Here is a 72,089-nt window from a genome sequence, read left to right as displayed (position 1 = left end):
CCCTCACACCTTCAGTCACTGGTCTAACTTATCTCACCCCTCACACCTTCAGTCACTGGTCTAACTTATCTCACTCCCTCACACCTTCAGTCACTGGTCTAACTTATCTCACCCCCTCACACCTTCAGTCACTGGTCTAACTTATCTCACCCCCTCACACCTTCAGTCACTGGTCTAACTTATCTCACCCCCTCACACCTTCAGTCACTGACCTAACTTATCTCACCCCCTCACACCTTCAGTCACTGGTCTAACTTATCTCACTCCCTCACACCTTCAGTCACTGGACCTAACTTATCTCACCCCCTCACACCTTCAGTCACTGACCTAACTTATCTCACCCCCTCACACCTTCAGTCACTGACCTAACTTATCTCACCCCCTCACACCTTCAGTCACTGGTCTAACTTATCTCACCCCCTCACACCTTCAGTCACTGACCTAACTTATCTCACCCCCTCACACCTTCAGTCACTGACCTAACTTATCTCACCCCCTCACACCTTCAGTCACTGACCTAACTTATCTCACCCCCTCACACCTTCAGTCACTGGTCTAACTTATCTCACCCCCTCACACCTTCAGTCACTGGTCTAACTTATCTCACCCCCTCACACCTTCAGTCACTGGTCTAACTTATCTCACCCCCTCACACCTTCAGTCACTGGTCTAACTTATCTCACCCCTCACACCTTCAGTCACTGGTCTAACTTATCTCACCCCCTCACACCTTCAGTCACTGGTCTAACTTATCTCACCCCCTCACACCTTCAGTCACTGGTCTAACTTATCTCACCCCCTCACACCTTCAGTCACTGGTCTAACTTATCTCACCCGCTCACACCTTCAGTCACTGGTCTAACTTATCTCACCCCCTCACACCTTCAGTCACTGGTCTAACTTATCTCACTCCCTCACACCTTCAGTCACTGGTCTAACTTATCTCACCCCCTCACACCTTCAGTCACTGGTCTAACTTATCTCACCCCCTCACACCTTCAGTCACTGGTCTAACTTATCTCACCCCCTCACACCTTCAGTCACTGGTCTAACTTATCTCACCCCCTCACACCTTCAGTCACTGACCTAACTTATCTCACCCCCTCACACCTTCAGTCACTGGTCTAACTTATCTCACCCCCTCACACCTTCAGTCACTGACCTAACTTATCTCACCCCCTCACACCTTCAGTCACTGACCTAACTTATCTCACCCCCTCACACCTTCAGTCACTGACCTAACTTATCTCACCCCCTCACACCTTCAGTCACTGGACCTAACTTATCTCACCCCCTCACACCTTCAGTCACTGGTCTAACTTATCTCACCCCCTCACACCTTCAGTCACTGACCTAACTTATCTCACCCCTCACACCTTCAGTCACTGGTCTAACTTATCTCACCCCCTCACACCTTCAGTCACTGGTCTAACTTATCTCACCCCCTCACACCTTCAGTCACTGGTCTAACTTATCTCACCCCCTCACACCTTCAGTCACTGGTCTAACTTATCTCACCCCCTCACACCTTCAGTCACTGGTCTAACTTATCTCACCCCCTCACACCTTCAGTCACTGGTCTAACTTATCTCACCCCCTCACACCTTCAGTCACTGGTCTAACTTATCTCACTCCCTCACACCTTCAGTCACTGGTCTAACTTATCTCACCCCCTCACACCTTCAGTCACTGGTCTAACTTATCTCACCCCTCACACCTTCAGTCACTGACCTAACTTATCTCACTCCCTCACACCCTTCAGTCACTGGTCTAACTTATCTCACCCCCTCACACCTTCAGTCACTGGTCTAACTTATCTCACCCCCTCACACCTTCAGTCACTGGTCTAACTTATATCACCCCCTCACACCTTCAGTCACTGACCTAACTTATCTCACCCCCTCACACCTTCAGTCACTGACCTAACTTATCTCACTCCCTCACACCTTCAGTCACTGACCTAACTTATCTCACCCCCTCACACCTTCAGTCACTGGTCTAACTTATCTCACCCCCTCACACCTTCAGTCACTGGTCTAACTTATCTCACCCCCTCACACCTTCAGTCACTGACCTAACTTATCTCACCCCCTCACACCTTCAGTCACTGGTCTAACTTATCTCACCCCCTCACACCTTCAGTCACTGGTCTAACTTATCTCACTCCCTCACACCTTCAGTCACTGGTCTAACTTATCTCACCCCCTCACACCTTCAGTCACTGGTCTAACTTATCTCACTCCCTCACACCTTCAGTCACTGACCTAACTTATCTCACCCCCTCACACCTTCAGTCACTGGTCTAACTTATCTCACCCCCTCACACCTTCAGTCACTGGTCTAACTTATCTCACCCCCTCACACCTTCAGTCACTGGTCTAACTTATCTCACCCCCTCACACCTTCAGTCACTGGTCTAACTTATCTCACCCCCTCACACCTTCAGTCACTGGTCTAACTTATCTCACTCCCTCACACCTTCAGTCACTGGTCTAACTTATCTCACCCCCTCACACCTTCAGTCACTGGTCTAACTTATCTCACTCCCTCACACCTTCAGTCACTGGTCTAACTTATCTCACTTCCCTCACACCTTCAGTCACTGGTCTAACTTATCTCACCCCCTCACACCTTCAGTCACTGACCTAACTTATCTCACCCCCTCACACCTTCAGTCACTGGTCTAACTTATCTCACTCCCTCACACCTTCAGTCACTGGTCTAACTTATCTCACCCCCTCACACCTTCAGTCACTGACCTAACTTATCTCACCCCCTCACACCTTCAGTCACTGGTCTAACTTATCTCACCCCCTCACACCTTCAGTCACTGGTCTAACTTATCTCACCCCCTCACACCTTCAGTCACTGGTCTAACTTATCTCACTCCCTCACACCTTCAGTCACTGGTCTAACTTATCTCACCCCCTCACACCTTCAGTCACTGGTCTAACTTATCTCACCCCCTCACACCTTCAGTCACTGGTCTAACTTATCTCACCCCCTCACACCTTCAGTCACTGGTCTAACTTATCTCACTCCCTCACACCTTCAGTCACTGACCTAACTTATCTCACCCCCTCACACCTTCAGTCACTGACCTAACTTATCTCACCCCCTCACACCTTCAGTCACTGACCTAACTTATCTCACCCCCTCACACCTTCAGTCACTGGTCTAACTTATCTCACCCCCTCACACCTTCAGTCACTGACCTAACTTATCTCACCCCCTCACACCTTCAGTCACTGACCTAACTTATCTCACCCCCTCACACCTTCAGTCACTGACCTAACTTATCTCACCCCCTCACACCTTCAGTCACTGGTCTAACTTATCTCACCCCCTCACACCTTCAGTCACTGGTCTAACTTATCTCACCCCCTCACACCTTCAGTCACTGGTCTAACTTATCTCACCCCCTCACACCTTCAGTCACTGGTCTAACTTATCTCACCCCTCACACCTTCAGTCACTGGTCTAACTTATCTCACCCCCTCACACCTTCAGTCACTGGTCTAACTTATCTCACCCCCCTCACACCTTCAGTCACTGGTCTAACTTATCTCACCCCCTCACACCTTCAGTCACTGGTCTAACTTATCTCACCCCCTCACACCTTCAGTCACTGGTCTAACTTATCTCACCCCTCACACCTTCAGTCACTGGTCTAACTTATCTCACTCCCTCACACCTTCAGTCACTGGTCTAACTTATCTCACCCCCTCACACCTTCAGTCACTGGTCTAACTTATCTCACCCCCTCACACCTTCAGTCACTGGTCTAACTTATCTCACCCCCTCACACCTTCAGTCACTGACCTAACTTATCTCACCCCCTCACACCTTCAGTCACTGGTCTAACTTATCTCACCCCCTCACACCTTCAGTCACTGACCTAACTTATCTCACCCCCTCACACCTTCAGTCACTGACCTAACTTATCTCACCCCCTCACACCTTCAGTCACTGACCTAACTTATCTCACCCCCTCACACCTTCAGTCACTGACCTAACTTATCTCACCCCCTCACACCTTCAGTCACTGGTCTAACTTATATCACCCCTCAAACCTTCAGTCACTGACCTAACTTATCTCACCCCCTCACACCTTCAGTCACTGACCTAACTTATCTCACCCCCTCACACCTTCAGTCACTGGTCTAACTTATCTCACCCCCTCACACCTTCAGTCACTGGTCTAACTTATCTCACCCCCTCACACCTTCAGTCACTGACCTAACTTATCTCACCCCCTCACACCTTCAGTCACTGACCTAACTTATCTCACCCCCTCACACCTTCAGTCACTGGTCTAACTTATCTCACCCCCTCACACCTTCAGTCACTGACCTAACTTATCTCACCCCCTCACACCTTCAGTCACTGGTCTAACTTATCTCACCCCCTCACACCTTCAGTCACTGGTCTAACTTATCTCACCCCCTCACACCTTCAGTCACTGACCTAACTTATCTCACCCCCTCACACCTTCAGTCACTGACCTAACTTATCTCACCCCCTCACACCTTCAGTCACTGGTCTAACTTATCTCACCCCCTCACACCTTCAGTCACTGACCTAACTTATCTCACCCCCTCACACCTTCAGTCACTGGTCTAACTTATCTCACCCCCTCACACCTTCAGTCACTGGTCTAACTTATCTCACCCCCTCACACCTTCAGTCACTGGTCTAACTTATCTCACCCCCTCACACCTTCAGTCACTGACCTAACTTATCTCACCCCCTCACATCTTCAGTCACTGACCTAACTTATCTCACCCCCTCACTCCTTCAGTCACTGGTCTAACTTATATCACCCCTCACACCTTCAGTCACTGACCTAACTTATCTCACCCCCTCACACCTTCAGTCACTGACCTAACTTATCTCACCCCTCACACCTTCAGTCACTGACCTAACTTATCTCACCCCTCACACCTTCAGTCACTGGTCTAACTTATCTCACCCCCTCACACCTTCAGTCACTGACCTAACTTATCTCACCCCCTCACACCTTCAGTCACTGGTCTAACTTATCTCACCCCCTCACACCTTCAGTCACTGACCTAACTTATCTCACCCCTCACACCTTCAGTCACTGGTCTAACTTATCTCACCCCCTCACACCTTCAGTCACTGACCTAACTTATCTCACCCCCTCACACCTTCAGTCACTGACCTAACTTATCTCACCCCCTCACACCTTCAGTCACTGACCTAACTTATCTCACCCCCTCACACCTTCAGTCACTGGTCTAACTTATCTCACCCCCTCACACCTTCAGTCACTGGTCTAACTTATCTCACCCCCTCACACCTTCAGTCACTGGTCTAACTTATCTCACCCCCTCACACCTTCAGTCACTGACCTAACTTATCTCACCCCCTCACACCTTCAGTCACTGACCTAACTTATCTCACCCCCTCACACCTTCAGTCACTGGTCTAACTTATCTCACCCCCTCACACCTTCAGTCACTGGTCTAACTTATCTCACCCCCTCACACCTTCAGTCACTGACCTAACTTATCTCACCCCCTCACACCTTCAGTCACTGGTCTAACTTATCTCACCCCCTCACACCTTCAGTCACTGACCTAACTTATCTCACCCCCTCACACCTTCAGTCACTGGTCTAACTTATCTCACCCCCTCACACCTTCAGTCACTGGTCTAACTTATCTCACCCCCTCACACCTTCAGTCACTGACCTAACTTATCTCACCCCCTCACACCTTCAGTCACTGGTCTAACTTATATCTCACCCCCTCACACCTTCAGTCACTGGTCTAACTTATCTCACCCCCTCACACCTTCAGTCACTGGTCTAACTTATCTCACCCCCTCACACCTTCAGTCACTGACCTAACTTATCTCACCCCCTCACACCTTCAGTCACTGACCTAACTTATCTCACCCCCTCACACCTTCAGTCACTGACCTAACTTATCTCACCCCCTCACACCTTCAGTCACTGGTCTAACTTATCTCACCCCCTCACACCTTCAGTCACTGGTCTAACTTATCTCACCCCCTCACACCTTCAGTCACTGACCTAACTTATCTCACCCCCTCACACCTTCAGTCACTGGTCTAACTTATATCACCCCTCACACCTTCAGTCACTGACCTAACTTATCTCACCCCCTCACACCTTCAGTCACTGACCTAACTTATCTCACCCCCTCACACCTTCAGTCACTGGTCTAACTTATCTCACCCCCTCACACCTTCAGTCACTGACCTAACTTATCTCACTCCCTCACACCTTCAGTCACTGACCTAACTTATCTCACCCCCTCACACCTTCAGTCACTGGTCTAACTTATCTCACCCCCTCACACCTTCAGTCACTGGTCTAACTTATCTCACCCCCTCACACCTTCAGTCACTGGTCTAACTTATCTCACCCCCTCACACCTTCAGTCACTGGTCTAACTTATCTCACCCCCTCACACCTTCAGTCACTGGTCTAACTTATCTCACCCCCTCACACCTTCAGTCACTGGTCTAACTTATCTCACCCCCTTACACCTTCAGTCACTGGTCTAACTTATCTCACCCCCTCACACCTTCAGTCACTGACCTAACTTATCTCACCCCCTCACACCTTCAGTCACTGGCCTTACTTATAGCTCATCCTCTCACACCTTCAGTCATTGGCCTTACTAATATCTCACCCCCTCACACCTTCAGTCACTGACCTAACTTATCTCACCCCCTCACACCTTCAGTCACTGGTCTAACTTATCTCACCCCCTCACACCTTCAGTCACTGGTCTAACTTATCTCACCCCCTCACACCTTCAGTCACTGGTCTAACTTATCTCACCCCCTCACACCTTCAGTCACTGGTCTAACTTATCTCACCCCCTCACACCTTCAGTCACTGACCTAACTTATCTCACCCCTCACACCTTCAGTCACTGGTCTAACTTATCTCACCCCCTCACACCTTCAGTCACTGACCTAACTTATCTCACCCCCTCACACCTTCAGTCACTGACCTAACTTATCTCACCCCCTCACACCTTCAGTCACTGACCTAACTTATCTCACCCCCTCACACCTTCAGTCACTGGTCTAACTTATCTCACCCCCTCACACCTTCAGTCACTGGTCTAACTTATCTCACCCCTCACACCTTCAGTCACTGGTCTAACTTATCTCACCCCCTCACACCTTCAGTCACTGGTCTAACTTATCTCACCCCCTCACACCTTCAGTCACTGACCTAACTTATCTCACCCCCTCACACCTTCAGTCACTGACCTAACTTATCTCACCCCCTCACACCTTCAGTCACTGGTCTAACTTATCTCACCCCCTCACACCTTCAGTCACTGGTCTAACTTATCTCACCCCCTCACACCTTCAGTCACTGACCTAACTTATCTCACCCCCTCACACCTTCAGTCACTGGTCTAACTTATCTCACCCCCTCACACCTTCAGTCACTGACCTAACTTATCTCACCCCCTCACACCTTCAGTCACTGGTCTAACTTATCTCACCCCCTCACACCTTCAGTCACTGGTCTAACTTATCTCACCCCCTCACACCTTCAGTCACTGGTCTAACTTATCTCACCCCCTCACACCTTCAGTCACTGGTCTAACTTATCTCACCCCCTCACACCTTCAGTCACTGACCTAACTTATCTCACCCCCTCACACCTTCAGTCACTGACCTAACTTATCTCACCCCCTCACACCTTCAGTCACTGACCTAACTTATCTCACCCCCTCACACCTTCAGTCACTGGTCTAACTTATATCTCACCCCCTCACACCTTCAGTCACTGACCTAACTTATCTCACCCCCTCACACCTTCAGTCACTGACCTAACTTATATCACCCCCTCACACCTTCAGTCACTGGTCTAACTTATCTCACCCCCTCACACCTTCAGTCACTGGTCTAACTTATCTCACCCCCTCACACCTTCAGTCACTGGTCTAACTTATCTCACCCCCTCACACCTTCAGTCACTGACCTAACTTATCTCACCCCCTCACACCTTCAGTCACTGACCTAACTTATATCACCCCCTCACACCTTCAGTCACTGGTCTAACTTATCTCACCCCCTCACACCTTCAGTCACTGGTCTAACTTATCTCACCCCCTCACACCTTCAGTCACTGGTCTAACTTATCTCACCCCCTCACACCTTCAGTCACTGACCTAACTTATCTCACCCCCTCACACCTTCAGTCACTGGTCTAACTTATATCACCCCTCACACCTTCAGTCACTGACCTAACTTATCTCACTCCCTCACACCTTCAGTCACTGGTCTAACTTATCTCACCCCCTCACACCTTCAGTCACTGGTCTAACTTATCTCACCCCCTCACACCTTCAGTCACTGACCTAACTTATCTCACCCCCTCACACCTTCAGTCACTGGTCTAACTTATCTCACCCCCTCACACCTTCAGTCACTGGTCTAACTTATCTCACCCCCTCACACCTTCAGTCACTGGTCTAACTTATCTCACCCCCTCACACCTTCAGTCACTGACCTAACTTATCTCACCCCCTCACACCTTCAGTCACTGGTCTAACTTATCTCACCCCCTCACACCTTCAGTCACTGGTCTAACTTATCTCACCCCCTCACACCTTCAGTCACTGGTCTAACTTATCTCACCCCCTCACACCTTCAGTCACTGGTCTAACTTATCTCACCCCCTCACACCTTCAGTCACTGACCTAACTTATCTCACCCCCTCACACCTTCAGTCACTGGTCTAACTTATCTCACCCCTCACACCTTCAGTCACTGGTCTAACTTATCTCACCCCCTCACACCTTCAGTCACTGGTCTAACTTATCTCACCCCCTCACACCTTCAGTCACTGGTCTAACTTATATCACCCCTCACACCTTCAGTCACTGGTCTAACTTATCTCACCCCCTCACACCTTCAGTCACTGGTCTAACTTATCTCACCCCTCACACCTTCAGTCACTGACCTAACTTATCTCACCCCTCACACCTTCAGTCACTGACCTAACTTATCTCACCCCCTCACACCTTCAGTCACTGGTCTAACTTATCTCACCCCCTCACACCTTCAGTCACTGACCTAACTTATATCACCCCCTCACACCTTCAGTGATTGGCCTAACTTATATCTCACCCCCTCACACCTTCAGTCACTGACCTAACTTATATCTCACCATCTTACGCGTTCAGTCACTGGCCTTACTAATATCTCACCCTCTTATACCTTCAGTCACTGGCCTTATTTATATCTCCGCGTATTACACCTTCAGTCACTGGCTTTATTTATATCTCACCCTCTTATACCTTCAGTCACTGGCCTTACTTATAGCTCATCCTCTCACACCTTCAGTCATTGGCCTTACTAATATCTCACCCCCTCACACCTTCAGTCACTGGTCTAACTTATATCTCACCCCCTCACACCTTCAGTCACTGGTCTAACTTATATCTCACCCCCTCACACCTTCAGTCACTGGTCTAACTTATATCTCACCCCCTCACACCTTCAGTCATTGGCCTTACTAATATCTCACCCCCTTACACCTTCAGTCACTGGTCTAACTTATATCTCACCCCCTCACACCTTCAGTCACTGGTCTAACTTATATCTCACCCCCTTACACCCCGTCGTCATTATTGTTTTGACTTGTGTTGTCAGAAATATTAGCGGCAGCTTGAGAATGCTCGTTCCTTCTATCTTTGAATAACTTGAGTTTTTTTTAACTAATTCAGGGTTTCTTGCCCTTCCAGGTCAACCTGACTTTTAAGTTTAAGTAATTCAGTAAACACAGCTCAGAATCATTTGGACACGTAGGTGAGACTGGGCAGGAAATTTATTTTAAGACAAATTCCCTCCCTGACAGAGTAATAGGAAGAAACATCCATTATTCCATGTCTCCTGGGCAGTGTTGAGTATTCCTGTCTTAATAGAATAATAATCCCCAAGTAACTGAATCCTGTCAGACACATCTGATGGTGAACACATCTAATATCCCTGGGCGTGTACTGCGATGGCTTCTGTTTGTATGTAGTTTATTTTATTCCCCAACAACAATTCAGATCTTTTGCTGCAGTTGATCACTTTCAAGACAGGGTTGTTGGCAGCCAAAGTATAGAGAATAACATCGTGTAGATATGTTTAATTTTGTATACAGCACGCACCACAGTGATCTCATGGTCCTATAACAAAGACAAGGAGGGAGAATGGTTACTTCTGCTAGCCATCCCCAATGAGGCTGAAGGTTGAAGAATTTACACCGTTTTAGTTACTTTAGTCAAGTAGACGACGGTGATCCATTTGATGAACCCTTCCTCAAAACCCATTCCTCAAGTAATCCCAATTCTACTCAATCGAATGCTTTTTCTGCCTCTAGAGATAGCGCAAAGGCCAATCCGTGAAGCAAGTAAGTCTGGTCCAGGAGTTGAGGTGACATCAACATTGTGGACCTAGAGCTAATCAAAATTAAAAATGGCATCAGTCAGCTGTGTCTCTGAGATGTATGTGAGAGACTTTTTCTGTGATAAATGTAATCTGTAGATGGCCTGTATAAAGTGATATAGCAGAGTGTTATTTTTTTCATTTTCTGAGATGATAGGAGAACATGGTGGGCAACGCATGTACACTCCAGTAAGTGATTAACTGCAGTTAATTGTTAAGATCTGGGCTACACTAATAACTGCATGGCAAAGAACAGAAATGCAGCTTTTGGTTTATAAGAGGTTTGGCCACCTCATGGAAACTGTAGTCTAGCTGTGGATACAGGGTGATAGAGGGTAGGTGTTAGAAAATATCCTGAACTGTATCCTATACTTTAATATGTATGGGACTGTTGCAAGAATGAAGTGCAGGAAATGATAGAGTCAGCGAGAACTCATCTTTTAGAAAGCTCTCTGAGTGTCTCGTGAGACACTTTGTCAAAAAGAACTTGTCCTAAAACAGATTACGAAGATGAATTCCCACGAAGACTACTTAAGGGGCTCCAGTGAGTAATCGTCTTCCTGGGGAAGGAGTGATGTGATGTACATAGAAATTTCAGTTGTTATTTTGTGTGGTTTTGAAATAACTTGATTCAAAATTGAGGGTGCTCTCTCTTCGCTAAGGTTCCAAATAGAGAACAGGAAATGTTAGTCTTCTAGTAATGGGGAGTGCACTGAGTTCAGAAATCATTTCAAATGAAGTTGCTTTGATGGATGATGCAACTTGCTTGAAATATTAATGTATGCAGAATGACAGAGGAAGTCGTAAGCCTAGAAATGACTGTCGATGATATCAGCAGACAAATGCTTAACTCACTTACATAAAATTTGTCAGTTCACTATTTTTGCTCATTTAAAATAAACAGGCGAACACCAGTATTTAAATAGCAGATGGAGGAATGTAATAAGAATGTGCTAATCTGCTATTGTCAATGCTAATCTCTAGGCTGTAATTTCTTGTGATCAGGTAAGTCCAGTGCTAGGAAAATATATGAAAGAAGTCATCAATTTCAAACCATAACTTTCTTGTTTACCAAGATTTAAAATCTGTTAATGTTTTGAATGCTTGATTATTATGAAGAAATTGGTCTTCAAAGGAAAAGACCCTCACAGTCTTTAGTCTTCTATGTGTCTAACCTCTTTGTGTAAGGAGGAAGAAGAACTCTGAGAAACCATTCTACATAATGTACCATGTTTCTCTGAAGATGTTGAGAGGAATTAAGGACGTTCGTGGGGGTGATTTTAACCCTACCCACCTGGCAGAAAGTGGGTGGACGGGCAATTGAAATCGCCTAGGTAACACACCCGCCCTTGAGGCGTCCATCCAGAAGTCTGCATAAAAATCGTGGGATCCGATACTTTAGGAATGGATTTTGAGGAAGGGTTAGTCAAATGAATCACCTTCATCTACTTGAGATCTACACCCACAGTAACTAAAAACAGTGTAACCTCTTTAACCTTCAGCCTCATTGGGGATGGCTAGCAGAAGTAACCATTCTCCCTCCTTGTCTTTGTTACAGAACCACTCATGAGACACCAATCCAAATATCTTGAGATCACTGTGGTGCGTGCTGTATACAAAATTTAACATATCTACATGATGTTGTCCTCTATACTTTGGCTGCCAACAACTCAGTCCTGAAAGTGACCAACTGCATCGAAAGATATAAATTGTTGTTGGGATATAAAATAAACTACATACAAACAGAAGCCATCGCAGTACACGTCCAGGGATATTAGATGCGTTCACCTTCAGATGTGTCTGACAGGATTCAGTAACTTGGGGATTATTATTCTATTAAGATAGGAATACTCAACACTGCCCAGGAGGACATGGAATAATGGACGTTTCTTCCTATTACTCTGTCAGGGAGAGAAAGTGTCTTCAAAATAAATTTCCTGCCCAGTCTCACCTACCTGTCCAAATGATTCTGAGCTGTGTTTACTGAATTACTTAAACTTAAAAGCCAGTTAGATCTGGAAGGGCAAGAAATCCTGAATTCATTTTAAAAAGTTAAGTTACTCAAAGATAGAGGGAATGAGCACTCTCAAGCTGCCACTAGTATTACTGACAACACAAGTCAAAACAATAATGGCAAGGGGGAGTATGAACTATTAGTAAGGCCAGTGACCTATGGTGTAAGGGTGTGAACTATTAGTAAAGCCAGTGACCTATGGTGTAAGGATGTGAGCTATTAGTAAGGCCAGTGACTGACAGTGTAAGGGTGTGAGCTATTACTAAGGCCAGTGACCTACGGTGTAAGGGTGTGAGCTATTAGTAAAGCCAGTGACCTACGGTGTAAGGGTGTGAGCTATTAGTAAGGCCAGTGACTGACGGTGTAAGGGTGTGAGCTATTAGTAAGGCCAGTGACTGACGGTGTAAGGGTGTGAGCTATTAGTAAGGCCAGTGACTGACGGTGTAAGGGTGTGAGCTATTAGTAAGGCCAGTGACTGACGGTGTAAGGGTGTGAGCTATTAGTAAGGCCAGTGACTGACGGTGTAAGGGTGTGAGCTATTAGTAAGGCCAGTGACTGATGGTGTAAGGGCGTGAGCTATTAGTAAGGCCAGTGACCTATGGTGTAAGGGTGTGAGCTATTAGTAAGGCCAGTGACCTACGGTGTAAGGGTGTGAGCTATTAGTAAGGCCAGTGACTGACGGTGTAAGGGTGTGAGCTATTAGTAAGGCCAGTGACTGACGGTGTAAGGGTGTGAGCTATTAGTAAGGCCAGTGACTGACGGTGTAAGGGTGTGAGCTATTAGTAAGGCCAGTGACTGACGGTGTAAGGGCGTGAGCTATTAGTAAGGCCAGTGACCTATGGTGTAAGGGTGTGAGCTATTAGTTAGGCCAGTGACCTATGGTGTAAGGGTGTGAGCTATTAGTAAGGCCAGTGACTGACGGTGTAAGGGTGTGAGCTATTAGTAAGGCCAGTGACTGACGGTGTAAGGGTGTGAGCTATTAGTAAGGCCAGTGACTGACGGTGTAAGGGTGTGAGCTATTAGTAAGGCCAGTGACTGGAAGAGGTAAATTTTAACTGAGACCCCGAAAGGGAGCAGGGGTGAAGATTACGGAGTGCGAAACCCGGAAGGTAAGTGGGCGGCGCGACCTTAATGAGGCCAATCCATGGCACTTCCAGGTTTCGTGCCCAGCAGCCAGCCTGATTAACTTTTTATTTGTTCGGGTTTCCCATCGCTTCCCATTCTCGTCAGGTAAAAGCAGGTGGGAAGGGCTGGATCCATGAGGTGAGTGCCTTTATTGCACTGCTTGTGGGCCCGGAGGAGCAGAAGTGCTTCATCCAGGCCCAACAAGATCACCTGGCCGACAGGACCCCCACGATCGGCCAAACCCCTACCCTCCAATGGCGGACCCCCCCCCCCCATCCACCCCCGATGGTCGGTCAGGAAGGCCTGCTGCAGCAGGCCACAGCCAGGGATCAGAGCGAGGGAGGGAGGGATCATGGGTTGGGGAGGAGATCGGGGGGCCAGAGGTGGGGGAGGGGGCAGCAAGACATCGGGGGGGGGGACAGCAAGAGATTGGGGGGCCAGCAGGAAGATCGGTGGGCCAGCAAGAAGATTGGGGGGCCAGCAATAGATTGGAGGGAGCCAGCAAGAAGATCAGTAGGGCAGCAAGAGATCAGGGGGCCAGCAAGAAGATCAGTGGGGCCAGCAAGAAGATCAGGTGGCCAACAAGAAGATCGGGGGCCAGCAAGAGATCAGGGGGCCAGCAAGAAGATTGGGGGTCGCTGGAGGTTCGGTGCAGAGTTGGAGGTAGGTGGGAGTCCACCATCGGGGGTGGAGGGGGGGTCCGCCATCGGAGGGTAGGGGTTTGGCCGATCGCAGGGGTCCTGTCGGCCAGGTGATCTTGTTGGGCCTGGTGAAGCACTTCTGCTCCTCTGGGCCCACAAGCAGTGCAATAAAGGCCCTCACCTCATGGATCCAGCCCTTCCCACCTGCTTTTACCTGACGAGAATGGGAAGCGATGGGAAGCCCAAACAAATACAAAGTTAAATTTGTTTTAATTGTCCAATACACAAAATATTAAGTACCTCAAGTATCTCCATGAGGTACATTAGCCTTTTAAGTATCGGCTCACTGGCTTTAAGTGGGGGCGGGACTTCCTGGTGTCTGCTGGCCACCCACAGACACACCTGCCTGGGTTAAACTCAGAAGTGGGCGAGTTGGAGCCGGGATGTGGCCCCGCTCTGAAAACTTAGAATTTCCACTGCCCACCCGCCCCCAACACACCCGTTCTTGGGGGTAAAAATTTACCCCAAGGTGTAAGGGAGCGAGCTATTAGTAACGTAGTAACATACCCACCCTTCAGCTGCCCAGATCCTGCGATTTTTATGCAGGCTTCTGGACAGGTGGCTGAACCGCATGCCCGCAGTTGGCGGGGTCCTTCTTTAAATATGCAGATCAGGGACCGATGACATCATCAGACCCCAACTGCAATTTTAACACTGGCCTGAGTGAGGAAAGTGCTGTGGCTTTCCCGCCAGGCTGACGGTATAAGGGTGTGAGGCTGAACCAGGCCAGAAGAGGCCTTGAAAAGTAAGTTTTCACTTTCCTTTGTGGGGTCAGAAGGAGCTGGAGTGAGGAATTAATCAATTCTGGAATAGGATTTGTTACAGTGTAGTTTTTGTCACACATTAATTTGGCTGAGCTTCCGGAGGTGGCTGGTGCTGGGGTCCCTTTGACTGGAGAGGGGCATGCATCTTTTTGTGTGTGGCAGGGATTTTCGGAGAGATCATGGAGAGAAGCAATCGGAATAGCAGTGTTTTGGTTAGCGTGTGGCTATTGCGATTTGGATCACACTGATAAACAGAAATTGGTCTTGTGTGGTGTCTCATTGGCTGCCTGTTATACGCCCAGCTTGATATTCAGTACGTTGCTACTGCCCGTTTTACTTTAGCGGTGGCCTGAATGCACGCACAGATCTGGTGCAGGCTGGCTCACTTTTCCACCTTTGTCAGCATTGCACCCATTTTATGCTTGAAAAACAGTTGCAATGTCTACCAATTTCTGTCCCTGCCTTGATATCCACTTGTGGTCGAGCATTCCATACTCTAATAACCCTCCATGTGAACAAAAAATTTCCTCGGTGTAGATTTACATCTTACCACCCAAGTATAAAATCGGTGTTTCAGCCTAAAGTTGTAAAAACTGTCCAATTTCCACAATGCCAGTTTCATGCCCAGGCAATAAGTTGAAAAATTCTTATCCTTGTGTTCAAATCCCTCCATGGCCTCGCTCCTTCCCATATCTATAATCTCCTCCAGCCCTACAACGCTCGAACTCAGTGTACCTCCAATTCTGGCCTCTTGCGCATCCCCCACCTTCATCGCCCCACCATTGGCGGCCGTGCCTTCAGCCATCTTGACACAAGCTCTGGAATTCCCTTCCTAAGCCTCTCTGCCTCTCCACCTCTCTCCTCCTTTAAGACGCTCCTTAAAACCTACCTCTTTGACCAAGCGATTGGTCACCTGTTCTAATATCTCCTTATGTGGCTCGGTGTCAAATTTTGTCTGATTATGCTCCTCTGAAGGTCCTTGGGACGTTTTACTATGTTAAAGGCGCTATATAAATGCAAGTTGTTGTTGAAAATCTGCTCCCTTGTGCTCACAGTGGCTTCAGTGAGTCGTTTCTGTTGAAAATAAAATAATTTGTAACCATTGCTCCACGGAGCTTGTCATGTTTTATTACTCCGTGTGACCACTTCTAATGCACAGCCCACCGATGATGTGAGATGGTTCACCTCCCAACAGGCCTGTGGTTTCAACATGAGAGCGTGATAGAAACACATGATAATGAGATGACATATATTTATTTGTGGGCCCAAAAACATTGCATCACACCACTGAAACAAAATAGCAATTGAGAGTAATGGCACTGCATTAGTACCAGTGCGCACACACAAGAACATAAAAGTAATCCCACAAAGTATACAACCTGAGATGAAGATGATGTATTACTGTAAGGCAACTCACCTTATTAACTACGCCAGAGTTGCTGAAAATCATTACCATGGCTATATTCTATTTTTAATACAAATTTCTGGTCTGGTTGTAAATGTGCTATGCCTAACAGTGCCTCAAGGCACAGTTTGAATATTTTATACAGCTTGTATTTTAAACACTTTGCTCTAAGTTGACTTTAATTGATTGATTATTATTATTGTTTGAACTCTCCTGGGTCAGACACCAAAGATTTCAGTCCTTCTGTCTAGACTAAAATGCGTTATTTTTATTGCGTTAACCCTTTCGGAAACAAAAAATGATAGAACTTTTGAATTCTCTTTTTTGTAATTCTTGCGACTGGAACCATTCTCCCTCCAGTAACATTACCAACTGGTTACCTGGCAAGTGCTGGTTACTTTAGAAGCTTTGGCATAGGTTGTCAAGACTAAAGGTTCAGGGACCCTTGAATGTGTACAGAGGTATGTCTGGCGTTTGATCAGCTGAAAACTGCACCACTTACCAACACAGGGCTACCTGCTGTTTGCCCAGCTAGGACCATCTTACCCATTCAGGCATAGGCTTTTAAGGGAGCAATCCCAATCCCCATTGGCAGATCTACCTCCCTCCCCAACTTCCCCCTCCCAAGTCCTATTGAATTAGCCCAGCTAGTTAACCACTCCTGGTGTGCTGCACAACTTCCTGGATCAGCAATCAGACTACTGAGTCTTCCACAGAGATTTCACTCGGTTCCAATCTTCTATTGCCAGGCAACTCATTTTTAAAGACATCTCGACCTTCAAGAGACCCAGCTTATCTCCCTCTCACCATCCCCAAGGAAGATGGTCACTAGTTGGTCATTGTGCAGAAGCAGAAGTTGGACCAGGGGAAAACTGCAATGAATTCTCGAAGACCATCCCAGTTGCCTGATTCATAGTACCAAACAAGACCGGGCCGGTTTACAGAGTGTGATTTAGTTTTTTAGTAGGCTGCTCTGCACGAAGCAGATATGAGACAGGTAGGGGGTCATTTTGACTTGACGACAGTGTACAACGGCCGATATCGGATTGGCCACCCGTTATACACCTCTCCTGATTTTCGTTTCCATTGAAGTCAATATGAATAAAAATTGAGAGAGGTGTATAACGGGCGGCCAATCCAATATCGGCTGTTTTTCCCTGTTGCCAAAAGTTAAAATTACCCCCGTAAATAAGTTAAATAATGGAGAATTTGTTTTTACTTCACAGTTATCTCCCATAGTGTCTTTCTGTTTGAAGAGACTGAAAATCAGGCCCAGTATTGTTTAACAGCTTGCTGGTTGGGCAGTTAGCTGAAGATTTTTATTTGATTAGCTAGGTATTATTCACTATTGTACATGTCAGCAAGTGGTAGGGAATGAGTGCCACCCTCTATTGTCCACATAGCAGTTCATCAGCTTGTTCTTGCAGTGCCTGTGCTACTTGCTGTAAGGCAGAGCAGCATGTATAGTATAATGTTGATAAGCCTTGAGTCTGCCGGTTGATGGTGGTCAAGAATATAGTACACATCTCTATAACCCGTAGGCCAATTGTGGAATAGTGCAACTGCCCGCTTGGCCACGGGCTTGTGTTCATAAATTACTTTGGTTCCTGGGACTGTGTATTATAATACATTCAAATCAGGAAAGGATTATGCTGAGTACAAATATTTAGTACAGCCAGTTCACCATATGTGTGTAAAAGTAAATGAATTGTAATGAATGTTGAAGACTTCCAGGTTTTCAATGGCTCCTTCCCCCTCACCGTGAGAAATTCTCTCAGCCCCCACCCCCTTCCTGTCCCCACCAAATATTATTAAGCACCCAGTGCTAGGAAGGTTCAGGCCCAAATAATTGTTGCTGTTTGACAAAATTAATAATTATGATTTCAAAAATGATTTGTGCTTCATAACCTAGTCTCGGAGCTTAATATCTGAGCTGCCATCGAGGGCTGTAAAGGAGAAGCTGTGCTGAACTGAGCTAATAGTAAATTTTTTTTGTTCATTCTCAGGATACAGGAGTTGCTGGCAAAGCCAGCATTTAATGCCCATCCCTAATTGCCCTTGAGAAGGTGGTGGTGAGCCGCCTTCTTGAACCGCTGCAGTCCGTGTGGTGAAGGTTCTCCCACAGTGCTGTTAGGAAGGGAGTTCCAGGATTTTGACCCAGCGACGATGAAGGAACGGCGATATATTTCCAAGTCAGGATGGTGTGTGACTTGAATTGTGAATATTGAAGTCACTGGTAATGGAGGATTTTGGGAATACTGCTATTTGATTTTATTTTCCTCATCCATTTATCTGACCACTGTTTGTGGATGAAGTGTGCACAATGCCTATTATTGGTTTGTATGCATACACAGTAACCTCTCATATAACACTGTGACTGCTTATATGATATTGAGTGCCTCTGACTCTCATTAATAAAGAAGCATATTGTAAAATGCTCTTTCTCTAACTTGCCTTCTATGAAAGTAACCTTATTATACAGTCCCGAGAGCGGTGCAAAAAGAGACAATTTACTGCACTTATTATTATGTTAAAAAGCAACGGTAACTAAACTGTGGTGAGTTTGATGTGGATCCATTTCAGTTTGAATGGCAATTGTACCCAAACAGAACAATTTAAAAAGTCATTGTCAGTCTCTGAGGATGATTATGTATTTCAATGCTATTGAGCTTACCTCATTTCTGTGGCTGTAAAGTAGTGGTTGAGGATGCATAGCATCATTGCCAAAAATAGGTAGTCACGTTTAGAATTCAACAGTGGTAAATCTCCTGATTTATTGCTTATGGGTTGAGGAGAAGATTGAGCTCTGTGTTTGGCAGAGACAGATTTAAGGGATCCAGGTGGATGGAAGATTCCAGCATTGAGGCTTAAGGTGAGATTGAGTGCCATGTTGAGCATTGGGGTACATGGGTAGTACAGCTCGATATTCCTAGGAGCACTTACCTCAGAATTCACAATATTTAAGGCAACACTGAGAGAGAAAGAAGGAACCTTGTGTTTAATTAGTGCTGTTCACAACCTCAAGACGTCCCAAAGCACTTTCCAGCCAATGAAGTACTGTCACTGATGTAATGTGGGCAATGTGGCAGCCAATTTGCACACAGCAAGGTCTTGCATATAGCATGTGATAATGACCAGATCATCTGATTTAGTGATGTTGGTTGAGGGATAAATATTGACCTGGACACCAGGGAGAATTCTCCTGCTCTTCTTTGGATAGTACCATGGAATCCTTTAAGTCCACTTCAGTGGGCAGACGGGGCCTCTGTTTAACATCTCATCTGAGAGACAGCACCTCCGACAGTGCAGCGCTCCCTCAGTACTACACTGAAGTGTCAGCCTAGATTTTGTGCTCAAGTCTCTGGAGTGGGACTTGAACCCACAACCTTATGACTCAGAGGTGGGAGTGTTACCCCACTGAGCCACGGCTGATACTAAACACTGGGGGTGAAGTTCAACTTAGCAGGGGCGCAAAACAGGTGGTGGAAAGGAAAATCGGGCGGAGTGTATAACGGGCGGCCGATCCACTACCCTCTGTTTTCCACTCCCTTACAAAGTTGAATTTCACCCTCACTTATCAAGAGCTTTGCTCTCAGTCTGACCTTAATGTGAAGTGTCATGGCAGCTGTGGAGCAGAGACAATTCTTTAGCTGCAATGTTGATGGCTGGAATATCTTTGGTGGAACCTGATGGGTGAGAAAACTGAAGCAAGGAAGAGAGATTTTGCGCAGTATGAATAAAATTAGCAAATACTTTTTTTTTAAAAAAGCATGGGCTAATTGGGGGCAGTCAGCAAAGGTTTGGAAAGGGCAGTTGAATTTTTTGAGGAAATCACAGTGCATCGGTAAAAGGGAATGTGGTACATAGGGATTTTCAGAAGGCATTTGATCAGGGGTCACACAAATAACTCATTAATAAAATGAAGGGACATATTGGGATCGATTTTCGGATGGCTGAGCGGATGCGTTCGTGGCGGGGGGGGCTGCAAAAATTCGGGATTCCCAGGGCGGGTCCGGAACCCGGCTCCAACCCGCCCACTTCCGGGTTCCCCAATGACGTGCTTAGATGCGTGTGCAGCCCCCGCATGCGGGACTCCCACCGGCAATTAAAACCGGCGGGATCCCACTTAAACCAATTAATCAGATAGTTCAGGTCGTTTGCAGACCTGATTGGGAGGATATTTTAGGAGGGGTGGGATTTTCATCTCAACTGAGCATGTTTCCCATAGTGGGGGAAACACTCCCAGTTGAAACGGACGTGTTGCAGCCACCAGCCTGTGGGAGCTGCAAAGGTCCATTTGACAGGTAGGTGTGGGGGGAGACCCTCAGTCGTTGCAGGAGGCTACTCTGTCACTTTGGACAAAGTTTGGCCTCCACCACCCTCCTCCTAACAATAAAATTCACAAACCTCAACTCCGGTGTGCAGACACATTTTACCTACCTTGCGGACCCCCTCAAACGTCTTCCGAATGGGAGTTGCCATAGCTGCAATCATGGCCTCATTGGAGGGCGAACAGCATCACCAGCCTCGCCAGCCAAGCCGTCCACCTCTGACACTTGGAGCTCCACAACACAGTGCTGTGACACATCCACCTGCACAGCAGGAGGGAGGGCAACCGCAGAGAGAGATGCGTCGCAGGGGGCACTACCCTCGCCACAGGGTCCACAGACCGAGGCTCAGCTTCCTGGACCTCTCTGAGCAGCAGTGCACACGGAGGCTCAGAGTCACTCGACATGTAGTCGTGGACATCTGCAGCCTCCTTGATGCCGAGCTGCTCCCGGCTGGCCCGAGCACCATCTTCTTACCTGTTGCTGTCAAAGTCACCACTGCCCTCAACAACTTCTCCTCCGCATCCTTCCAGGATGCCACCGGGGACATCGCCGACGTCTCTCAGTCATCTGCACAAAAGAGCCCTGCAAATACACTTACACCCACTCTGCAGTGATACAATGGGTGGCATCAGGTGTGGGTCTCATGGTGATCCTCAGAAAATGGAATTATTGCACAAACCAGACAAGATTTGCAAAGACATGGCAGTAGTGGTGATAACAAATTTTAATGTGCTTGGCAAAACAAACAAAACTAAATGAAAAACATGACATTCTGTCATACACCCTTGTGCATCCCCTTTGTGCTCACAAAACCTTAGTCTTATGTTTACGGGAACCCCTACGTGGTGCTACCCCTGTGGCTTCAGCAGAGGTAGTGGCAGGTTGCTCTTGTCCATGCCCTGACCGATGAGATGCTTTGTGCGGACGCCCTCTGGGTTTCAGTGCCCGTGATGGCCCCTCCAAAGACTGCTCCACCTGCACCTGTGCAGGGGCAGACTCGGCCACCTGGAGAGGAGGCAGCATTGCGGGTACTGGTTGAGAGGGGGACAACGGGTGAGACGTGTGAGCGCTTTGAGTGGCATCCCCACTTCCATGTCCCCTTTCGCCATCATCCCTCTCTTGGCCCCGGCCCAAATCACTTGGAGGACTTGTGTGAAGCCTTGGAATGCCAGCTGTAATGTATCTGTCAGCCTGTTTAAGGCGGTAGAATGTTGCTCATCCTGAATCCGAACGGCCATTGTCAGGGCCTGAATAGACTCATTGTTGAGCCATGCTTGAAGCTTGATGGAAGCTAGCCTTCCCTCCATCGCAGACATTCCTGCACCTACCCACGACACTATCTCAGAGATGTCTTCATGTCCCTGTGACAGTATTCTACTCATGCAGGAGTTGGACTCCACCATCCTCTGCGCGATTGTGGAGAGTGCGCGTGGCAACTGTTCCAGTACCTCGGCAATGTGCTGCTGGCCCTCGATGACTCTCCTTTTCATGGCTGGCCCCCAGGGTTCAGCATCTGTGTCCAGCTGAGCAGAGCCTGGAGAAGAACGCTCCCACCGACGCGGACTCTCCACAGCTGCCCCTGCCACCAGTGTCTGCTCGTGCTCACGTGTATGGTGACTCACCATGTGCGACCCCAACTAACCGAGGACGGGGACCTACCGAGGTGTGTGTATCTGTGCTGGTGGATGGCTCACTCAGATGTGACGATGCCCCCTCAGAGGCCGGCAGGTCCTCTGAGAAATCGCCCTCCGCAGTCGCGGTGGTCGCACATGGCTCTGCAAGAGAACAGAAAGCAATATTAAGCATGTGGACAGATGTTGAGGTGCTGCAGATGCCAAGTGATGTTAAGATCATTCGCTATCATGAGTGCTGAGTGTTAGATTTCTGTCACGGACAGGCACTCCAGCGTGATGCTTATTTCCATTGCCTGCTGCTCCGCGTCCGTTAGGACCACCTGGTATGGCGGGCCCCCTCCGGTCTGTGCCCTCTCCCGGGCATTCTGGCATCTCTTCTCCTATCAAGGCAAAACACAGAGAGGCGTGATTGAGTGATGGTTGCATAGTGACCCGCTGCATGCATTGGTGTGGGTGGGGGTGACCGTGAGGGAGATGCATGGGAAGGTGCGTGTGAGATATGGCCATGAGATTGTATGAGGATTGGGTTGCGTGGTAGTGTTCGAATGGGAACTGGGGCGGTGAGTAAGTGCAGGCAAGGTGAGGATGATGGTTGAGTAGATGTGAGGAGTGATGCGAGAGCGTTGTGGTGGCAGTGCAGAAGGAGTTGTGTGGTGGTGGAGGTGATGTGGAAGACGGAGTGTGGGAGAATGCGTAAGTATATTCACTTTAGCTGACCTAGTTAGGTCATTAAAGCGCTTCCTGCACTGGACCCAGGTTCGGCCGACATTGCTGCTGCTGCTGACCTCCTCTGCCACCTCGAGCCAGGCCTTCTTGGTGGCAGAGGCAGGCCACTTCCTCCCATCAGATGGGAAAAACGTTGCCCTCTTACTCCTCACCCCATCGAGCAGCACCTGGAGTGAGGAGTCAGAAAACCTTCGAGCAGCCTTGCCTCTGGCCTGCTCCATTCTATTATTTTGGTTCTTTGCTGCAGGAAGAGCATTGGAGGACTGCCCCTTTAAATAGGGCTCCTCCTGCTGTCAGCCTGTGATGCGGGTGCGCAGTGCGTCCGCTGCGCAGGTCTGCAATGGGAAACCCGGAAACACGCGTAAGTACATTCAATTAGGCTGCGATTGCGTGCGGAGCACCCCGAATTCACTGGACGTATTACCCACGCGCCCAGTCGACCCCCACCCCCCCGCTGCCAACCCGCCTCCCTCCTAATATCGGGCCCATTATGTCCATTTTATGCTAACGCCCAATTTCACCCCAAAGGGAATGTAGCCACATGGATAGAGGAATGGCCAGGGGTTAGAAAGCAGGTGAACATTTTTCGTATTGGTGAGCAATATGTAGTGGTGGCCTCTGAGTGTGCTGGGTTCTAGGAACATAGGTACAGGAGTAGGCCATTCAGCCCCTCAAGCCTGTTCCACCATTCAATTAGGTCTGCATCTTAACTCCATTTACCCGCCTTGGTTCTGTAACCCTTATTACCTTTGCCTAACAAAAATCTATCAATCTCAGTTTTTAAATTTTCAATTGACCCCCAGCCTCACCAGCTTTTTAGGGGAAGAGAGTTCCAGATTTCCATAACCCTTTGTGTGAAGAAGTGCTTCCTGACATCACCCCTGAATGGCTTAGCTCTAATTTTAAGGCTATGCCCCCTTGTTCTGGACTCCCCACCAAAGGAAATAGGGTAGATAGAGAGAAACCATTAACTATTTTAATCATCTTAAACATCTCAATTAGATCATCCCTTAATCTTGACGCTCAAGGGAATACAAGCCTAGTCTATGCAATCTGTCCTCATAATTTAACCCTTTTAGCCCTGGTATCATTCTGGTGTATCTGCACTGCACCCCCTCCAAGGCCAGTATATCCTTCCTGAGGTGCAGTGCCCAGAACTGAATGCAGTATCTCCAGATGGGGTCTCACCAGAGCTCTGTACAGCTGTAACATAACTTCCACCCCTTTGTTTTCCAGCCCTCTTGAGATAAAGGCCAACATTCCATTAGCCTTTTTAATTATTTTCTGTACCTGTCCACTAGCTTTTAATGATTTCTGTACTTGGATCCTTAAATCTCTCTGCTCCTCCACAGTTCCTAGCTTCTCACCATTTAGAAAAAAAACTCTGATCTATCTTTCTTAGGTCCAAAGTAGATGGACCTACTTTCCTACATTGAACTCCATCTGCCACAGTTTTGCCCTCTCACTTAATCCATCAATGTCCAGTTGCAACTTTCTGCTCCCATCTACACTATTTACAGTGCCACCTAATTTAGTGTCATCAGCAAACTTAGATATACAGCTCTCTATTCCTTCGTCTAAGTCATTTATAACATTTTCCATTTTAGATAAACAACTTAGGCATAGGCACAAGAAGAATGATATCAAAGTTTGCTGAGGATAGCAAATTAGGGGGATGGCAAACTGTGAAGAAGAATGCAGAAATTTGCAGTAAAATATAAGAGAGTTTAGTGATGTGGGCAGATTGGTGACAGGCGCAGTTCAATGCAGAGAAATGTAGTGGTATATTATCAGAGAAAACCCGCAATAATGGTGCTGAATCAGACATTAACCCATTTATTAGGCCCGTAAGTATTATAAATAACCTCATTGCGCCAATCAAGTTGACGTGCTCGAGGGCAGTGTTCGTACCGTGCAACCTGTGCAATTGCACAGAGCCGCGAGCCCGAGCGAATCCAGTGAAAGGACACCCAGGCGATGGTAATAGCTGATTCCTGACCATCCAACCCCTTGCTACGCATCACATTTAGTTAAGCTTTGAGGGTGAAAAAAGGCACTATTTATAACTCCTGCAAACGATTAGACACATTATTTTACTTACTGAGAGGGGAGTAGAGGATATGCAGCTCTCCTATAATAAAATGTAGGGGACGCAAACCGAACCTTTGCACCCAAGCCCCCTGCGATGCAAACACCGCTGATGGAGGGAATCAGGGGTCGAAAGGCCTTGTGTGCATTGAGGTCCTTCCGATTATTACAGGTGCATGAGGGAACAGAAAAATACCCTCCACAGGTTGGAAGAACAACCAACCACTGAGCAGAGGGCCCAGCAAACACGGGAGGAAATCATGCACGAAATCCACAATGTCCTCACAACCTGCTCCACTGTTTTTTCACTGAACAGGAGCTACCATATTGGTATTATGTTACTTGTCATTTGGTAAAATGCTTTTGCCTGTGGCTCATTTTCTGACGTTTTGTGTCCCAGCTATTAGTGGTTTAATTTTAACAGGAACATTTTTAAGTAAGAGCCACTTGACTGGTGTACTTCTAGTAGCTAAATGACTGCTCCTTCATACAGTGTGTGATTGTTGTGGGTCTGCTAAAAATAATCAGCACCATCACATGCACTTAAACAACAATACACTTGCTAGAGTGCTCAGCGCAAGAAAATAGCTTTCCACATTACCTTTAAGGTTGGCATTTACTAATGCAAGGTATCCAAGCGCTTTTAGTGCTGACCTTCGTGAACAAGGATACAAAAGAATGTCTATGTCGCATGCTTTAACTATTCTAAGATTTTTTTTAAATCATGCAGATTTATACAAAGCTATTCTCCTGTCCCAGGGAATTAGTCTGGTTGATGTTTATCTATGTCAGACTGGTAACCAACGCTTATGGGTCCTTTTCATTATCCTGAAATACTTCACAATTTGAAGAAGCTTTTACGCCCCGTTTAGATTACTGGTGCTACAGGGCTGCAGGGATATGCAGAACTTTAATTATTTATTTTTTTGAAAAAAAAACACTTGCCTGTTTTTTTTTTAAAAAACTCTCCATTTTGTTCTGGCACAGCATGGTGTACACTTTTCTTCAGTTGAGAGGCAGGGCAAGAATCTACTTTAAGGTCTCTTCCAGTCCTGAGATGACTTCCAAAAAGAACTATGGTGATTTGTCAGCTAAAATGTTCCTCTTTATCTGTGGGGAAATGGGAACCCTATCCAGCAATGGCACAGCCAAAACCTGGAATATGCCATTTGGAAGGGAGGGGGTGGGGGAAAGAGATAGGCGATGCTAAGTAATTCGCAACCCCTCAGATAATGAAGCAGTCTGAGCCCGCATGCAGCACGACTTGGACAACATCCAGGCTTGGGCTGATATGTGGCAAGTAACATTTGCGCCAGATAACTGCCAGGCAATGACCATCTCCAACAAGAGAGAGTCTAACCACCTCCCCTTGACATTCAACGGCATTACCATCCCCGAATCCCCCACCATCAACATCCTGGGGGTCACCATTGACCAGAAACTTAACTGGACCAGCCACATAAATACTGTGGCTACAAGAGCAGGTCAGAAGCTGGGTATTCTGCGGCGAGTGACTCACCTCCTGACTCCCCAAAGCCTTTCCACCATTTACAAGACACAAGTCAGGAGAGTGATGGAATATTCTCCACTTGCCTGGATGAGTGCAGCTCCAACAACACTCAAGAAGCTCGTCACCATCCAGGACAAAGCAGCCCACTTGATTGGCACCCCATCCACCACCCTAAACATTCACTCCCTTCACCACAGGTGCACAGTGGCTGCAGTGTGTACCATCCACAGGATGCACTGCAGCAACTCGCCAAGGCTTCTTCGACAGCACCTCCCAAACCCACGACCTCTACTACCTAGAAGGACAAGAGCAGCAGGCACATGGGAACAAACCACCTGCACGTTCCCCTCCAAGTCACACACCATCCCGACTTGGAAATATATCGCCGTTCCTGCATCGTCGCTGGGTCAAAATTCTGGAACTCCCTACCTAACAGCAATGTGGGAGAAACTTCATCACACGGACTGCAGCGGTTCAAGAAGGCGGCTCACCACCACCTTCTCAAGGGCAATTAGGGATGAGCAATAAATGCTGGCCTCGCCAGCGACGCCCACATCCCATGAACGAATAAAAATGTAATAATCTGGATTCTTCTAATCCATGACGCAGCAAGTATTGGCATCAATGCACTGGAACAATGGCACCATCCAAGATGTCATGAGCGGCCATTTTAAGTTTCATTGTCTTCGGTGATCAAGTGCAACACTTGCGATACTCCCCCCAGGAATCTTCCCTTTAACATTTTCAACTGTCAGCAATGTTCTGTGAGGAAACTCAACCTTACGATGTACGGTCATTCCTAGTTCATGTTGTACATTCTTCCACTATGTACAAAAATCCGTTTCACTGTCCTTCGAACATGTTGCTGTGCCTTCTATATACATTTCATTACATGGAGCCTCCGCAGTCAGGAGATCCATTTCATCCTCACAGAATGTAGTGTGGAGGAGATTGTGGTGATATTTTTCCAGCCATTTTCTGCCAAGTCAATGCATCCCATTTCGGGCTGGTTTGAAAATCAACAAACAAGTCAGCCAAGACTTGCAAATAAAAAACAAATAATTGCAACAGAAATGTAGTGCCATGTGGAAAATTTGAAAACATTTAAAAACCTGGCCCTTTGAAGCAGTTTGCACTGTTCAATCAAACTGAGCAAGTCTCACTCGAAATAAATTAAACGTGAGTGATCTGGCTTAGGGTGGAATACCCACCCTGCCCATGTGTGAGAGAACAATGATATGTTTCATTTACCTCCGAACTGTATCAAATCGTTGACTGGAGGCTCACATTTCAAAGGAGAATTTGTGTAACTTTTTTAATTAATGAAGTGTTGCAAAAATTTCAAATAAACTGCATTGTTCGGTTTCTAAAATGGGAGGACCTTTTCCTTATAATGTGCCTGTAATTTCAGAATTGTTTCCATTTTCTACTGGGATGTGCGTTACTGAATGACAGCTTTATCAAGTAAGCCAAGCGTCTCATGAATTTCAATATCATAAAAATACAATTTTAAAGACATTTGGTAGTGTGAGCATGTTTTTTTTAATAAAGTTCTTTTCAGTGCTTTCATTTTGCTCTCAGACAAATATGGCACAGTGCTATTAAATTGAGAATAAAAGGCCATTCCTCATATCATTTAAATAATAATGTCTTCTCTTTCATATCACACAAACCTAATGATGCAGGTTGCTTTCTCGTGTTAAAGTGTTTAAAATGTAGCCCAAAGCACTTTCTGATATTGCGTGGTGATGTTGGTTTGCAAAGATGATTGATCTTTCAAATTAAAGTGAGAGCAGTGCAGTGATTTTATGGAAACGTTTTGCTTTAACTGACCCTCAGTTAGTAATAAACTGGATTCACCCTGAGTTTATTTCTAACTTTGCATTTCACTTCACTATGGATCAAAATCATCAAAGTACAAAGGTCAGTTGGTAGCACTCTCACTTCAGAGGTAGAAGGTTGTGGGAAGTCCCACTCTGGAAACTTGAGCGCAAAATCTAGGCTGACACTCCAGTGCAGTACTGAGGGAGTGCTGCACTATCGGAGCTGCCGTCTTCTGGATGAGACGTTAAACCGAGGCCCCGTCTGCCCTTTCAGGTGAATGTAAAAGGTCCCATCGCACTATTTTTGAAGAGGAGTTCTCCCCAGTGCCCTGGCCAATATTTGTCCCTCAACCAGATTATCTTGTCATAGTGGGACCTTGCTGCGCCCAAATCAGCTGCTGCGTTTCCTATGTTTCAACAGTGACTGTACTTCACTGGCTGGGAAATGCTTTGACATGCCCTGAATCTGGAATGCACTGCCTGAGAGGGTGGTGGAAGCAGATTCAATAATAACTTTCAAACGGGAATTGGGTAAATACTTGAAGGGAAAAAATTTGCAGGACTATGGGGAAAGGACAGGAAAATGGGACTAATTGGACCATTCGGCCCATTGTGCCTGTGCCGGCTCTTTGAAAGAGCCGGCAGAGGCACAATGGGCCGAATGGCCTCCTTCTGCGCTGTATCATCCTATGATTCTATGACGTCTGCCTTTTCTCTTGTGACCTTGGTGAATGTTGTTAGATTTTGTCCCTCCCATAGCTAACTGCAATGGAAGATTTACAGGCGCCTTGACGTAATCGTATCTGACTTGACCCCTAGAGCTGAAAATGAGAGGCTGCTGGAGAATGTGTTTGGTCGAAGGGGAAAAACAAAATGGAAACAGGGGGCCAGATGCCAGAGGCCAGTTTATCACTGTATTCTATAATCTGATTTCTCCTGTTAGTTATGCCAGCGGTCATTTTACCAATAATTTACACTATACTGTAGAGGTAACTCACGGGGTACGACTTTTGTCTCACTGCCACCGCGTTAATACTTATTAAACGGGTGGTAGCAGAACCGAAATCAAATGTTTCTTAGTTGCTCCAATGTGTGTTGCTGTAGATTCTGCATCTGTGCTGCCTGCTGCGCCACAGTGTTGCCTCTTGCTGTTCCTGACACTAAATACATGTCCCCTTTAAACTGCCGCTGCAGGCCCTTGGCAAGATGGACGCACTGCCTGATTTCCTGCCTTCAAAATTGGCGATCCGCCTCTTCCGAGCGTGTTTTGCACTGGCCGCTCACCGATGGAATTATAATGAGGGCTGACCACGGAAATCAGTTGGGTCCCATGACGATTCTTCTGGGATGCTGCTTGGCACGCCCCACGCACCATCCGCCCAATTTACCACACACACACCAAAACCGACCACATGGGGGTAAATTTTAACTGCGAGTCGGAAAGGGAGCGGGGGGAGAGGATTTCTGGATGCGAAACCTGGAAGGTAAATGGGTGGGTCGCAAGGCCAATCAGTTGCACTCCCGGGTTTCGCACCCAGCAGCCAGCCTGATTGACAGGCTGTTGGGCAGGAAGACCTGCTGCAGCAGGCCGCAGCCGGGGACGGAGGGATGGAGGGATGGGGGGCCGAGGAGAAGATCCGTGAACCGAGGAAGAGATCGTGGCGATGGGAAGAAGATTGGGGGGGCCCGGAAGAAGATCAGCGATCACTGGAGGTCGGATGAAGAGTTGGAGGTAGTTTTGAGTCCACCAAGGGGGTGGTGGGGGTTGGCAAATCACGGAGTCCTGTCGGCCAGGTGAGCTTGCCGGGCCTGGGTGAAGCACTCCTGCTCCTCCGGGCCCACAAGCAACGCAATAAAGGCACTCACCTCATGGATCTGGCCCTGCCGCCTGCTTTCACCTGATGTGAATGGGAAGCGATGGGAAACCCGAACAGGTAAGGTTAAATTTGTTTTATTATTCCAATACACAAAATATTAAGTACCTCAAGTATCTCAATGAGGTACATTGCACTTTTAAGTATCGGCCTATGGCTTTAAGTGGGGGCGGGACTTCCTGGCGTCTGCTCTCCATACGCACACAGACCTGCCTGGGTTAAACCCAGAAGCAGGCGTGTTGGAGCCGGGAATGCCGCCCTGCTCTGAAAACGGAAGATTTTTACTCCCCACCTGCTCTTGGGGATTAAAATTCACCCCATGGTGTTTCTCAAAGGTGAGATTGCTATCACTGAGTCTAGGGTTGGTTCACTGAGTCTAGGTGTTGGGCCTCTGAGTCCAGAGCCGGGGGGGGGGGGGGGGGTAGAATTCCTGACAGGAAACCCAACGTCCTTACGATTTTGATGTAAGAACATCTTTTATTTTTTTTGTCGGTTTCTTGCCTGACAGGCCAGCCTCATTGTCAGGTTGGCCTCAGTCGGACAGGAGAAGAGGAAGGAAATGGATGCGAGAAGGTAAGTCTTAGATCGGGGGGGGGGTCAGGGTTCATCAGGGGGGTCGGAGATCGTGGGGGAGGGGGTCGGAGATTGTAGGGGGGGAGGCGTTGCTGCAGGTAGGCTTGTTGGGCTTGAGGGAAGCACTCCTGCTCCTCCGGGCCCACAAACTGTGCTACAAGGGCACTTACTTGCTGTTTCAGGCCTTCTTGCCTCCTCTCAGGTGGCGTGATATAGAAGGCCCGGGAATCCCAGCCCAGTTGGGTTAAAAACAAAAAATCTGTAAAAAATGGAGGCCCGCAGCCTTCTTGAAAGCTTTCAGTGACCAACCCGCCTCCTAAGAGCAGGTTGGTTGCCCGCCCCTCATCCCATCTCCATTAAAACCAGAAATGGGTGGGTTGGGGGTGGGTTTTAGATTTTCAAAATTTTTAATGACCTCCCCCCTCCCCAACCCCCCCCCCCTTTTTTCCAAGTTAAAATTTAGGCTCGGTGTCAGGCCCCTGAATCTAGGTGTCAGGCCACTGAACCTAGGGGGGTAATTTTAACCCTCAAGAACAGGAGGGTTTGGTGTGGGTTGGGCAGTAAAAATAGTTTGTTTTTGGAGTGGGACACGATTCTGGCTCCAACACTCCCACTTCCGGGTTTAACCCAGGCGGCTTTGGATGCGCGAGCACAACAGAAACCTGGGAGTCCCGCCCCCACTTAGAGTCGATATTTAAAGGGGCAATGTACCTCATTGCAATAGTTGAGGCACTTAATTTTTTGTGTATTTGAAATGTCAGCTGAATTTAACCTTTCCTGTTCGGGTTTCCCATTGCTTCTGATTCACATCAGGTGAAAGCAGGCGGGCAGGGATGGATCCATGAGGTGAGTGCCTTTATTGCACTGATTGTGGGCCCAGAGAAGCAGGAGTGCTTCATCCAGGCCCAACAAGCTTTGGAAAAAAGGGGGAGTTGGGGAGAGGGGGGGGGGGGGTCAGTAAAAATTTTGAAAATCTAAGGACAAGGGCAGCAGGCACATGGGAACACCACCACCTGCACGTTCCCTTCCAAGTCACACACCATCCTGACTTGGAAATATATCGCCGTTCCTTCATCGTCGGTGGGTCAAAATCCTGGAACTCCCTTCCTAACAGCACTGTGGGAGAACTGTCACCACACGGACTGCAACGGTTCAAGAAGGCGGCTCACCACCACCTTCTCGAGGGCAATTAGGGATGGGCAATAAATGCTGGCCTCGCCAGCAACACCCACATCCCATGAACGAATTTTTTAAAAAAGACTTACCTGGCATCCGCTCCCCGGCTGCTTTCCCATCTGACAGGCAGGAAACCTGCTAAAAAAATTTAAAAGACGTCCTGACGTCAAAATCGTCCGTGAAACTTCTTCATACTTCCGGGTTTCCTGTCCGGAAATCCTCCCATCCCCTCACTCTCCACGGCTCTGAGTAAAAATCCAAGCCTAGGCGTCGGCCCAACGAGTCGAGGTGTCATCCTCGAACATTCCTGGCAGGTTGGGATAATGGTGGGGCAGCGGGGGGATGTTTGACTGCTGCCTGGGAACTGGAACAGACTTGCATGATCGTTTTGTTCCGATCACAGACAAGCTGCACATTAATTGAGCGAAACTCCTTGCGGTTAACGAAAGCTCCTGGCTGGCCTTGTCAAGCCCTGATGGCAACAAGAGCTGCAGACAAGAGCTCCCTGCACTCAAGGGAAGACAGCCATTGCTGCGAAACCCCAAGACTCTCGCATTTTGACCACTGTTATCAATCAGAAAAGTGACGCATTAGTATGCACCCTGGCAAATAGAGCATTGGTCACCTCCTTGATGCACTTGTGGATCTCCGACTGTGAGATGTCACCAGCAGCACCCTAGAACGATCCTGGGGTGCAGAAGTTCAGGGTGGTGGTCACATTTGCAGCCAGTGGCAAGGCTTGGCTCCCTGGCTCACCAGGCAGCAGGCCTTCTTCCAGGAGGCTGCAGAGATGAGCAACAACCTCCCTCAGGAAACGCAGCCTCCTCATGCACTGCTCCTCGGACATATCTAGAAAGGCTACCCTTTGCTTATAGATGCTTTTGGCTGGGTAAGGCCGCATGCAAGCAGCCTCCTCGTCTGCTGTCTTCCCAGAGGTCTCAGCTGCTGCTCCCTCTGGATGTTGAGGTCTCAGCTGCTGCTCCCTCTGGATGTTGAGGTCCCAGCTGCTGCTCCCTCTGGATGTTGAGGTCCCAGCTGCTGCTCCCTCTGGATGTTGAGGCTCCAGCTGCTGCTCCCTCTGGATGTTGAGGCTCCAGCTGCTGCTCCCTCTGGATGTTGAGGCTCCAGCTGCTGCTCCCTCTGGATGTTGAGGCTCCAGCTGCTGCTCCCTCTGGATGTTGAGGCTCCAGCTGCTGCTCCCTCTGGATGTTGAGGCTCCAGCTGCTGCTCCCTCTGGATGTTGAGGCCCCAGCTGCTGCCAGAATTAGGCAGCAAGAGCGGTACCCATAATAATATGTCATTGCTTATTAAAGGTGAGTAAGTAAAAGAAAGTGTCACAAAGAAGCAATATCCAAAGTGAGGAATCACTCAAACTCCAGCCAGCTCTCTAACACTCAGATGCCAATCATCGGAATGCCTTGGAGCACATGACCTGTTTAAATCCTGCATCTGGAACCAATCCTGCTAGTTTTTACCTGGATGATGGGCGGGACCTCGGCTTTTTGAGGTTAATTACGGGTCAAGGTCCTGAATTGCGTCAGAGGACCCCGATTTACACGCCACTCATGAGGCTCCCGCCTGCCTCTAACCAGAGCCTTGGCCGACTGGGAAGTGCGTGATGGGATTTTTATCCCTCACACGCCCCATTCCCGCTCGGCAGTGGGGGCTAAGATCCTCCCCATGGTTTCACCCTTGGCTCAGTTGGTAGCACTCTCACCTCTGAGTCTGAAGGTCATGGGTTCAAGTCCCACTCCAGAGACTTGAACACATAATCCAGGCTGACACTCAGTGCAGTACTGAGGGAGTGCTGTACTGTTGGAGGTGCCGTCTTTTGACTGAGAGGTTAAACCGAGGCCTCGTCTGCCCTCTCAGGTGAATGTAAAAGGTCCCACGGTACTATTTGAAGAAGAGTAGGGGAGTTCTCCCAGTGTCCTGGTTAGCATTTATCCCTCAACCAACAACACCAAAAACAGATTACCTGGCCATTTATCTTATTGCTGTTTATGGGTCCTTGCTGTAAATTCAATGCCGCGTTTCCTTACATTACAACAGTGACGACACACCAATGGCTGTGAAACGCCTTTGGGACATTCTGAGGTCGTGATAGACATTATGTAAATGAAAGGTCTTTCTTTGAAAATGGTGCCTCAGGGTGCTGGTACCAGTTGTAGCAGCCTGTTTATAGTATCGGAAGAAATCTAGAGCAACCAGGACACCAGAAAAGCAACGAGATATGCACAAGCTTGTACATAGTTGTTTTGAAGTCACAATTTATGATTTTACTTGTACGACGTACAGAATCTAGGCTGACACATCAATGCAGTACCGAGGAAGTGTCGGAGGTGCCATCTTTTGGATGAGACATTAAACTGAAACCCCGTCTGCCCTCTCAGGTGGATGTAAACTATCCCATAGTACTATTTGAAGAAGAGCTGTTTTCCTGGTGTCCTGGTTAACTTTCATCTCTCAACTAACATCACCAAAAACAGATTGGCCTAGAAATTGGGCCGCGTTGCATCCGTTTTTCAGTCGCTACGCGGCCTCCTAAGACCCTAAAATGGCGGGCAGGGAGCACGTGCACACTTCCGACTAGAAGTGTGCACCGACCGCCATATTGGGTAAGGACAAACAAGAGGATCCTTTACCCACACCTGAAGCTGGCGTTAGACCGGTTACATGTGCAAATAAGAGGCCTAACTCCTGCTTCAGGTCCCCGCTTGCAACATTGGTTTGCCGCGAGACAGCTGGCGGCAGTGTCGGCTGCACATGGAAACAGAGAAACACCACCCCAATCGCTGCTGCTCCTGGCCCTCCAGGCCCCAAGATAACTGACCTCCAGGCCACAGACACTGGGAGCTCTTTAATTTCTAGATCATTATCTGGTCATTATCACATTGCTGTTTGTGGGACCTTGCTGTGCACAAATTAAATGCTGTGTTTCCCTATATTACAACAGTGACTACACTTCAAAAGTACTTCGTTGGCTGTGAAGCCCTTTGGGACATTCTGAGGTCTTGATTGGCATTATATAAATGAAAGATCTTTCTTTCTTTCTTTGTAATGGTGCCTCAGGGTGCTGGTACCAGTGGTACCCGTCTGTTTATAGTGTGGGAAGAAATCAAGAGCAATCAGGACACCAGAAAAGCAATTAGATATGCACGAGCTTGTACGTGTGTAGTTGTTTTAAAGTCACAAATGACGATTTCACTTTTGGCCTGCACCTTCCCCTTGGTCACACACGATCCAATCGGGAAAGCAAGTAAAAAAGCATTGAGAGAAAAATCCATACTGTCGCTTTCTGTTTACTCCTGGTTCTGTTGCTCTTTGTGACTTTTTCTAACTGTCTGTTTCTCCTCAACTCTGTTCTTTTCCCTCGTGCTCTCCCTCACATGATATAATCCGCGACCAACTATCCTTTTCCATTTCTTTCCATTGTCCGTCTCAGGAATGTTCAGTGATTCCAATCTCCCAGCATTGAACACTGCTCCGATATGAGGGTGGGTCATGGATAAGGTGACAACACTGTAGCCCTAATCCTCCAGCCCACACTCCCTTCAAGAGGACTCTTGATACGGAGAGGTAGGCCCTGAAGTCAGCCCAGTTGGGTCCTTTAAGGGTAGCGTGCTTGGTAGTTGTAACAAGCAGATGTATTTTGACCCAGCTATTTCAATACCTTTTCACAATTTGTTTTCTCCTTTCAGTACTGAAGCTATCTATGTGCACCTTCTTAAAACTGCACCCTTTGCCCATCTGTGGCAATTTGCCAAGGGAATTGCAACTGCACAGATTTTATATAGCACCTTTGGGTACCTCACTGGGCATCCATGACTAGCTGTATCTTCAGGAGGATAAAGAGATGCCTTTTCTTTTTATTTGTTTTCAGGATGTGGGCAACACTAGCATGGCCACGTTTATTGCCCATCACCACGACAACAACTTGCGTTTATATAGCGCCTTTAACATAGTAAAACATCCCAAGACACTTCGCAGGAGTGTTATCAAACAAAATTTGATACCAAGCCACATAAGGAGATATTAGGACAGGTGACCAAAAGCTTGATCAAAGAGGTAGGTATTAAGGAGCGTCTTAAAGGAGGAGAGAGAGATAGAGAGGTGGACAGGTTTAGGGAGGGAATTCCAGAGGTTAGGGTGGAGCGATTATAATCAGGGCAAGTGGCAAGAATTAGAGGAGCGCAGAGATCTCGGAGGGATGTAGGGCTGGAGGAGGTTACAGAGATGGGGAAGGGCGAGGCCATGCAGGGATTTGAAAACAAGGATGAGAATTTTAAAATCGAGGCATTCCCGGACCGGGAGCCATTGTAGGTCAGCTGAGCACAGGGGTGATGGATGAACGGGACATGGTGCGAGTTAGGATACGGGCAGCAGAGTTTTGGATGAACTCAAGTTTATGGAGGGTAGAAGATGAGAGGCCAGCCAGGAGAGCATTGGAATAGTCGAGTCTAGAGGTAACAAAGGCATGGATGAGGGTTTCAGCAGCAGATGAGCTGAGGCAAGGGTGGAGAAGGACGATGTTACGGAGGTGGGAGTAGGCGGTCTTGGTGATGGAGTGGATAGGTGATTGGAAGCTCATCTCAGGGTCAAATAGGGCGCCAAGGTTGCAAACGGTCTGGTTCAGCCTCGGACAGTGGGCAAGGAGAGGGATGGAGTCGGTGGCTAGGCTATGGAGTTTGTGGCAGGGACCGAAGACAATGGCTTCAGTCTTCCCAATATTTAGTTGGAAGAAATTTTTGCTCATCCAGTACTGGATGTCGGACAAGCAGTGTGACAAATGAGAGATCGTGGAGAGGTCAAGGGAAGTGGTGGTGAGGTAGAGCTGGTTGTCGTCAACGTATACGTAGAACCTGACGTGTTTTCAGATGATGTCGCCAAGGGGCAGCATGTAGATCCTTAGTCCCGAGAAGATAGTATTGGGCCCTCTACTTGCTGCAGTCTTTCTGATGATGGTGCTCTCACAATGCTTTTAGGTAGGGAATGCCAGGATATTGACTCAGCGATGATGAAGGAACGGCATGTGACTTGGAGGGGAACTTGGAGGTGATATTGTTCCCAGAACATTGCTGTTCTTGTCCTTCTCCATGGTAGAGGACACAGAGGACAGAGATGCTCTTGAAGTAACCTTAGTGAGTTGTTGCAATGCATCCTGTGGATCATACATACTGCAGCCATGGTGCGCTGATGGTGAAGGGGGTGGATTCTGAGTGCAGTGGCAGGGGCGCTAATCAAGCGAACTGCTCTGTCCTGGATGGTGTCAAGTTCCTGGAGTGTTGTTGCAGCTGCACCCATCCAGGCGAGCGCTGAGTAATCTATCTCATTCCTTACTTGAGCACTGTAGGTAGTGGAGACGCCCTGAGGGGTCAGGAGGCAAGCCACTCATTGCAGAGTACTCGGCCTCTGCCCTGTTTGTGTAGCTACGGTGTTGATATGGCTGGTCCTGGTCAACTTCTGGGCAATGGAGATCCCCAAGATGTTGATGTGCTAATGGTGGTGCCATTGAAGGTCAAAAGGAAATGGCTGGGCTTTTTCTTGTTTGAGATAATCATTACCTGACACTTATGTGGCGTGAAAGTTACCCTCCACTTGTCAGTCTGAATCTGGATGTTATCCAGGTCTTCTGTAGGCATGGGCTGCTTCATTAATGGAGGAGTTGAGATTGGAGCCCGTGGAATCATCAGCGAACAGCCGCACTCCTGACCTTATGATAGTGGGAAGGTCACTGATGAAGCAGTTGAAGATGGTTGGGCTGAGGATGCTGCCCTGAGAAACTCCTGCAGTGATGTCCTGGGGCTGAGATGACTATCTCTGACAAGCACAACCATCTTCTGTGGCATCAGGTATGATTCCATCTACTGGAGGCTTTTCTTTTGACTCCCATTGACTTCAGTTTTGCTAGGGCTCCTTGGTAGAATGCTGCCTTGATGTCAAGGGCAGCTACTCTCATCTCTCTTCTGGCCTTCAGCTCTTGCTTATATCAAGTCTATGGTGAGGTCTAAAGCTGAGTGGTTCCGGATGAACCTGAACTGAACGTCGGTGAGCTGATCATTGGTGATGCATAATGACACTCCTTCCATTACTTTACTGATGATTGGGAGGAGGCTGTTAAGGTGGTAATTGGCCACTTTAGATTTATTCTGGGTTTTTTTGGATAGAGCATACCTGAGCAATCTTCCATATTGCCAGGTAGAAGCCAGTATCATAGTTGTACTAGAACAGCTTGGCTAGGGGAGTGGCTAGCTCTGGTGCACAGGCCTTTAGCACTACAGCTGGGATGTTATTATGGCCCATAGCCATTGCTTTGTCCAGTGCCCTCAGCCACATCTTAATGTCTTGTGGAGTGAACTGAATTGGCAGGACGTTGGTACCTATGATGGCAGGGGCCTCGGGTGGAGGCAGAGTAGAATCATCCACTCGGCTCTTTTGGCTAAAGACACTTGCAAACATTTCAGCCTTGTCTCTTACATTCGCCTCCTGGGCTCCATCTTGGTTCAGGATGTGGACTGAGGGGCTGAATGGCCTACCCCCGTTCCTGCGTTCACGGAGCCTCCTCCTCCTGTTGGTTGCCTGGTGGCCCACCATATTCGTCTGACTGAATGTGGTAGGGCTTCCGGGTTTTGGTTGTGGGAGTACTTAGCTCTGTCTATAGCCTGTTGCTTTTGGTGTTTAGCATGCAGGTAGACTGTGGTGTAACTTCACTGGGTTGGTGCCTCATTCTAAGGTATGGCAGGTGCTGGTCTTGGCACGCCCTTCTACACTCTGCCTTGAACCAGGGTTGGCCTCTTGGCTTGATGGTGACCAAGGAGTGTGGATGTGCTGGGTCATGAGGTTATAAATTGTAGTGGTACACAGTTCTGCTGCTGCCTCATGAATGCCCAGTACTAGGTGAGTGGGTAACTAGAGGGTATAAATTTAAGACCATCACCAAAAAAATAAAGGCAGATGCTGCGGAAATTATTTTATGCCGAGGGTTGTTAGGACAGGAAATACCCGACCGGAAACCATAATAGCTTTTAAAAAGGAAGTGGATAAATATCTGTAAAAGAAAAAGTCAAAAAGATATAGGGAAAGGGCAGTGGAATAGATCTTTCAGAGAGCTGGCACAGCCACAATGAGCCAAATGGCCACCTCGTGTGCTATAAAATTCTATGATTTTAGGTGTGTTCAGTGTGCTTACGCCTGGTGCTTCCCTTTTATGAGAGAGTATGGTTTGTGTCATCTACTTCCTAATCATATGTTTCCAGTGGGGGGAGGTAGTGAGGTGCATGGGCTTCTATGCTATATGACATGTCTGTAAGAAAGGAAGACTTGCATTTATATCACACCTTTCATGATCTTAGGACTTCCCAAAGCACTTTACAGCCTTTGAAGTACTATCACTGTTGTAATGTAGTAAACAGACCAGCCAATTTGCACAGCAAGCTCCCACAAACAGCAATGTGATAATGACCAGATAATCTGGTTTTAGTGATATTGGTTGAGGGATATGTATTAGCCAGGACACCAGGCAGAACTTCCCTGCTCTGCTTCAAGATGGTCCACAGGAGAGGGCAGACAGGGCTTCAGTTTAACATTTCATCCTATAGACAGCACCTCCAAGAGTACAGCACTCCCTCAGTTCTGCACTGGTGGTGTCAGCCTAGATTTTATGCTTAAGTCCCTGGGTTGGGACTTGAACCCACGATCTTCTGACTCAGGGGCGAGAGTGCTACTCACTGAGCCACAGCTGGCACCAATAGTTATTTGAGCAGGGTGGCTTGGTATTACAGATGTGGCATCACCCTGAGAGACATCTCCATCATCTAATGTAGGTAACTGCCATTCCCCTGCTGCTAGGCACCGCCTCAGCATGGCCAGAGATCAGTGTGGGATTAAACTTCTCGACAGCAATGAAATTGCCGAATCTTTGCACCATCTGGTCCACCCAGGCAAAACAAACTGCTAGACATTGGACCCCCAGGATGTCAAGAGCCCTGATCATCATGTTTGTGATGAAAACTACACCTGAGCTTAGCACCTCAGCCAAATGGGCTGCAATGCAGAAGGCACTGGAGTGCCCATGCTCTCCCTGACAGACTGCAGCTCAGCCAGTAGGACAGGCAGCACTGCATGAGATGTACATATGCCAGCTGACAGCATTTCACACTAACAGTCGGTGTTTATGGAGCACAGGACTATTTGCCAGCGTTTGCTGATAAAAAAAAATCAACACAAACTTGGCCCTGTCTTTCCTGAGCACCGCTCCTATGAGAGCCCTGCTGCTAATCAGAGCTATTCCGGCTGTCGCACACTGCTGGTGGGAATTCTCACAAGAAAAGGAGTTCTTGCCTGCAGTCGGTAGTGTCCCTTCCATTAGAAGCAGGACTTGGGTAGGAATGGTGTTGAAGAGAGAGGGAAGGTGGGGAAATAGATAAAAGAGGAGAAGGAAGGGGGAAATGAGGGGGAGAGGCAAGGGGGAAATGAAGGGGAGAGGCAAGGGGGAAATGAAGGGGAGAGGCAAGAGGGAAATGAAGGGGAGAGGCAAGGGGGAAATGAAGGGGAGAGGCAAGGGGGAAATGAAGGGGAGAGGCAAGGGGGAAATGAAGGGGAGAGGCAAGGGGGAAATGAAGGGGAGAGGCAAGGGGGAAATGAAGGGGAGAGGCAAGAGGGAAATGAAGGGGAGAGGCAAGGGGGAAATGAAGGGGAGAGGCAAGGGGGAAATGAAGGGGAGAGGCAAGGGTGAGTTTTTTATAACTTTCCGGCACTGTGCCAATCCCTGCACCCTCCATTTCCACCTATTTCTGTTCTCCTGCCTCTGAATCTCAGAAATTAAAGGATGGTTGATTAGGCTTTGTTACTTTTGCAATATCACAGTTTTTGTGACTGCAAAGTTTGATAAAAGTGCACAATACTTCTAGATTTAACACACTGCATTATAGCATAAAACATCAAAGCTGTTGAGACAACCATGGCACCTTAAAACTCTTTCAATTTCTGAAGAGACTCCCCTCATTCCTTTTAACAAACATTTTTCATTGTACATTTATTTGTCTCGCTGTCATTTGTTAACACCATGCTTTCTTCTTTAGCTGGAAAGAAGGGGAAGGAGTGGTTGCCATTAGTAACAATCCACTGACATCCAGGCAATGAACAATGAGCCACAACTGGTCCTGACTTCGTTTTCTTCAGACCTTGAGATGGGAATGGAGTCAGGTAGGGATGGTGCCTGTGAAACAGTGTAGAGCTGGGTAGCAACAGAGACTGAGACCCCGATATAAACACAGAGCCAGGATCTGAGCGGGGGAGGACGAAAGCGGGCGAGAAACACGGAAGATCATGGGACGCGTGGGAATGTCCGATTTCAACAGGGATGCCTCATTATAATCATACTTCTGGGATTCACGTCTCCAATGGGTGTGAGCGGACGTGATGCGGACCCACACCACGCGATTTCACCTCAACTATTTAAAGGGCCACTGCACAGATACAATTTGGAGGAATTGGGTGCATTGAATGAAGTTAAGTGGAAGTAGGAATGGAATCAGGGAAGGCAAAGGCTGCACCCTGATTTAATGAGTCATCCCTTAACATTCTGCTGGGTACAGTAAGGGCTAGGAAGGAGGTGCTGTTCCCTAGTAATGGAAAAAAAAAACCTGCTGCCATAACAAAGAAGGTGTGGCTGGAGATGGCTGTAGAGATGAGCAGCAGGGGTATTGTGATTGTGGATCCAGTGCAGGAAACGTTTTAATGACCTAACCAGGTCAGGAATGGTGAGCAACGTTGCAGATTCACCTACATTCTGTGGTGCAACCTCTCTCACTCTGTCTTTTCAAGCGTATTCCATTCACATCACTCCTCACACCCACTTAAGTTTCAGCAGCACTCATCGTTCCATTTCAATGCACTTCCCCACCTCCCCCTTCCTCCATCCACCACTGCCACTCACCCCAATCCTTGTGTAATGTGATCCCACCTCAGTCAGCTCCCCCGATTCTCAGCATATGTTCTCAAATGGCACTGTCACCAGGTTCCTCAAATGCACGTCAGTGCCATTCATGATGCATCTGCCTTGTTGTCACCCTCATCGAATGCACTGTATCCACCGGATGCGTACATGCCTTACAGACACTCATAGGTCTGTAGTGCCCCCTCGCAGGAGAAGAGAGTGCAAAATACAAGGGAGAGGGAGAGGACCAGAGGTGGACCCCACCTTAATCATGTGCATTTTTACATTCGTACATTCCCATGACAAAATCATATCGGTCTCTTCTCTCCTCCAGGGCCATCACACGAAGAACAGCAGCCCAAGCCCTCAGAGGAGATGATTCCTTCTGACGGTGCACCATCAAAGGACACAAGCTTACCAGGCACCAGCGCAGATGCAAGCACTTCAGTGGGTCCTGTTGGAGAGTTAGGTGGGATGTCACTTGGTGAATCACACATCACAAGTGAGCACAAGCAGTAAGTGGTGGTAGGGACAGCTGTGGAGAGTCCGCATCGGAGGGCGCACTGCTCTCCAAGCTCTGCTTAGTTGGACAGAAAGACTGAATCCCGGGGGATCATCAATGAAAATGAAAAATAATAGAGGGTTAGCAGCAATTGTGAGAGTTTCTGGCAATTCTTTCAGGCACACTTTCCTCAATAGCAGAGAGGATGGAGGAGTTCAGCTCAAGCATTTGTGGATTGATGTCACAGGCCATTGCGAGGATGCCTTCCATGGAGAGAGTGGCCCCCCTCCGTGAAACTTCAATCGCGGCGCACGAATCAATCTGTGCAGGCCCTGGCCACGGCCATGCAGACTATGCATGACCTCCTTCCTAGCCCTTACTGTACCCAGCAGTACGCCAAGGGGTGACTCATTAAATCAGGGTGCAGCCTTTGCCTTCCCTGATTCCATTCCTACTTCCACTTGACTTCATTCAATGCACCAAATTCCTCCAAATGCCAACATTTCTGTCACCTTAAACTGGATGACAGATACCTTAGCCGTGGCTTTACAAGGCACCACTGATCTGCACCAAGCTGCTCTCCCGCAGAGAGGTAGGAGTGATGTGCCGCTGGCCCAGGAGAGGGATGATGGTGAAAGGGGATGTGGAAGTGGAAACTCCTCTCAAAGTGTACCCACGTTTCACTACTTGCCCCCCACCCCCCCGCCCTCCATCCAGTTCCCGACATGCTGCCTCCTCTCCCGCTGGCCCAGTCTGCCCCTGCACAGGTGCAGGTCTTTCACGAGGCCCTGAAAGACTCCAAAACCCAGAGGTCGCCAGCCACGAGTTCCTCAAAAGTCAGAGCAGGGATCAGAGCGGCCTGCCTCTACCTCTGCTGAAGCCACAAGGATTGCACCATGTAGGAGTGCTAGGGAAAGAAAAATAAAAGCTTTGTCGTTCGCCAAGGGTTTGCACATGGGTATGTTTGAAAATGTTTTGTAAGTTTTTTTTTTATTCGTTCACGGGATGTGGGCGTCGCTGGCGAGGCCGGCATTTATTGCCCATCCTTAATTGCCCTTGAGAAGGTGGTGGTGAGCCGCCTTCTTGAACCGCTGCAGTCCGTGTGGTGAAGGTTCTCCCACAGTGCTGTTAAGTGGGGAGTTCCAGGATTTCACCCAGCGACAATGAAGGAACTGTGATATATTTCCAAGTTGGGATGGTGTTGTTCCCATGTGCCTGCTGCCCTTGACCTTCTAGGTGGTAGAGGTCACGGGTTTGGGAGGTGCTGTCGAAGAAGCCTTGCCGAGTTGCATCCTGTGGATGGTACACACTGCAGCCACAGTGCGCCGGTGGTGAAGGGAGCGAATGTTTAAGGTGGTGGATGGGATGCCAATCAAGCAGGTTGCTTTGTCCTGGATTGAGTCGAGTTTCTTGAGTGTTGTTGGAGCTGCACTCATCCAGGCAAGTGGAGAGTATTCCATCACTCTCCTGACTTGTGCCTTGTAGATGGTGGAAAGGCTTTGGGGAGTCAGGAAGTGAGTCACTCGCCACAGAATACCCAACCTCTGACCTGCTCTTGTAGCCACAGTATTTGTATGACTGGTCCAGTTAAGTTTCTGGTCAATGGTGACCCCAGGATGCTAATGATGGGGGATTCGGCGATGGTAATGCCGTTGAATGTCAAGGGGATATGGTTAGACTCTCTCTTGTTGGAGATGGTCATTGCCTGGCACTTGTCTGGTGCTAATGTTACTTGCCACTTATCAGCCCAAGCTTGGATGTTGTCCAGGTCTTGCTGCATGCGGGCTCGGACTGCTTCATTATTTGAGGAGTTGCGAATGGAACTGAACACTGTGTAGTCATCAGCAAACATCCCCATTTCTGACCTTATGATGGAGGGAAGGTCATTGATGAAGCAGCTGAAGATGGTTGGGCCGAGGACACTGCCCTGAGGAACTCCTGCAGCAGTGTCCTGGGGCTGAGATGATTGGCCTCCAACAACCACTACCATCTTCCTTTGTTCTAGGTATGACTCCAGCCACTGGAGATTTTTCCCCCTGATTCCCATTGACTTCAATTTTACTAGGGCTCCTTGGTGCCACACTCGGTCAAATGCTGCCTTGATGTCAAGGGCAGTCACTCTCACCTCACCTCTGGAATTCAGCTCTTTTGTCCATGTTTGGACCAAGGCTGTAATGAGGCCTGGAGCCGAGTGGTCCTGGCGGAACCCAAACTGAGCATCGGTGAGCAGGTTATTGGTGAGTAAGTGCCGCTTGATAGCACTGTCGACGACACCTTCCATCACTTTGCTGATGATTGAGAGTAGATTGATGAGGTGGTAATTGGCCAGTTTGGATTTGTCCTGCTTTTTGTGGACAGGACATACCTGGGCAAATTTCCACATTGTTGGGTAGACGCCAGTGTTGTAGCTGTACTGGAACAGTTCGGCTAGAGGCGCAGCTAGTTCTGGAACTCAAGTCTTCAGCACTACAGCCGGGATGTTGTTGGGGCCCATAGCCTTTGCTGTATCCAGTGCACTCAGCCGTTTCTTGCTATCACGTGGAGCGAATCGAATTGGCTGAAGACTGGCTTCTGTGATGGTGGGGATATCGGGAGGAGGCTGAGATGGATCATCCACTCGGCAATTCTGGCTGAAGATGGTTGCAAACGCTTCAGCCTTGTCTTTTGCACTCACATGCTGGACTCTCCCATCTTTGAGGATGGGGAAGTTCATGGAGCCTCCTCCTCCTGTTAGATGCTTAATTGTCCACCACCATTCACGACTGGATGTGGCAGGACTGCAGAGCTTTGATCTGATCCGTTGGTTGTGGAATCGCTTGGCTCTGCCTATAGCATCTTTAATTTATTAAGCCACGTTAAATTTATTAATTTACACCACTTTCTCATGTTCACCATACTTGCCTGGCGAGTGCCAACTCAAGTTTGCATTTGTTTGGTGATGAATGTGAAGACATGGAATTGTCTAGGACCAACTGGTGCATGTGGAACGAGTGGATGGATGGTTACAGGACTGCTTGTGTAAATGGGGGTGGGGGGGGGGAGGGGGTGGGGGATGTGATAGTTACTTTGGCCCAGTGTGGGTGACTAACTGAACCTTTTGAGCTATTAGGACATCCCTATCATCCTGAGCAGCAATGTGCTGCGCTGCTCTGACGTTGGTCACTCCATCTTCCTCCTCCTCCTCCTCTTATTTCTCCTCGGTATTGGAATTCTCATCGGATGAAGAGTGTGGAGCAGCTTGTTCCTCCTGCAGCTCTAATCCTCGCTACTGCGCTATGTTGTGCAGCACAGCACGATTATGCTGGAGACCCTCGCTACCGAGTACTGAATGGCACCTCCGGACCTGTCCAAGCACCTGAAGCGCATCTTGAGCATGCCAATGGTTTGCTCGATTACACATTTGGTTGTCATATGGTTCCCATTGTAGCGCTCCTGGTGTTCATTGTGGGGTTCCTGAGAGGTGACATCAGCCAGGTTTGAAGGGGGTATCCTTTGTCACCTCGCAGCCATCCTTTAAGGCTGGTTCCAGGTCTGAACATGTCGAGGATGTTGGACTGCTGCAGGATGGAAACATCATAGCAGCTCCCAGGGACTCTGGCACAGACCTACATGAACCTTTTCCTGTGGTTGCACACCAGCTGAACCTTGATGGAATGAAATCCCTTGTGCTTGACGAATGCTCCTGGTTGATCTGGAGGTGCTCGGATTGCCACGTGTGTGAAATCGATGGCACCCTGTACCTGTGGGAAGTCAGCCAGAGATGCGAATCAGAGTGCCCACTCATTCTGGCTATTGTCATCACAGGGGAAGTTTACATAACTCCCAGCCCTGGCAAACAATCCATCTGTAATCTGCCTTATGCATTTATGTGCAGCCGGCTGGGAGACCCTCGCTATGTCTCCAGTAGCAGCCTGGAAGGAGCCAGAAGCAAAGAAGTTGAGGGCAATGGTGACTTTCACAGTCACTGGTAATACGTGGCCACCAGGCCCAGTTGGGAACAGCTCTTCTTCTAGGAGGCTGCAGGTGTCTGCGACCACCTGACGTGATAATCTCAGCCTTCGGAAGCACTGCTCTGCGACAGGTCAAGGAAGCTGAGCCTCTGTCTGTAGACCCTGTTAGGTGGGTAGTGCCTCCTGCGAACTCGACCCCTCTGTTGCTCCCTTCTCTGCTGGTCACCTGCGCTCCCTCCACAGCACGTCCCTGCTACTGATGATGCTGACTCTCTTCCTCGTCCGAAGTCCAATCAAAAGCAGCCATGCGGCACCCATCCTGATGTTCTCTGGGTGAACGTCTCCAACCTCCAGAAATAAATCTCTCACATCAAGTACTCTCTCCAAACCGCTTCCCAGAGGGAACTGAGAAAGCAGCTGTGAGCACTGGACCTTTATTCAGAGCTGACCTCCTGACCTTTAACCATCCCCATAAAGTGACGTTCAATCTCGCCTCTGTTTCCGGGAAACCCATGCTGGAGGTGTTAATTTCAAATCACTGCCAGAATCTAATGAAAGGCGTCTCATTTAAATAATATAATGACCAGTTACTGGGATGCCCCAATACCAGCGTGTTAAAAACACATGTGCGGTGGGTTAGGGTCGAGTTTCATGAATTTGACAATTTAAACCCCCCCGCCCGTCATGGGGGGATTAATATTGATCCCTGAGAGTCATAGGAACAGAGCCGGGTAGGAATAGAGACTGAGAGCCACAGGAATAAAGCTAAGCAGCAATGGAGACTGAGGACAATAGGAATAGAGCTAAGTCGGAATGGAGAGAGTCATGAGAATAAAGCTGTGAGGAATGGGGATTGAGAATAATTGGAATTAGAGCTGAGTAGGAAATGGAGTCTGAGAATTATGGGAATAGAACCAAGTACAAATTGAGACAGAGAGTTATGGGAATAGAGCCAATTAGGAACAGAGACTGAGAGACGCAGAATTAGAGTTGGACAGAAAACAGACAAGAATCAAGGCAATTGAAATGACAGGAATGGAAACTGAGAGTCATGGGAATCGAGGCAAGCAGGAATGGATTGTTCTACTTCCATGTTTTTCTCGACACAGTTGACTGGAAAGGAACTGATTGAATTCATTCAATGAGAGCAGACAAGTGCCCATGTTGAGCAAAATTGAATTTCAGACTCTAACCTCTTACCATTAGAACCACTGGTCATCTTTGAAGTGAGGCATTTTAAGCGATACTGTGAGTTACATGGCAACAAAAGAGATAGGTAGATGAGTCAGAATAGATTGTGTTGTCTCCTATATGGCAGAGATATGACTTTGTATAGTTCATTACATATTTCACCCAAATTAATAATGGATGACCTCTGGAGCTTTCAGAATACATCTGACATGTCTTCATTACATAATGTCAGCAAAAAAAGGTGGCTTTCAGCAATTTTCTTATTGAAAATTATGCAACAGAATTAAGAAAATGTATAACATCACAGAACAGTTTGCAAATTTTCAGTGTTTTATGACAAAACTGCAGAAAATAACTCTTTTGCAATATTAATCCAGATACATTACTGCACTTTTATTCCCACCAATGTAATAGATTTGTGATGGTTAGATCCAAACCAAATCCACGGAGAGTTTGGAATAAATCTTTTCATTTCGTGAAAGGCCTTCTGTCAGCACCACAGAGCTGCCCAGATCAACTTCCAAACAGAGAGGTTGGAAATACATACAAACATCTTTGGAAAATAATGCTATTGCAAGATAATCACTAAAATCTAAATAATATCATTATTAGACTGTTAAAATTTATAGGAACAGGAGCAGGCCATTCAGCCCCTCGAGCCTGTTCCACCATTCAATAAGATCCATTAGATTCAATCAATCAGCTGGATCCTTACATTTGATGTCTTAGCGGGAAATAATTCACGCAGCGCAATGGATCGTGAACTTTTGTTGCTGAATATTAATACTTGTGTAATGGTGCCTGTGATTTTCCTTTCATTGCACATTACTTGTTAGAAACTAAAAAGCAATCGAATCAGTATTTTCTTCAAGCAATTCTGCAGACAATCCATGAAGCCATAATGAAGCAAATTTTCATCTTTACTGCCCAGTCGTTAAACACCCCTTGGGCGCAATGCCCAGAAAGGACAATCTGGCAGAAAGGATTGCATGCCTGCAGCAGAACAGCCCTGATTTTCCTCCCCCTCCCCCCCTCCCCCCTCGGACTTTCCTCCATGTGCTCCGCCCAGGTGGTACAGACGAATTTCAATCCCAACAATTTCCCTGATGGTAGTTGCATTTCCTCAGATTCAGTAATCTTAACTCACGTGCTATTTTTTAAAAATGTCAACAATAGCAGAGGTTTAATTAATAAAACGCTATAGCTTTGACACTTTTGTTACGCTCAGAATACCACGGGTCTGTCTGTCTCTAAGCAGAGGCTAACATGTATCTGAATACTGATTAACATCACGTCAGCAGGAACCAGTCATTGTTCTAACCGTCTTGATTTCATTTGAAGATTCAACTATCTTAAGGAGCCAGGTTAATAATTTACCTGCCTTATCCTTATTCTGATAATACGTGAGATGGGTTTGAAGCAGAGTAAATTCTATTTGGCACTAAGTAGCATGTTTCGTCCACATTTCTCAGAAAACAATTTATTAAAATTACCTAGATGACTTGTAGCAGTATGTTATCCAAGCTACATAGTTTGTGATTCCAGGTTTCTGCTCTTCCTTTTCTTTTGTTTCTTTCCTTTAGATAAATAATGCATTGTCCTACCTCCGATGTTTGTCTTAAGGGCATCCCTTTATACAGTAACACTCTAAGTGGATTCTGTGTTAAAGTAGATATCTCTTTCGTGAGGGCAAATATTTAATAACCACATAATGTGTTTTATTTAATTTGATATTAATTGAGATCCTTGCATGATCCTTACATATTTGGTAGTTATTCGATTCGATTTTATAAAATTAGACAATAGTCTACTCATGAATATGTATTGTGTACTGGTGAATGGAAAGTACAGTCATAAGGTTTAGCGATTGAAAGCTACATTCATCAATAAGGCTAATCTCTCTCCTATTGTCTTGCAGTATTTTCCATGTGTGTGAAGGACAGGAATTGTGACTAGATCAACAGTCCGGATAATAATTAAGAATACATTATAGCTTCCTCTTTTGCTTAACACCAGCACGGCATCTCCACTTCACTGTAAGCATTAAGAAAGTCTGAATAATCAGCATTTGATGCTCTTATGCCTGTATCACATCTAGTATCAGCCTGACAGTTTCAGGCATTTAAACTGTTAGTCAGACTCCTAAGTTTCAAATATTAAACCTTTTCTTTAATATCAGGTAACATAGCAAGGGCATAGCCAGAGGAGGAAGTATTATAAATTAGACTCTGTTGGGAACACATATAATTAGAGATTTGTTACTCAGTGCCAATAGTACTCATTTCCTACATTTCAAAAGTATTTCATAGGCTGTAAAGTGTTTTGGGACGTCCTGAGGTCGTGAAAGGTGCTACAGAAATCCAACTCTTTCTTTTCTTTCTAATGGATAGGTCAGAGTGTCATACATGTGGCAGCAAGCCTGGTTCATCAAGTGATGATCGACTTTGCCTTTGAACGTCTACATACAAGAGACATGTGTGGAATAAGTGGAGACTCACTAGGCAGAATCCTGGATTCCCATCTAGTGAAGCTCCGTGCCAAGAGCAGAGTCTTGCAAGATTACCCCAGGCAGCATTGGCAGTGTCTGTGGATATTTTTGATTCTGAGGCACTCTCGCAACAGCTGCTGTGCTCATGGTATAAATATAGACCTCTGTCTTAAGCACCAGCAACTCTTGTGGTGCTATCCCAGCCAAAACTATGCAAAGGACTGACAGCACAGACCCACCTCTCTGAGAGTGCACAGGATAGACTCTGGCGTGGAGTAGGCCATCGTCATACAGCTTTAGACTGCACCGAGCCCAGGAACAAGGCTGCAATATTACATCAATGGGTTTTGAAGAACAGCAAAGTTGCCAATGATGACAAGTAGGACTAAGGTTTGTACAGGACTCCCAAGCTATATGCTTTTCCGGGCACCTTCATCACTTAGCTGCCCGAGTGTCGGCCTCCCACTGTCAACTTCTAGATATATCTGCACTGCTCATCAGATCAGGAGTAGTCATTCTGCAGAAGGTGTTGGCATCAGCACAACAAATAGGATCAAACATCAGATCATTCATGAAAATAAGGAACAGAGGCCAAGCACTAGTGTTGCAATACGAAAACAAACATCCATTTATGGTGATCCATTGTGCCAGCTTTCTGAGGGCATCAGGGCCAGATTCTCCTCCCAGTGTCGATGTTCCAGCGTAACACCCACCCCTTCCAACACCCCTGGAACCCCGTTCCAGTTTCCTGGGTTGGAGTTAATTTAATACGGATGAGGGCATTCCTGCCACCAAGAGGGGCTGCCGATGTAAGACCAGAAGAGACAACCGGGCTGTAAAAGGGGAAGAGGCACCTCAAAGTTCAAAAGATTTGCTGTCTTGTAGACCTTGTCAGGGATTGAGATCGACAAAGCAAGGTAAGTGGGGGCTGGAATGCAGGGAGAGGAGTCCGCTACAAGATCTTCACCTTCCAGGGAGGATCTCGGGGGTCACCGCTGTTTCCCGGGACTTAACGCCACCTTCCCCACGGCAGGGGGAAATGCAGGTCAGGCAGTGAGGCAGCTCTAGGCCTCACCATCTGCATTGCATTTTTCTTCATTCCCCATCAAAATCCCGCCCGATTTTGGGTAGAATCACAGAGGACAATCCTGGCTATTGCGTCTCAACAGGTTTCAATCGATTTTGATTCCCAAGAGCAATCTAACAAATCAAACAGTTCTCCCCATTTCGAAAACTTGTGTTATTTTCACAATCCAATACGAGGTCCATTATGAAGATGGATTGTGTGAAAGAGAAATCTTCTCTGATTATGCAAGAATGAGTTGTGCCTCAATGCCCCAAATGAAGGGTTTGTACATTCCTTAAATAATATTCTCGCCATTCTTACAGTTCTGTCTCTGCTGTGTCCCTTTCTCCTTGGTCACCAAGCCAAACGTCATTTTAGGCCCTCTCCTACCCTAGCCTGAACTCCTATCTATCTCTCTCTCTCTCTAGTTTGTCCCCCATCTCCCCCCTCCCAAGCCCTGTCCACGGGACCCACCTTCTGCTTCTTCGATCTCATTTCCACCAATTCTTGACCACCCAACTCCCCTTCCTGGTCCCCTTGTTAGTTGACATTATAAACGGCTCCCTCTCCTCAGACATTGTCCGCCTCACTTTCGAAACTGCCGTAATCACACCCCTCTTCAAAAAACCCACTCTTGCCCACTCTGTCCTCACTGCCCCATCAACAACCTCCCTTCATAGAATGCACAAACATGCACTCTCACTGAGGGGAAGCACTGGAGCAAGAAACATTAGCTACATACAGCAGTCACTGTCACAGAATCAAATTTGGCCACACTTTATTTCAACCGTGTCCAAAGGTTTTCTTCTGATGGCGCAGGATAAGGAAGCAGCAGATCAAAGCACCTGTGGTAGATGCTGTTAGTACACTGTTGCTGGAGGTATATTTTGAACATAACTATTTTGCACCAGGCAGACATAGCACTTAGCTGAAGGTCTCACATATGAGAGCCTGCCAGTTAGCTCTTGTTGCCCACAAAGATGTTTCAGCAGGGATACCTTCTGGCTGATTGTCAGTGTCTTTCTCTGCCCTTGGCTATGAGTGGGCCTTCTCCTGTTCTACCTACTACCCGAATGGCAAACATGTGCAGCAGATTATGATCATCTTGGAGACCCTGGTAGTCTTGTATTATAAGACACTCCTCGATCTGTCCATGCATCCAAAGTGCTGCTTCAAGCATCTTGCTACAGTATCGTTGTAACTGGGATCCAGGTTACCCAGATTCGATCTAGTGTTTTTCTCCAGTCTTTAAAATACCGCTTGTGCATTCGCAAATAATTATATTGATCCCAGTGGCTGCATGGGCCTTATTATATTTTCACTAAACTGCTATTGCTGTTTGTCTCAGTGGTGCCAGGAGCCAGGACCTTGGTTTGTTAGAAGCCATCCTCACTATCTATCATCTTCAAATGGCCCAGACACAGAGGGTTGTCTTAAAATGAAGGTGACTACTGCCCAGGTAGTGGACATTTGCCTGTATTGTTCTGCGTTGCTGGTCACTAACCATCTGTACTTTGATGGAGTGGAGCTCTTTGTGGTTTATAAAGAAAGAAAAACAAAGATTTACATCGTGTTTTTCACAACCTCAGGACGCCTCAAAGTGCTTTACAGCCAATAAAGTAATTTTGGAAGTGTAACCACTGTTCTAATGTAGGAAACGCAGCAGTCAATTTGTACACAGCAAATTCCCACTAAGAGCAAGGAGATAATGACCAGATAATCTGTTTTAGTGAGATTGGATCAGGGATAAATATTGACCAGGAAGAACTCTCCTACTCTTCTTCGAAATAGTGCCATGGGATCTTTTACACCCATCTGAGAGGGCAGAGGGGGCCTCGGTTTAACATCTCCTCTTGACAGTGCAGCACTCCCTCAGTACAGCACTGGAGTGTCAGGCTAAATCATGTGCTCAAATCTCTGGAGTGGGATTTAAACCCACAACCTTCTGACCCAGAGGCAAGAGTGCTACCACTGAGCCACAGTTGACCACCAAGACCAAGTCTTTGTGTATAGGGGCCATGATGGCCACATGAGTACCATCAATAATGCCCTGGCCTTTGGAGAATGCTGCACTGGAAACAAACTGGAGCACCCTCTCACACTGCTGCCGGTTTTACATGGGGAGTGGTGCAGGTGTTTCCATGACAAACAATGAATCAGGGGCCTGCAGATTAACTGAGATTGCTGTCCCCCTCTGATTGCTTGGAATGGAGGTGAGTGTGTAAAGGTTCAGGGATGTGGTGGACATGATTGCCACTGCCACCCCTCTGATGAAGTTATCTTCAGGTCGGATTCAAGCAGATTGCACTTTTCTCCATTGCAAAATGAAGCCTGCAAAGGGAGTCCTCCTCAGACATACCCAGGTAGATGTGCCTGTGATTCACTAGGTATGGGACAGTGTGGGGTATCCACTTCTGGTGCAGTTAAACCTGCTTCACATCCTTCCTTCCACCCTGTCTTTCATCTTCCAAATAGCACGGAGAGGAATGCCCACTGGAATTCCTATATCCAGATTTTTGATTGGAGCAATGAAAAATCTGCTGCCAAAAATCTGGGACGAAAGCCTCCAAAAATAAACAATCTGCCAAAAAAACAAGCACTGTAGAATTCAGCTATCAGTTCTCACAAACCCAAAGTTGAAGTTCACTTTCATATACTCTCCAAATAAAAATACAGCTGGCCCCCTTTAAACACTGATACCCTGTCAGCCCAGAATGTGCCTGACTCTGATCAGCTATTTTATATACTGTCAGTTTGGCTCAGTGATAACACTTTTGCTTTTGAATCAGAAGGTTGTGGATTCAAGACCCCCTCCAGAACTTGAGCCCAAAGTCCAGGATGACATCAGTGTAGCACTGAGGGAGTGCCACAATGTTGGAGGTGCCGTCTTTCAGATGAGAGCTTCCCTGTTCTTTTTTAAATAGTGCAATAAGCTCTTTGATGTCCACCTGAATAGGCAGGCAGGGCCTTTGTTTAACATCTCATCTATAAGATGGCACCTCTGACAATACAGCACTCCCTCAGTACCGCACTAAGTGACAACCTAGATTTAATTGCTCAAGTCCATCAGGCCTCTTGGGGCCTGCATTTATAAGGATACTACCTGCGCACCATTGTTTTCTCTGGTCATTACAGGCTGTGCTAATCACCTTGCAAGATCTGGTGGGGGGTTTGGAGCAGCCCACTACTCACCTCTGTTCTCTGTTCAGTGGTGCAAGTCCACATAACCAAACTGCAATCCACCATGTGTCGTAACTCCAGGGCCATCTTCAGCAAAGTCCCCAGTGACAGAGTCCCTAAGCTAGTTGAGTACTTCTTGTGACTGCTACTATAGAGGCCTTGGGTTCCTATCTCCCTGAGGCTGTCTTGTTTGGTTTCAATATGTTGGGGTGGGGGGGTCAGTTTGAAAGAGCCACTATGCAGGTCTTCACTGCCTTCAATGATGCCCAGAGGTCTGCTTCCCCGCCCATCAATGGGCATACTGAGAAAGTGTCCAGCAGCAGGTACAAGGCTGGTGCCTGTCAGGGCACTGCCATTTCAAATCCCTCCGGTCCCCTCTCTCCTCAAACGACAGTGCATCTATTAGCCAGGGTCAAGCACTTAAATGCAGCAGGGGCAGTCGTAGGGTCAACTCATGGCACAACACAAGGAGGACGAGGGCATCTCAATCCCAAGAGGCTTCTACTGGTTCCCAGCAGTCTGCCACCTCCCCTAATCCTGAATTTGAGAAGCACATAGAAGGAACAGTAGGTTAGGTTTAAGAAGACACTTATCCTACACTGTCACCAAGGAGAAGCACCAAGGGGAGATTTCCCAGACGCCTGACTGGCTCTTAGTCTGTCAGATGCAAGTCCACCTCTGTATATCACCAAAGCGAAAAAAAAGTTTGCAAAAATATTACTCCCAAGACCAGGTATAACCGTGAATAACCTTTCCAGGCCCCAAACAGGAAGCCCTTCCAGTCCCCATCAGTGGGGCCCCTTCGCTCTCACTAATGCTGGGCGCATTAGCAGTGCAAACTGTGAGGAATTCAGCCAGCAAAGCTGTGACCTTGATTTGTATATATTTAAATGACCTCCCTCGTGAAAGGACCGATGGACAAAATGGAGCCCCTCCCCCATTGCCAGATACTCTGCTGCCAGAAAAACGGGGTGGGGGATGAGCTCGGACCCAATTTGCGGCCCATAAAGTGCGGTAGCTAATAACTTTGGAAACAGCAGGTGAACTAGGGGCGCCAACCCTCCAGGATAGTCTTCAAGTCTCCAGGAATTAGAGGTTGATCTCCAGGACACTGCTGCGAGCAATCAAATAAGATTTGTGTGTGTGTTTTATTTTCATTTTCCTTTGAACAGTTTCGTTTATTAGTTGTAAAAAATATTGGAGATGGGAGAAAATTCTGTTTGACTGTCAGTCAAGAATGGGGTAATAGAGAGCCTGTTCGCTTTCCGATGCCCTGCGAGGATGAACATGTTGGGGGACCAATGGCGGGAGGGGCAGTTGGAGGCGGTAGGTCATGTGATGAAACCTCCAGGAATATGTCCAACCAGAACTGGCAACCCTAAAGTAAACCCGGGCCTATATTTTCATGCAGGTCAATGCTACCAAAACATTTATAAAGCGACTCAGACCAAACAGTTACATTTTAAGCTTCAATTTTAAATTAAGCCCTGGATGAATAGGCCTGCTGTCATTTTCAGAGTTAGTTAGTGAGACTGGTGGCTATAAAGGGCTGAGATTGAAACTCCTGTTAAAAAGACACCCGTCCCCTAGTACTGGTGCTGTAAACCTCTTCAGCAAGGAGTGCAGTAGCTCTTGTCCTGCTAATTGTTCAGCTCTCGCGTGCTACGGGACATTATGCTGATGTGAAAAAATTCCAAGCCCCATTTCCCCGCCCCCCCCTCCACCCACCCCCTCCTTCCCTTCGTTGCTGCAAACAAACGATTATTCTCATCTGATAGCCCGTAAAAAAAAAAGCTGTTTGTGCCACTCTGCGGCTGGCTAATGAGTAATCAACTTTCACAGCTTGAGTGTTAGGGTGGTAATTTGGTAGCACGCCATGCTCCAGAACCATGGAATAGGGCTTCATTAATGTGAAGATCTGTATAATCAAACAATTATCAGCCTCCCTGCTGCTGGAGCAGCCTTCACATCATTATTCATGCTTTCCCATAGTACTTATCTCAGTGTACAGGGATGGCGATGACAGGTACTTCACTAACACAGCTACACAACCCCTGGGATTAATTTTTTAAACTGTGCCTACAAGTACCTGAGACTATTCTTTTTTGTTTAGGGTGTGTGGCTCATTTGTTGTAGCGTTTCTCCGCGTCACAAGCAAGCACTCCATTGCCGCTGGAGGAATCGGCCTCAACACCTCACTCGCCGAGCGACAAAATGTAAGTAAGAATTTTCGGGAGGCACGATTTGGCAGATGCTTTTAACCGTAATGCAAAATTTCCCAGAAGTGCTAGTTGGTACTTAGGTGGATTCCGATTATTTAGGGCATTGAGCAATGAAACGGCCTATTGTACAGAAGGTTAGTGTATAAATTTAAATTTGGACAAAATATGTCCTCACTTAACAGGAACGAATGCAACAGTCCTGCTTTTCAATGAAGTGCCTTTACTTTAAGTGCCTTTCTCCTCATAATGTACACTGACAACCATTTTCTTTTGGTAATGTGCCACCTTTATGACAAGTTAGCATGACGGCCAAGGTGCTACACAAGCAGCTGTAGCTTTCAAAGAATCACATTTTTCAGTCCATTACCTTAGGCCAAGGAAGGCTGATTGTCTCCTTGATTAGGAACTGCTGTTAGAGCATGGAGGGTCCTTAGCAACAGACTTCTTAGAAAATACTTGGGCTTGAAGCATTTTTTGTCAGGAAAATGCCCTGTGAAGATGTTCAGTTGGAGGTGTGCTTGCACCTGTTATGCTTCTCCGGGCTGAGCTCCAGTTCGTAGCTCTCCTGCTTTGAGGAGGTGACAACTGGAAACCCACACCTCCCACAAGAGTGGAGGGAAAACTAGAGAGAGAGTAATCCCAGGCCTCGTCACACACTTCTCAGAGTGACTGATGGAAGTTTGTGGAAGCAGATCAAAGCTGAAAAGACCCCCAAGAAAGGAAGGAGGAGAGAATGTCCTTAAAAAAAAAAGTGAGACTCACTTTGAAAAATAAGAGGTGAAGGAAAATAATAGCTTAGGATTTCCAAATGCTGCTTTCACTGAATATTCACTTAACAGCAAATTAAATTTATTACAATTCCCACATAATGCTCAATGTCTTGGCCTGGAATTTCCTGGAACTTTTCAACTTGGCTACAGCCTAAAAGGGGCGTAGCACTGGGTTTTTTTGCAAGGAAATTTGGGCATAACTGATTTACGCCAGTTTTACGCTAAAACATCAGCACCGCAGATTTCCTCGATTGCTTGCGGCACTACCGAGATATCCGCTGAATCCCTCTGACACTCATTTACATAACCCCGTCCCCACGCAAAGGCCAGCTCACCCAAATTTCCTGCATTTATGCCAGAACTGTGCCGGCGTAGATGTACACCTAAAGATTTTGGCGCAGCGTGACCCGAAGTCACCTGCGAGTGGCATAACTGAGTTCTAAAGTTTGATAGCCATTTTCTTGGGTATTTCCTTTCTGCATTTTTCTTACTGAGATTGGCACCACACTTAGCCAAAATGCTGTCACTATCAGGGTACCTGAAATTTAACAGACTCCCACCCCACGTGTTCAGAAGAACTAAGCAGCTCAAATGGCCACCCCAATGGCCTCACCTGTTCTACAGAAGATGAAAAGGAGAAGCAGAGGCAAGAGGCTGTGAGAGTGAGGCGCCACGGCAGAAGACAGCAGCCCACTCGCTATTAGCCCTATTGTAGGTGCTGCATTTGCGCTTGCTTTATGCCGATTTTTATGTTCCATCGTAGGCAAATGAGCTCCGGAGGAAATTTGACGCAAGATCCCGTTGGCAAGATTGTTGGCATAGAAGCTGGCCTAAATGAGATCGCAGGCCATAGGGACAGGAGTAGGCTATTCAGCCCCTTGAGCTTGTTCTTCCATTCAATTAGATCATGGCTGATCTATATCTTAACTCCATCTACCTGCCTTGGTTAGTGACCCTTAACACTCTTGCCTAACAACAATCTATCAATCTCAGTTCTGAAATTTTCAAATTGACCCCCAGCCTCAATAGCTTTTGGGGGGAGAGAGTTCCAGATTTCCACTACCCTTTGTGTGAAGAAGCGCTTCCTGACATCACCCCTGATTTTAAGATTATGCCCCCTTGTTCTGGACTCCCTACCAGAGGAAATAGTTTCTCTCTATCTACCCTATTCCTTGGCATCAATTAATTTTTATTACCTGATCACTGTTCCATGGCACCTCTGCTGAGCTTGTCAACATATCAAATGTGTGTGACTGAGCATGTACTATGTGTTGACAACAGCCAATGAAAGTGTTGTGTTTTAAAAGTTTTCTCCATGAAAGGACTTGAAAAAAGTGAATTACTTTTAAATGTTTTATTTTAAAGCATAGTGTATTCAACAAAGTTTAAAACAAAAGCTCTGAGCTGAAGTGGTTTAAATGCTAATAAGTTAGCTTTGATGTTGTTTCCCCATAGATGATAAATAATAATTAATTCAGCAGACTGTCTCAGCAATTGATATACACCCGACACCCATTATATTAGGATGTCTCTGATCCCTTTTGGCTGTGAACACAGAGATAAAAACAGAGACAGAAGCACAGGCAACAGTCAGCTCCAACAAAGGCTGTGAGAGCAGTCAGGTTTTTTAATCCAGAAAGGTGTGAGGGCAGTTAGGCCCAGCAAAGGCTGCAAGAAGGTTAGAATGCAGGGAAGTAGATAGAAGTTATTTTGTTTAGGTCAAGCAAGGTGACTCACTGTGGGGGAATGTAGCATGTTCATTATTTTGAATTACTATGCAAAGGTAAGTTGTACTCATTGAACAAAGTGAATTTGACCATAACTGCTGCTCTGTATGTTCACTCACTGTGAAATAAATCTGGCCTTGTCTCACCAAGTGTTTGCTCAGTCTACCTTCAAAGGGATCGATGAAGCGCATCTGCAAAAGACACAAATATCTATTCCCGATCACAGAGACATATTACTGTTACACACTGGGTTATGCTATCAAATATGGGGTAGTATGGGCACACTCCTAAACATAAGAAGCATAGACTGTTAATGGTTTGTGACTAGCACTGTTATGCCAGAGAAGATATCTAAGGCAAGACCTTAAACTGGAATTGACAGGAAGCCAACATTTAAAGAATCTCACACCAGAATTTTAACCTAACCCGCCTGGCGGGAAACTGTCTGGATCAGATCAGCCGCCCGTTTAACACCCCCTCCGTCCAATTTTACTTTCCATTGAAGGCAATTTCACTTAAGGTTCTTGGCCAAGAGATATTTTTGGTTGTCAAATTTTTAGCTGTTGCGATTCTGATTTTTGAAAATGTGTATTCCTTTTGTTTTGTGTTATTGGGAAGAATACGAGGAACAATGATGGGATGTGAGGCAGGTCAGGTTACATCAGAGGAAGCCCTTACCAATAAAGTTGAAACTACAGGCAGAGACATGTCCAACTTGGAATGCCAGAGGATAACAGGCTCTGTTTCACTAGGAAGATAGTGACAGGGTTGGGTTATGCCCTAGACTCTGAACTTCCAACACGGACAGTGCTGCCAGTGATTTTCAGGGTCACGACAGTGAGCGCTGAAGTTTTATGCCTCTGATCCCAAGTTGATATCAGCAATTCGCAGTTCATAGATTGATCAAGCAAGTTGACTGATGTGTTCTCCTCAAGGGCAATTAATTCCATCACTCTCCCCATGGGCAACCAGCAGGCGAATGAAAGTGCAGGTCAATTGTTTTCCATGGCAGAATATCCCAAAGTCCAGGGTGTCAATAAAAGCAGCCATGTAGCCTTATGGGCCTCTGCACATAATCCCATGCTATTCATGAACCACAAGTGTTTCTACTCCATCAATGTGGAGGTCACCTATGTCTTTAAAAATTGGATTGTGCAAGTGAATACCCACTTCCCAGGGAACAGTCACGATATCTTCATTTTAAGACAGTGTCTGCATTATTTGACAGAGAAAGAAGAATGCAAAGATGGCTCCTAGAGACTAGGGCTATGTTGGTCAGCCCTGGCTTTTGATGCCTCTAGACTGGGTATGAACAACACTACAGCACAGATAATGAGTCCCAACATCAAACACATTATAAGCACCTTGAAGCAGTGCTTCAGATGCTGGGACAGAACTGAGGATGTCTTATAATACAGCCTGCCAAAGTGCAAAAATGTATGCAGAGCCAAAGAAGGAGATGATAGGAGGAGTGACCAAAAGCTTGGGCAAAGAGATGGGTTTTAAGGACGATCTTAAACAAGGAGCTGGAGATTGAGAGGGTGAGGGGAATTGCAGAGCATGGGGCTTAGGCAGCTCAAAGCACTACCACCAGCGGTGGGACAAATTGAAGGGACAATGTACAAGAGGCCAGAGTCAGAGGAATGGAGCTTGGGGAATATTGTAGGTTCTGGAAGAGGTTACAAGGTAGAGTAGGGTGAAGCCATAATAGGATTTAAACGTGAAGATGGAATTTTAAATGTGAGACATTTTGGGACCAGGAGCCAGTGAGTGGTAATTGGTGCAGGATACGATAGAGGCAACAGTGTTTTGGAAGGAGGGGGATGGAAAGCCAGCCAGGAGAGCATTGAAATAGTCAAGTCTGGAGGTGAGGTGACGAAGGCAAGAATGAGGGTTTCAGCAGAAGGGCTGAGCTAGGGGCAGAGGCAGGCAATGTTACGGAGGTGGGAGAATGGGATCGGAAGCTCAGTTCTGGATCAAATGCAACCCTGAGGTTGCAAACTGCCTGGTTCAGTAAATAGTTGCCGGGGTGGGGGGGGGGATAGAATCGGTGGGGAAGGTGCAGAATCTGTGGTGGGGCCCAAAGACGATGGCTTCGGTCTTCCCAACGTTTAGTTGAAGGAAATTACAGCTCATCCAAGACTGGATTTCACACAAGCAGGCTCGCAACACAGAAAATGGAAGGGTCGAGAGAGGTGGTAGAGAGGTATAGCTGGATGTCATTGGTGTACATGTGGATGCTAACCCTGTGTCTGTGGATAATGTCACCATGGGATGTAGATGTGGAAGAGGAGGAAGGCAAGGATGGATCCTTGGGGGAATGGAAGACAAACCATTGCTCTAGATCCTCCGGCTATGGTTGGATAGATAAAGTGTAATCAAGCGAGAGCAGTCCCACCAAGCTGGACAGCAGAATAGAGGCATTGGAAGAGGTGTAATCGACCATGTTAAAGGCAACAGAAAGATCGAGGAGGAAGAGAGGGATAATGCACCATAATCACAGTCACAGGATATTTCATCTGTGACTTTGACACAGGCCATTTCAGTGCTATGGCAGGGGTAGAAACCTGATTGGAGAGATTCAAACGGTGAGTTGCAAAAAAGATGGGCATGAATTTGGGAGGCAGCAACATGTTCAAGGACTTTGGAGAGGATGGGGAGGTTGGAGAGAGATGTGAGTTCGAGGCTAGGGCAGGGGGAGCTTGGTGGGCAAAGGGAGTTTGGTTTGATGGGCAAGGGGAATGGGAGAAACAGCAGAGGCAGCTGACAGGATGGTTGCAATCTCAGTGACAGTGACAAAGAAGTCCATGAGCTCCTCACACATGCTGGAAGTTAACCCCCGTGTCTACAGATGATATTGCCCACGTTGATGAGGAAGAGGATCCTTAAATACATTTATCTATGATTCAGTAAAATGCATAAATACTATCGACCTATGGTCAAATATGAATAAATTAATGTAAAATTGCAAGATTAACAGAAAAAAGGTTTATCTTTGATGTTCGGAGCTCAAACCCAAAAGTGTCCCTGGCTGAGATCATCCATTACTGCAAGAGAGAGAGCCTGAGAGAGTGAGTGCCTGAGAGACACCGAGAGGGATAGAACTCCTGAGACCCCCTGCAAGAGAATGAGCCTCTCAGGACCCTGAGAGAATGAGCTCCAGCGATACCCCAAGAGACACATACAGACAAACTATGTGCAAGAGGGACCCCCCCCACCCACCCAAGACCTTCAGAGAGGGCAACTGCGACAGGCCCATTTGCTCTTTTTTCCTTTTTCTTATGTTTCCAGTTCCACCATCTTGTTCCACCCCATTTATTCACCCTGTGTTACTAACAAGCCCGCAGCTCCACAATAACCAGCGAGAGGCGCCCCAGGAACAAATATGACGGAAGGAAAATAAAAGTGAGCAGAGATAAGAGGAATGTGAACCCCAGCACAATGTAACAGTGAAAGAACTGGACAAAGGAATTTGAGTTTAAAATTTAAGCACGAGGGAAGATTTGGACAAGTATTTCTGAAAAATGTACATTGCAGCATGTACAGAAACTGGTTATACTTTCAAACAGCAATGATTAATTAACGTTTATTGTGCGACCATTGAATGGAAAGGTCGTGGGAGCAGGGTCAAAAGTTACACAAGTTGCAGGGTGAGAACCTTTTCTTTACCAGTGACGCACAGTATATGAGGTGAAACCTGAAAAATATGGGCAGCCCAGTGGCATTGTCATTTTAAGGGTTAAGAGAAGCAGGTCATGAACTCAATGCTGTTGCTGCTTGTGTAAGGATGTAAGAAGCTCAGGAGTATACTGTCTCATACTTTGCTTCACTTTAGTACTGGAGGACAGGACTGTACTTTCTCATAGATTATTGTACATTGATTAAAATGTCATGGACAGGTACGGAAAATAATCAAAAAGGCTAATGGAATGCTGGCCTTTATATCTAGAGGACTAGAATACAAAAGAGGGTAGAAGTTACGCTGCAGCTGTACAAAGCCCTGGTTAGACCACACCTGGAGTACTGCTTTCAGTTCTGGGCACTGCACCTTAGGAAAGATGGGCTAGAAATTCGGCCATATAGCGCCCGTTTTTCAGGCACTACTCGGCCTGCTAAGGTCCCAAAATGGCATCCGGAATGCGTGCGCATGCTTCTAGTGTGACGTGCGCTGGACGCCATTTTGATAAAGGCGTTGGCATATGCGCAGATAACGAACGCCGGCATCATGTAAAGTAAGGAGAATAAGCATTAGATCAGTGCGAAATGCTGATTTAAAGGGATTGACATCAAATTGGCACGCAACGCTCCAGACAATGACTTTCTTAACCACAAACAGCTGAACATGTCTTAGACGGCCTGGAGGAACCCCCCACCAGTGCTATTTAATGGGATCATGCAGGTGTTGCAGATTAGTGGCTGGATTATTGCTTCTGATTTCTTGTACAATTGTATGTGTTTGTTGAAGCTTTCTATACTTGGATAGTGTTGCTATAGTATATAAAGAGTGGTTTGGCAGGTCCTGCATTACTGTTGGTGTCATTTACAACAATGTGCTGAACAAGATTCCTGACGACCATGGGTGGCCTGCTAGGCTCCCGCTGGGCATAGAACATGACTGGGAGTATGCAGAGAGACCACAGAGCACGTCAAGCTGTGAGGAGAGGGAGGAGGAGGCGCAGGGCACTGAGCAGGAGGCCATATCCCATGAGGGCCTTCAGGGAACAATACTCCAACCTCAACATGAGCGAAGATCAGTGCATTCGACGGCTGCGGTTCACTAAAGAGGTTGTGATGGAGATAGGTCAACTGCTGCAGCCACAACTGCAGCCTCGGAGCAGGGCACGGCAAGTCAAAGGCTGGCTACTGGGCGACAAGGGCTATCCCCTCATGAGGTGGCTCATGACTCCGGTCAGGCACGCACGCACACATACAGAGCGGGCATACGAGAGCCATGCGGCCACACGGAAGTCGTCAACCACACCGTAGACCTCCTATAGCAACACTTCCGCTGCCTGGACCGTTCTGGAGGAGCCCTGCAGTACTCTGCTGAACGGGTGTCAGGACTCGTCGTTATATGCTGCATGCTGCACAACCTCGCCCTTCTGAAAGGACAGCCCTTGCCACCGCCTATCCGGCAAGATCCTGAGCCAGAGGACGAGGAGGAAGAGACAAGGAGGCACAGGCCCTGTCCGCCAGGGCTCTGCGTGCTCACCTTACTCATGAGCGACATCACTAACCTCAACGACACCTCCCAACTCACCAACAGTCCTACACTCCCCATCATTCCTCTCCCACACGACCATCACATCGTCCTCCATGTGATTACACGTTGCTTCCTCCCGCAGCTCATCGCATAAATAGAAACCCAACTGTGACTTCAAATCCAAATTTACAACGTGACACATTAACTGTAGTATCCAACATTAGACTATTCACCCTTGTGCATTCCTTCAGTGCCTGTCACTTGTATGCCTTTGCCTTTCCCAGTGCTGCTACGGAGGTGCATCTCCAGTGGCTGGAGCATGGGTGGTGGGGAGGCTGCTGGCCTTCAACAGAGAAGCGTGCAGATGGCCTTGGAGGACGACCTCGAGCATCTCTAGGCCGGGATGGCCCGGCTTCAGACGGCATCATCTCGGCATGGGCTGCAGCAGTCTGGCCTGGCTGGCTGACAGGCAGCAGAAGGGTGCTGGCGGAGTGGCAGGGGTGGGCCCTGAGAGAGGACAGCAGGTCCGACTGCCAGTGTACCACTGCCACTCTCCCGGGGCGGCGCCTCAGCAATCCTGGTGATCAGCTGGAGAACGGATCGCTGGAGTGCTGTGACGCCCTGGAAGCCTCGTTCCACAGTAGTCCCCAGAGCCAGGATAACAGCTGTCTGAGCTTCCATAGCAGCACGTAGACATTTGATGATACTGGTTTGTGCTGCAATGGAAGCTGCGACATCGATCGTCAGATGCTGCATCATGTTGGGTTCCACAGGTGTGCTAGTGGAGATGACCGCCCGTTCCACGTGGGTACGGATGGGCTCCAAGCTCTGTGCAAAACCCTGTGCCAAGTTCAAGGTGGACTCCTCCACGCCCTTTGACATTGTGCGCAGGCTTTCCGGCACTTTCCAGTGCCGCAGGCGTTTGGTGGTGTACGCCCATCAGCGTCATCATCTGACTCCTCGGCAGGTTGTGCGACCTCACCTTCTCGTGCGCTGGCACCTGTGGTGTCCGTTCCCCACGCCCCAGCTCCTGTGCACTTGTGCCCGGTGTCTCACCACGTGCAGCTCCCTCCTCCTCCCCTAACCTCTAACGGACGCTCGGTGTCCGTTGCTGGGCTGCTGGGCAGTCCGAGTCCTCGTCCTCGTCCTCACAAAGGGAGACGGGCGGAGGTCTGGAGCGGGGATACGAGCGAGTGAGGACTGTGAGATGCCACCATCTGCAGCACGTGTGGCAGAAAAGATTGCGGGACGAGGGAGATGTGGGAGCAAGAAGGAGGATTCGTCATGTAGCGGCGATGGCCCCCGGCCCCCGCCCTCGGTGGGACCTCCAGCACCACCAGTGGCCACAGCCACAGCAACATTCCGTCCAATGATGCACAGCACAGTCTCCTCTGGGAGGCGGGGGGGAGGGTGGGGGGAGGATGTGTAGGCATGCCTGTCCACCCTCGGGTCTTTTGGTCTGCCAGCTGTTAAGCAAGAGAGGGGGAAGTGTGTCAGTGAGTGTCCTGTAATGTGTTTGGCTAATGTGCCTGTCATGGTCGAATAGCTGCCAGTGTGTGTGACCTGTGAGTGGTGGGTGTGTGGATTGCAAGTGTGCTACTATGTGAGGGTGAGATGCAGCATCCGAGGTGCAGCGTTGTGTACGAATGGGCAGCGTTTGTTGGTGGGTGGGTGAGAGGGGGTGTCGTGCGTGGAGCAGTGCTGCGGTTGTTAGGATGAGCCACTCGACACTTACATTCACTCAACTTGACCACTCGTGTCAAATCATTGAACTTTTATCTGCACTGTATCCACGTGTGTGGTGCTCTACTCCTGTCATTCATCTCCACGGCCACTACCTCCCACTGCCTCCGCAGTTGGTGTCTGGAGGGTCTCCTGCCACCCTGCAGGTACAGGATGGCTCTCCGTTCCTGCACGGCCCATATCGGGACTCCTGCTGGTGCGTTCAGCCATTCAACGATGCCGGTAGCGCTGGTTGCACGTGGGAATCATGGCAATGAGGATGCAGCACGAATCTCACATGCCGCCTGCATCGATAACACCGGGCACAGGCTAACCACATACCACGACCACCAGGCCCAGTAGCGGGCCTTATCTAATGTAACCCCCGATATATTGGCTGTCTCTTATTTCGATTCACTTTATTTCTGGAGGACAAAACTATACTGTCTTATGGCTTTGCTTCACTTTAGTACTGGAGGATAGGACTATGCTGTCTCATACTTTGATTCACTTTAGTACTGGGGGGCTGGAGTACACTGTCTCATATTTTGCTTCACTTTAGTACTAGAGGACAGGACTGTGCTTTCTCATAGATCATTGTACACCAATTAAAATGTCATGGACAGGTACGGAAAATAATCAATAATGGAATGCTGGCCATTATATCCAGAGGACTAGAATACAAGGGGGTAGAAGTTATGCTACAGCTATACAAAACCCTGGTTAGACCGCACCTGGAGTACTGTGTTCAGTTCTGGGCACCGCATCTTTGGAAGGATATATTGGTATTGGAGAGTGCATCATAGATTTAATAGAACGATATCTGGACAATAAGGGTTAAATTATGAAGAGAGATTACACAAACTAGGGTTGTATTCCCTGGAATTTAGAAGATTAAGGGGTGACTTGATCGAAGTTTAAGATATTAAGGGGAACTGACAGGGTAGATAGAGAGAAACTATTTCCGTTCATTGGGGAGTCTAGGACTAGGGGACATAGCCTAAAAATTAGAGCCAGGACTTTCAGGAGTGACATTAGGAATCACTTCTACACGCAAAGGGTGGTAGAAGTTTGGAACTCTCTTCCACAAACGGCAGTTGATGCTAGCTCAATTGTTAATTTTAAATCTGAGATTGATAGAGTTTTGTTAACCAAAAGGTATTAAGAGATATGGGGCTACAGCAGGTATATGGAGTTAGGTCACAGATCAGCCATGAATGGTGGAACAGGATCGAGGGGCTAAATGGCCTACTCCTGTTCCTATGTTCCTATACTTTGCTTCACTTAGTGCTGGAGGACAGGACTGTCTGTCTCATACTTTGCTTCAGTTTACTACTGGAGGACAGGACAATGCTGTCTCATACTTTGATTTACTTTAATACTGGAGGGCAGCACCATGCTGTCTCATATTTGGATTCAGGAGCAATGTAGCGATTTGGGTCAAGGTGAACAGATTGTGTCAGGAAGGGACAGAGAGTGCAACGGTAATAGTGCATCAGTTAACAAGGTCAAATCAGGGAAAAATAGTAAAAAGTTAAAATTAAAGATGCCTTATCTGAATGCATGAAGCATTCGTAACAAAACAGACAAATTAATGGCACAAATAGAGATAAATGGGTTTGATCTAGTAGCCATTACTGAGACATGGCTGCAAGGTGACCAAGGTTGGGAACTAAATATTCCCGGGTACTTGACTTTTCGAAAAGACAGACAAAATGGAAAAGGTGGGGGGTGGGGGGGTAGCCCTGATAATAAAGGATGACAAGAAAGGATATTGGCTCAGAAGATCATGATGTAGAATCAGTATGGGTGGAGATAAGAAATAACAAGGGGCAGAAAACACTGGTGGGAGTAGTTTATAGGCCCCCTAACATTAGTTATACTGTTGGACAGAGCATTAATCAAGAAATAAGAGGAGCTTGTAACAAAGGTAATGCAATAATCATGGGGGACTTTAATCTTCATATAGACTGGGCAAATCAAATTGGCAAAAGTAATTTGGAGGACGAGTTCATGGAATGCATTTGAGACAGTTTCCTAGAACAATACGTCATGGAACCAACCAGGGAACAAGCCATTTTAGACCTTGTCTTGTGTAATGAGACAGGGTTAATTAGTAATCTTATAGTAAGGGATCCTCTGGAGCAGATCATAATGTGAAGAAATTCACGTTGAGTTCACGAGTGACGTACTTAAGTCCGAAACTAGTATTAAACTTAAACAAAGCCAATTACATAGGTATGAGGGGCGAGTTGGCTAAGGTAGATTGGCAAATTAGATTAAAAGGTGACGGTAGATAAGCAATGATGAACATTTAAAGAAATATTTCATAATTCTCAACGAATATACATTCCATTGAGGAATAAAAACTCCACAGGAAAAGTGATCCACCCATGACTAACTAAAGAAGTTAATCTAAAAGTATTAGATTAAAAGAAGAGGTTTATAATGTTGCCAAGAAGAATAGTAAGCCTGAGGATTGGCAGAGTTTTAGAAATCAGCAAAGGACGACCAAAAAAATTGATAAAAAGGGAGAAAATAGAATAGGAGCATAAACCAACAATAAATATAAAAACAGATTGTAAGAGCTTCTACAAGTATGTAAAATGGGAGAAAGTAGCGAAAGTAAATGTGGGTCCCTTAGAGGCTGAGACAGGAGAAATTATAATGGGGAATAAGGAAACGGCAGAGACGTTAAACAAATATTTTGTATCTGTCTTCACAGTAAAGGACACAAAAAAAAATACCAGAAATAACGGAGAACCAAGGGTCTAACAAGAGTGAGAAACTTAAAGTAATTAATATTAATAATAAGAAAGTACTGGAGAAATTAATGGGACTAAAAGCCGACTAATCCCCTGGACCTGATGGCCTACATCCTGGGGTTCTAAAAGAGGTGGCTGCAGAGATAGTGGCTGCATTGGTTGTGATCTTCCAAAATTCCCTAGATTATAGAGCAGTCCCATTAGATTGGAAGGTAGCAAATGTTACCCCGCTATTTAAGAAAGGAGGGAAGAGAGAAAACAGGGAACGACAGGCCAGTTAGCCTGACATCAGTCATCGGGAAAATGCTGGTATCCATTATTAAGGACGCAGCAACGGGGCACTTAGAAAATCATAATATGATTAGTCAACATGGTTTTGTGAAAGGGAAATCGTGTTTGACAAAAATACTGGAGTTTTTTTTGAGGATCTAACTAGCAGGGTAGATAAAGGGAAACTAGTGGATGTAGTATATTTGGGTTTTCAAAAGGCATTCGATAAAGTGCTACACAAAAGGTTGTTACACAAGATAAGGGCTCCTGGGGTTGGGGGTAATATATTAGCATGGATAGAGGATTGGTTAACGGACAGAAAACAAAGTAGGAATAAACCGGTCATTTTCAGGTTGGCAGGCTGTAACTAGTGGATCAGTGCTTGGGCCTCAGCTATTTACAATCTATATTAATGACTTAGATGAAGGTACCGAGTGTAATGTATCCAAGTTTGCTGATGATACAAAGATAGATGGGAAATTAAGCTGTGAGGAGGACACACAGAGTCTGCAAAGGGACATGGACAGGTTAAGTGAGTGGGCAAGAAGGTGGCAGATGGAGTATAATGTGGGGAAACGTGAGGTTATTCACTTTGATAGGAAGAATAGGAAAATAAAATATTTTTTTAAAATGGAGAGAAACTATTAAATGTTGGTGTTCAGACATATGGGTGTCCTTGTCCACGAAACACAGAAAGTTAACATGCAGGTACAGCAAGCAATTAGGAAGAGAAATGGTATGTTGACCTTTTTTGCAAGGGGGTTGGAGTACAAGAGTAAGGAAGTCTTACTGCAATTGTACAGGGCTTTTGGTGAGACCACAGCTGGAGTATAGTGTGCAGTTTTGGTCTCCTTACCTAAGGAAAGATACATTTGCTTCAGAGGCAGTGCAACAAAGGTTCACTAGATTGATTCCTTGGATGAGAGGGTTGTCCTATGAGGGGAGGTTGAGTAGAATGGGTCTATACTCTCTGGAGTTTAGAGGAATGAGAGGTAATGTCATTGAAACATACAAGATGCTGAGAGGGCTTGACAGGGTAGATGCTGAGAGGCTGTTTCCCCTGGCTGAAGAGTCTAGAACTAGGGGGGCATAGTCTCAGGATAAGGGGTTGGCCATTTAGGACCGAGATGAGAAGGAATTTTTTCCACTCAGAGGGTTGTGAATCTTTGGAATTCTCTACCCCAGAGGGCTGTGGATGCTCAGTCGTTGAGTATATTCAAGGCTGAAATCAATAGATTTTTGGACTGAGGGAATCAAGGGATATGGGGATCAGGCGGAAAAGTGGAGTTGAGGTCGAAGATCAGCCAAGATCTTATTGAATGGCGGAGCAGGCTCAGGGGTCCGTAAGGCCTATTCCTGCTCCTATTTCTTATGTTCTTATGTTCACTTTAGTACTGGAGCATAGGACTATGCTGTCTCATACTTTGCTCCACTTACTACTGGATGACAGGACCATGCTGTCTCATACTTTGCTTCATTTAATAATGGAGGACATAACAGTGAGGTCTCATACTTTGGTCCACTTACTACCAGAGGACCGGACTTGCTTTCTCATACTTTGCTTCAATTTAGTACTGGAGTATAGGAACGTTCTGTCTCATACTTTGATTCATTTACTACTGGAGGACGGGACGATGCTGTCTCATACTTTGATTCACTTTAGCACTGGAGGACAGGAATATGTTGTGTCATATTTTGGTGCTTGTTATTAATTGGAAAGTTTTCAAGTGGCTATTGTAGATTTACTGGTACTGCATAATCCACCCTGAATACTGTATTCAGGAGGTACGAAGCTCTCCTTTGCCTCCATTCCATAGTTTGTAAATGCATGACTGGTAATACTTGGGAAATGCTCTCTTGCGAAACTCAACAGCTGGCTGCAATCAATGCTCATTGGTACCTTGATTAGTATCATCATAGTTCAGTGACAATGTATAATGCCTATATCATTCCACAATAATAATCATATGCCTATTTGAGTGCTTATTCAACTTGCTCTTTAACTAATTATGCGTGGCTGTAACTAATGACACTGGTGTATAGGAATGAATGTGTTACCATCTTGATTGTTTTTGCACCATTGTTTCTGTCCTCTCTACACTTTCCTAAAAGAAGCCAACAAACTATTTCTGAAGGGATATCCTCCATAAATCACTTTGTACAAGTCACTTGCCCATCCTTGCTTGACCCACGACTAGTCATACAGATGTGAGAACACCAGTCCTGACTAGACCCATTTCTTATTGGTCCCCATGCCAAAACACCAAACTAGTTTGCCTCTGTTCCTATTTCCTCAACAATTTCTTGAGCAGGAAACCAAAGCCTACAGCTGCACTTCATGAAGGTTTGGTTCAGTTTGAGTTTAGGTGTGCCCTTCTTTAGCTGGAGTCTAATTCTAATTCAATGAAATATAAGCTGCCTGAACTTCACCTTTCGTGAGGAATCTTACAACGCCAGGTTATAGTCCAACAAATTTATTTTAAAATCACAAGCTTTCGGAGATTATCCCCTTCGTCAGGTGAATGAGTGAAAAGGTTCTCAAATCGCATATCTTATACTAGGCTGGGACAGCATCACACCAATCAAAAGGTGTCGTTGTTATTCAAACAGGCCAGTCACGGAGAACAGCACGTCCCAGTACACTGGATATACATTGTGTCAATTACACAGACAGACAGAAAGAAACCCAAATGGCAAAGAGAGAGAGAGAGAGAATATTAAAAACATAACTTTTTTTTCCCCTTTTTGCTGGTGGGGTTACGTGTAGCGTGACATGAACCCAAGATCCCGGTTGAGGCCGTCCTCATGGGTGCAGAACTTGGCTATCAACTTCTGCTCGACGATTTTGCGTTGTCGTGTGTCTCGAAGGCCGCCTTGGAGAACGCTTACCCGAA

This window comes from Heptranchias perlo, chromosome 2, assembly GCF_035084215.1.
Source record: "Heptranchias perlo isolate sHepPer1 chromosome 2, sHepPer1.hap1, whole genome shotgun sequence".
NCBI classification, from domain to species: domain Eukaryota; kingdom Metazoa; phylum Chordata; class Chondrichthyes; order Hexanchiformes; family Hexanchidae; genus Heptranchias; species Heptranchias perlo.
Note: the sequence above shows the minus strand (reverse complement) of the source record.